General features: G+C 41.7%; 3 protein-coding genes, 1 long non-coding RNA gene and 5 other non-coding genes across 13 annotated transcripts; 8 read left to right on the top strand and 1 right to left on the bottom strand.

The window, feature by feature from the left end:
* Positions 1–18843: 18843 nt before the first annotated feature.
* Positions 18844–25942, top strand: LOC108699927 (alpha-1,4-N-acetylglucosaminyltransferase). Its single transcript, XM_018232617.2, has 3 exons — positions 18844–18928; positions 24363–24790; positions 25103–25942. The coding sequence occupies exons 2-3, from the start codon at positions 24380–24382 to the stop codon at positions 25706–25708; spliced, it is 1017 nt and encodes a 338-aa protein (XP_018088106.1). The 5' UTR covers positions 18844–18928; positions 24363–24379; the 3' UTR covers positions 25709–25942.
* Positions 25943–30512: 4570 nt separating this feature from the next.
* On the bottom strand, positions 30513–35861 carry med22.S (mediator complex subunit 22 S homeolog). Of its 5 annotated transcripts, none has more exons than XM_041575071.1 (5): positions 35717–35859; positions 34149–34301; positions 33851–33931; positions 33557–33765; positions 30513–31054 (listed from the first exon to the last, which is right to left on the bottom strand). In XM_041575071.1, exons 2-5 carry the CDS (start codon positions 34269–34271, stop codon positions 31051–31053), a joined length of 417 nt encoding a protein of 138 aa, XP_041431005.1. In that variant the 5' UTR covers positions 34272–34301; positions 35717–35859; the 3' UTR covers positions 30513–31050. The 5 variants fall into 5 exon arrangements, with proteins under 5 accessions (XP_041431005.1, XP_018088104.1, XP_018088101.1 ...); XM_018232615.2 differs by lacking the exon at positions 30513–31054 and adding an exon at positions 31080–31462 and having other exon boundaries at positions 35717–35861; XM_018232612.2 differs by lacking the exon at positions 30513–31054 and adding an exon at positions 31080–31468.
* Positions 35862–36058: 197 nt separating this feature from the next.
* On the top strand, positions 36059–40549 carry rpl7a.S (ribosomal protein L7a S homeolog; the record flags this gene model as incomplete). Its single annotated transcript, NM_001092017.1, is given in 8 exon segments — positions 36059–36068; positions 37024–37144; positions 37475–37624; positions 37861–38001; positions 38351–38430; positions 38675–38805; positions 39012–39081; positions 40387–40549. Coding segments are annotated over 8 exon segments (801 nt in total). The 3' UTR covers positions 40492–40549.
* On the top strand, positions 36462–36536 carry LOC121397852. The gene has a single exon (XR_005963968.1). It is a non-coding gene; the product is annotated as a small nucleolar RNA SNORD24 (small nucleolar RNA).
* On the top strand, positions 37674–37747 carry LOC121397853. Its single transcript, XR_005963969.1, has one exon. It is a non-coding gene; the product is annotated as a small nucleolar RNA SNORD24 (small nucleolar RNA).
* LOC121397849 lies at positions 38203–38279 on the top strand. Its single transcript, XR_005963965.1, has one exon. It is a non-coding gene; the product is annotated as a small nucleolar RNA SNORD36 (small nucleolar RNA).
* On the top strand, positions 38516–38589 carry LOC121397850. The gene has a single exon (XR_005963966.1). It is a non-coding gene; the product is annotated as a small nucleolar RNA SNORD36 (small nucleolar RNA).
* LOC121397851 lies at positions 38860–38932 on the top strand. The gene has a single exon (XR_005963967.1). It is a non-coding gene; the product is annotated as a small nucleolar RNA SNORD36 (small nucleolar RNA).
* A 20899-nt stretch (positions 40550–61448) lies between the features above and the next one.
* Positions 61449–64067, top strand: LOC108699925. The gene is made up of 3 exons (XR_001932897.2): positions 61449–62065; positions 62654–62834; positions 63656–64067. It is a non-coding gene; the product is annotated as an uncharacterized LOC108699925 (long non-coding RNA).
* The last annotated feature ends 8022 nt before the right edge of the window (positions 64068–72089 follow it).

The raw sequence follows: 72089 nt of genomic DNA, 5'->3' as shown, positions 1-72089 counted from the left end.
GACATGAAACGTCAACAAGCCAAATGCAAGGCTTATACTGACAGAAAATGTGGTGCCAGAGAAGTGCCTCGATCTTTAGTCAGAATTAAGAAACCAGGAATACTGAAACAAGGACAATCTAAATTTACTACACCACTTGAAGTGAGACGCCAGCGAAGACCATACACATATGAACTGTCTGATGGACGCATATGAAATGCGTCATCTTACTCCTGTTAGATATAACTTTGGAAAAGCTCCATTTGATGAAAGACATTTTCCTACTCCTGATGTCAACTGCAATAGGCCTGAAGAAAGTGAACCTATAAGGCGTACTGAGAGAATCAGAAAATTACCCGCATGGACCCAGGACTATGTGATGTGAATAATGTATATTATTGCTTTAAGATGCATTGTTGTTGTTTATTACATTTGCCCAAATGCTTTCCTACTATAGGGGGAATATGTGGTGTTTATACAAATGGCCTGCAGGTGTTAATGTCTACATGAGTTACTGTGCATACTTCCTGTCAGCTTAAAAGTGAAAGTGAAAGTTACTGTTGTGTAATACCTGCATGACTCTGCTAACAAAGCACTGTTACACTCTACTCATCCTCGGCTACCCAAAACATAACAGGATCCCATACCATTCTTGAGAAATTAACTTATTATAGAAAGAAGAAAGAAGTACCCGCATAAGCTAATTACTATACCGTTGGTCGCAAAATTAGATCTATGTTTCCTCTTACCTACTAAACTTTTCTAATGGTGCAATTGGTGAAATTTAATTAAGAACCCATCTGGGTAATCGTCTAGTTTATACTACGAGTAGGTGAAAATTAATTACCCTGATTTAAAATTAAATTAGTGATTTAAAACAGATTCTGATCATAAATACAATTATCAGTTTATTACCACATTGATTACCTTACACAAACCGTATAAACACCAATTAACTACAATTCATAAATTAAAGTGTTTGTGCTTAGATGATGTTAGATCAGAGGTTTTCAAAGATTATCTTTGCTACTTACTTAATTTTCGTTATTTTTAAAAAATTAAAGTGCAGTGCATTTATATAAATTAAATCAATTCCCAATTAATTAAGTTGATTCCTCCAAACCTAAAAAAAATGGGGGGGAGTCAATTAATACCCTATTCCCCAATTCAGAAATTCATTAAATAAAGTGCAGTGCCATAAATACAATTAGAATCCTATTTCAAAGGTAATTAGTAGTAGGTTGAATTGAATTGATTTAAAATCAACTTTTGCGAGGCAACTTTGGGTGACTTGGGAATACGAAGCGGCGCGTGTGCCATGCCGTAGGCAATTTTTCATTTTAGCCGGCACAAGACATAGGTAAGGCATTTGGGGAGATTGGTCGCCACAAAGACGAGGCGATCAGTCGCCAGGCGACTAAATCTCCCCAAATCGCCCAGTGTGACCTTACCCTAAGGGATTAAGTAAAGGACTATAAGGAATTCTGTAAAGGAAACCCAGTATCAATCTTTAATTTCTGATGAAGTACTCTATAGGCTAAAGTTTACCCACTGGGTTTTAATGTGCAGACAGGGCAGTACCTGATTTGATCCCAACTACAGAACAGTTTCTCTCTTACTGAGAATATTGTAAACTTCACTAAAACAGGGACTGATTACAATGATTATAATCTTTGTAGGTTATACAAAGATGCTGCCACTATGCACACAAAGGTTAAAATAACTATTTGTTTCAATATAGCTTGAATACAATAAAACATGTTGTGTTAACCCTTACCCCATGACTGTAACTGTCTTCTAAATGGAAAATATAAAAACTTGAACTCTAAATATAGAATAGTATTATTATTCCCATGAACTGTGTATGCATTATATTTGCAGGCTGATCCTAAGAAAGAAATCCATTGGACTCATTTCAGCTCTGATGCCTCCAGTTTGACGCTGATGTATAAATATGGTGGCCTCTAAATGGACACTGATATCATATCATTACGGCCTGTTCAAGAAAGAAAATTGTTAGTTACTGATGTTCTCCTCTCTCCAGCAATGACATTTTTAGCTTTAATGGTCATAGAGACTTCACTTGGACGTGCATGGAAGACTTTGTCAAGAATTATAACGGAGCAATTCGGGGACGTTAAGGGCCAGCCCTCTTTACTAGAGTCCTTAAGAAATTTTATTGTGATATTCCTCCATTCAAGGGTGTGGAAACATCTGATTCTTGATTCCTCGTCGATTCTATGTAAGAGTGTCGATTCTGGATGAAGTTCTTTGAAGTATGGAAAGTCATTCCAACTTTTAATCTTGTGCTTTGCCTCTCTTTAATTATGCTAATTTGTGATGAGCGTTTGGTAATGGTTCAAGGAAGCAACACTTTGGTGGAACATCTTTACAAACTGTTTGTCCTGCTACTTACAAAGCTGTTTTTTTGAGAAAAAAGGTATCCACCTTACTAACAGTCTATAAATTCAAACAAATATAGAGGAAAGTTTGCTCTCAAATATAAACTGCTGTACTAGCCTAAAGTAGCCTAAAGTTACAGCATTGAATAGTATATATCCATGTCTCCAAATCTGTCACCAAAATCTCTATATACTCAGTCCTTGTTTGTTCCCGAATACTCAATACTCAATTACTCAAAGTGGTGTAATCAGTACTTGAGGATACCAAGCAGCCATCTACAACAGCCCATTACACTGAGCATGTACACTTTAGCCAACTAAAGGACAAAGATAACCAAGATCAGAATGTGTGTGTCCCCCTACTAAGGCTAAAACTTTTGGTGGGGGAGTGTAAAATTAAATCCACTTGGAATTAAATGCTTATTACAGTCTTTCATGGCCCTGGAACTATAGGAAAGTTAGCTAAAAGAAAACCTGACAAGGAACAGTAACATCAAAAATGAAAGTGTTTGAAAGTAATACAAATATAATGCAGTGTTGCCCTGCACTGGTAAAACTGATGCGTTTGCTTCAGAAACACTACTATTGTTTATATAAATAAGCTGCTGTGTAGCAATGGGGGCAGCCATTCAAAGGCGAAAAGGCTCAGGTTAGACAGCAAATAAGCTCGGTAGAACATAATGGTGTTGTCTGTCATGCACTATTTAACCTGTGCCATATAGACTTTTTTCAATTTCCTCCATTGCTACACAGCAGCTTGTTTATATGAACTATAGTAGTGTTTCTGAACACATTCATTTTACCAGTGCAAGACAACAGTACATAATATTTTCATTACTTTAAAACACTTTCATTTTTTGGTGTTACTATTCCTTTAAGCTCGCTTAATAGTGGTAGATGCATAGTGAAGAATGGGAAAGCAGTAGTTAGCATGTGAGAGAGGAAAGTAAAGGGGTTATGTGGGTGGTCATGTTGCTGAGGGCTTGGGTATAGGCTTGAATGAAAAGTTGGGTTTTCAAGTGATCCTTTGAATTAAACCAGGTAAGTTAAGAAAAGAAAAGTCAGCAATAAAGTAAAAAGAGAAGATTAAGAGCAGTAAGTGAAGAATTGGATCCCCCGCTCAATTTGTAACTTGCAGATCACCTACTGCCCAAGCCTTTTATTTACATTATTGTCAGATAAGCCATCTTGCAGTGACTTGGCTCAGCCATGGTGTCCAAAGCCCCAGGTCCCGAGCATTCTGGATAACAGTTCCCATACTTGCATAAATGAATAGAGAGGTAATCTGAATATTTCAATTAAATTAATAAAGAGTTAATCTAAATTATTTTATTGGTTTAAAAGAGATGTAATTTAATGACTAATTTAATATTTTAATTTAATAGAGAAATAATATGAATACTGGAATGGAACCTGTTATGCAGAATGCTCGATACCTGGGGTTTTCCGGATAACGGATCTATGTGTTGTACCGCTTGCCAAAGCCCCACTTGAACTTGGCTTAAACTTTCCCAAATGGAAGTTCAACTGATTGATTCGTTCTTTTTAAAAAATCCATAGCCTTAATTATTTTTTAATTACACAAAACAGTAAACAAAATGACTTTTCAGTTACACTAGATACCACAGACCTGGTCCTTCGAGCAATAGTGGGAGGCAGGGCCGCCATTAGAAATCACGGGGCCCCGTACCCACCCCTGGGCCTAAAAAACTTTGGCGCCATGGCCCCCTTACAAGTTAAAAAAATTGGGGCCCCAAGAGTATTTTTTAAAAAAACCTTGGCGCCAGAGCCCCCTTACAAGTTAAAAAAAATTGGGGCCGCAGAAAACATTTTTTTTAAAAACTTTGGCGCCAAGGCCCTCCTTACAAGTTAAAAAAAATTGGGCCCCATAAAATATTTTTTTTAAAAAATTGGCAGGGGCCTATAGAGTATTAAAATAAAATATTGGTGGCCAGGGGATTTAAAAAAAAAACCCACATTGGTGTCAGTAGAATTGAACTCGTGGCTTCAGGACTTCAATTATAGGTGTTTTCGTGACATCTGGTATTTTCGCCGCTTCAGGACTTCAGTGTCGGCTCCTTTCGTGACTTTGTGTCTTTCCGCAGCTTCAGGACTTTGTCTGTTCAGCACTTCTGCATTCGGCTGTTCGGGACTTCGATTGAGTGGCATGGCTTCGGCACTGTCAAGGGGGCCCGGCTCTTCGAAAAGTGCAGTCCTGCCGGGCCCCCCTTCTGGCCGGGGCCGGGACACTTGTCCCCCCCCTGATGGCGGCCCTGGTGGGAGGACAAGAAGTCAGATTACCCTTCCTTGTTAAAAACACTGGTAGATTTAACTCCTCATCTGAGAAAGGAAGGTCTCAAAATAGTTACTCTGTCATAATTTATAATGAAAAAACAAGGAAATTGTGTTTTTTTATATTTAAAGAATAACCAAAACACATTTAAAATAAGCCATATATATTTGGCTCATGATGATCATAAGTGTATAATAACTGGGAATATCGTCCCTTAAAAAGCAAATTAAATCTATATTAAAATATATTTAGTATCGGACTGGCCCAGTGGCATACCAGGAAAACTCCCTGTGTGTCAGTGGGACGTCTTGCTTCTAACCATTTAGCCTATTTTATGGTAATTCCCTATTTCGTTATGTGTAATAATAGAAGAATATAGTAAGTAGATATAAAAGACTAGGAGAATAAAAATGTTGAGAGAGGAGAGGAGGAATAATAGTTGGAAAGTGGGCCCACAGTCTAAGGTTTTCTGGTGGGCCCACGGTCTATGGTATTCTGGTGGGCCCCTGGCAACCCAGTCCAACACTGAATTTATTTTATTAAAATTAAGTGTGCAACCTAAACCAACCTATCTATATAAAACACGATTTTGATACCTAGAGGGAGCATAGGTCCTTGCGCTCCATTTTGGAGCCCAAAGAACTGCATGCAAAGTGCAAAAAGGGGCATTGGTTCACTAGTGCAACTGATTATCCAATTAAAAAGAGAAAAACTGAAATTTGCCTCTTACGTTTACCAGGACTTGTATTTTGCCACCCCTGAAGGCAGGGCTGTATTTAGATCCAATGCCACCCTAGGATCCGGACCTAAACATGCCCCCTACACAGTACATGTGACGTCAGCACATTGCAGAAGTGATATTACACGCTGTGTGCACATGACTTCACTTTCAACGATGAACCTGCCCCCTACCCCTCACCCCCAGCTCTGTCACCGGATTTCCTATGGAAATCCATTTCAGAGGATGGGATAATTTTTTTTTAAATTTAAAAAAAAATTATAGGCACCCGAGGGCAGCCTCCCCAAAACCTGCCACCCTAGGCACAGGCCCTTGGGTGCCATAATATAAATATGCCCCTGGCTGAACGAAAGATCTAACCTTGCTTAATGGCTGTAGAGTATTACATCAGCTGGGATATTTGGAAAGGCAATAACCATGAGCAGCTAATCAACACAGGGATCAGAACACACTGTACATTTGGTTTGAAAAGGAGAAGAACTATTCACTGTCACAAAAAGGGACATTATTTAAAAACAAATACTGTTCTATGCAAGTTGGAAGAAACTTTTCATAGTTCCATAGAGAATAAATGGTGTTGAAAATAGACACAAATCCCTCAAGTTCAGCCTTGGAAGCTTTGAATTGTTTGTTTTTCTACCGTTCATCCAAATACTATAGGAAGGTTGTAAATATTTGCATTTTTTTCATTGTCCAAAGTACTGTAAGCATAAAGTGTTGCCATTCACTTGCATGCTCCTGTGCTACATAAAACATTGGATTTCAGCTGGCCAAAAATTTTCCACAAGGATGCTAAAAAAAGCTGCTCTTTATCCAGTTTAGATTCTGAAGCAGCTAAATTAGGCTGATCATATAGGGGCCCCTTGCACATCAGTCAGTAGAGGACAGCATCCAAAACTCAATTCAGTCCTCCTCTGATGGCATTTAACAATTTCACCTATTGATATCTAAGCAAGCCGCAAACAGATTTGGGTATGAAGGCACCATACATGCACTAATAATATGCAGACTTAGTGCCAGATTCATTTCACTGACAAAAAGGTTCATCAGATGAAAACTTTAGGGACAATATTCAATTTGAGATACAATTCAATTCAGAAAAACTTATCTCATGGTTTATCATGTGAAAACTCTGGATTTGGAGATATTTTTTTCCTCCTTGAATTGAATCTCCTCCATGGGTTTTCATACGATAACTTTTTCTCTGAAAAACTGAACTGAAGCTGGCCCTTTTGTAATGGAAATGGAAGTCACTCACATCCAAGATTGCGATGGCGTCCAAGATGGTGACGGCGTCCAAAATGGCGACTCCCTGCCTCTCCATGTGGATCCTGCTGGTCGCAGCGCTATTACGCCAGTGTCTTCCCGCCTGCCAATTGGTCGCCGGCGACGGAATGGTCGCCGGCGTCAGAACGTGCGTCGGCGTCTAAACGCCAGCGTCAGGACGCCAGCGTCAGCGTCATGACGCCATTGCGCTCAAACTTTGGCGCCAATCCTGGCCTATATAAAGACTTCTGGACATTGCAGACATTGCCCAAGTATAGGTTTAACTTTGTGTATTCCTGGGTGTGTTATTACTGATTGATTCCTGTGTACCAACCTTGCCTGTTATTTCGGATTAACCCTTTGCTGCCTGGATTGAACTATTGCCTGGACTTTTGACTACTCTCTTGCCTTACCCTTCTGATAATGCAAACTTTGGTTTAACTACCTGCCTCCTCCTCGGTCCGCACTCCAACTGTGCCTTCGGGCCCTTACACCTTTGTCAGAAGTGTCTGATTCAGCAGCCAACATCAGCCCATGTAAGGCCAGTTTTCCTTTCTCCAACCCAAAAACTCTAGGATCAGCACCCCCACCTGAAACAGAGGACTCCAACTTAGTTGAAAGAGTCAGGAATTCTTCTTACCCTCCAGAAGCACAGATAAGAAAAAAGCACAGAATCTGTATTTGGCATCTTCCCACCGCAATGGCACAGGGCTGTAAATATCTCTACATATCACTACATTTTGAAAATGGGACACTGTCTATGTGTATGGCCTATTACAAAGGTTACACCTTATGTGGTTGCAGCTTTTTAAAAAAAAAAATGGTGGTCAGGGCCCCCCCTACAAGTTAAAAAAATATAATTGGTGACCAGGGCCCCCTTACAAGTTGAAAAAATTGGCGCCTCAAGAATATTTTTTAAAAAAATCTTGGCGCCAGGGCCCCCTTACAAGTTAAAAAAAATTGGGGCGGCAGAAATTTTATTTTTAAAAAACTTTGGCGCCAGGGTCCCCTTACAAGTTAAAAAAATTGGGGCCCCAAGAATATTTTTTAAAAAAACCTTGGCGCCAAGGCCCTCCTTACAAGTTAAAAAAAATTGGGCCCCATAAAAAAAAAATTTAAAAAAAAATTGGCAGGGGCCTATAGAGTATTAAAATAAAATATTGGTGGCCAGGGGATTTTTAAAAAAAAAACCCACATTGTTGTCAGTAGAATTGAACTCGTGGCTTCAGGACTTCAATTATAGGTGTTTTCATGACATCTGGTATTTACGCCGCTTCAGGACTTCAGTGTCGGCTCCTTTCGTGACTTTGTGTCTTTCCGCAGCTTCAGGACTTTGTCTGTTCAGCACTTCTGCATTCGGCTGTTCGGGACTTCGATTGAGTGGCATGGCTTCGGCACTGTCAAGGGGGCCCGGCTCTTCGAAAAGTGCAGTCCTGCCGGGCCCCCCTTCTGGCCGGGGCCGGGACACTTGTCCCCCCCCTGATGGCGGCCCTGGTGGGAGGACAAGAAGTCAGATTACCCTTCCTTGTTAAAAACACTGGTAGATTTAACTCCTCATCTGAGAAAGGAAGGTCTCAAAATAGTTACTCTGTCATAATTTATAATGAAAAAACAAGGAAATTGTGTTTTTTTATATTTAAAGAATAACCAAAACACATTTAAAATAAGCCATATATATTTGGCTCATGATGATCATAAGTGTATAATAACTGGGAATATCGTCCCTTAAAAAGCAAATTAAATCTATATTAAAATATATTTAGTATCGGACTGGCCCAGTGGCATACCAGGAAAACTCCCTGTGTGTCAGTGGGACGTCTTGCTTCTAACCATTTAGCCTATTTTATGGTAATTCCCTATTTCGTTATGTGTAATAATAGAAGAATATAGTAAGTAGATATAAAAGACTAGGAGAATAAAAATGTTGAGAGAGGAGAGGAGGAATAATAGTTGGAAAGTGGGCCCACAGTCTAAGGTTTTCTGGTGGGCCCACGGTCTATGGTATTCTGGTGGGCCCCTGGCAACCCAGTCCAACACTGAATTTATTTTATTAAAATTAAGTGTGCAACCTAAACCAACCTATCTATATAAAACACGATTTTGATACCTAGAGGGAGCATAGGTCCTTGCGCTCCATTTTGGAGCCCAAAGAACTGCATGCAAAGTGCAAAAAGGGGCATTGGTTCACTAGTGCAACTGATTATCCAATTAAAAAGAGAAAAACTGAAATTTGCCTCTTACGTTTACCAGGACTTGTATTTTGCCACCCCTGAAGGCAGGGCTGTATTTAGATCCAATGCCACCCTAGGATCCGGACCTAAACATGCCCCCTACACAGTACATGTGACGTCAGCACATTGCAGAAGTGATATTACACGCTGTGTGCACATGACTTCACTTTCAACGATGAACCTGCCCCCTACCCCTCACCCCCAGCTCTGTCACCGGATTTCCTATGGAAATCCATTTCAGAGGATGGGATAATTTTTTTTTAAATTTAAAAAAAAAATTATAGGCACCCGAGGGCAGCCTCCCCAAAACCTGCCACCCTAGGCACAGGCCCTTGGGTGCCATAATATAAATATGCCCCTGGCTGAACGAAAGATCTAACCTTGCTTAATGGCTGTAGAGTATTACATCAGCTGGGATATTTGGAAAGGCAATAACCATGAGCAGCTAATCAACACAGGGATCAGAACACACTGTACATTTGGTTTGAAAAGGAGAAGAACTATTCACTGTCACAAAAAGGGACATTATTTAAAAACAAATACTGTTCTATGCAAGTTGGAAGAAACTTTTCATAGTTCCATAGAGAATAAATGGTGTTGAAAATAGACACAAATCCCTCAAGTTCAGCCTTGGAAGCTTTGAATTGTTTGTTTTTCTACCGTTCATCCAAATACTATAGGAAGGTTGTAAATATTTGCATTTTTTTCATTGTCCAAAGTACTGTAAGCATAAAGTGTTGCCATTCACTTGCATGCTCCTGTGCTACATAAAACATTGGATTTCAGCTGGCCAAAAATTTTCCACAAGGATGCTAAAAAAAGCTGCTCTTTATCCAGTTTAGATTCTGAAGCAGCTAAATTAGGCTGATCATATAGGGGCCCCTTGCACATCAGTCAGTAGAGGACAGCATCCAAAACTCAATTCAGTCCTCCTCTGATGGCATTTAACAATTTCACCTATTGATATCTAAGCAAGCCGCAAACAGATTTGGGTATGAAGGCACCATACATGCACTAATAATATGCAGACTTAGTGCCAGATTCATTTCACTGACAAAAAGGTTCATCAGATGAAAACTTTAGGGACAATATTCAATTTGAGATACAATTCAATTCAGAAAAACTTATCTCATGGTTTATCATGTGAAAACTCTGGATTTGGAGATATTTTTTTCCTCCTTGAATTGAATCTCCTCCATGGGTTTTCATACGATAACTTTTTCTCTGAAAAACTGAACTGAAGCTGGCCCTTTTGTAATGGAAATGGAAGTCACTCACATCCAAGATTGCGATGGCGTCCAAGATGGTGACGGCGTCCAAAATGGCGACTCCCTGCCTCTCCATGTGGATCCTGCTGGTCGCAGCGCTATTACGCCAGTGTCTTCCCGCCTGCCAATTGGTCGCCGGCGACGGAATGGTCGCCGGCGTCAGAACGTGCGTCGGCGTCTAAACGCCAGCGTCAGGACGCCAGCGTCAGCGTCATGACGCCATTGCGCTCAAACTTTGGCGCCAATCCTGGCCTATATAAAGACTTCTGGACATTGCAGACATTGCCCAAGTATAGGTTTAACTTTGTGTATTCCTGGGTGTGTTATTACTGATTGATTCCTGTGTACCAACCTTGCCTGTTATTTCGGATTAACCCTTTGCTGCCTGGATTGAACTATTGCCTGGACTTTTGACTACTCTCTTGCCTTACCCTTCTGATAATGCAAACTTTGGTTTAACTACCTGCCTCCTCCTCGGTCCGCACTCCAACTGTGCCTTCGGGCCCTTACACCTTTGTCAGAAGTGTCTGATTCAGCAGCCAACATCAGCCCATGTAAGGCCAGTTTTCCTTTCTCCAACCCAAAAACTCTAGGATCAGCACCCCCACCTGAAACAGAGGACTCCAACTTAGTTGAAAGAGTCAGGAATTCTTCTTACCCTCCAGAAGCACAGATAAGAAAAAAGCACAGAATCTGTATTTGGCATCTTCCCACCGCAATGGCACAGGGCTGTAAATATCTCTACATATCACTACATTTTGAAAATGGGACACTGTCTATGTGTATGGCCTATTACAAAGGTTACACCTTATGTGGTTGCAGCTTTTTAAAAAAAAAATGGTGGTCAGGGCCCCCCCTACAAGTTAAAAAAATATAATTGGTGACCAGGGCCCCCTTACAAGTTGAAAAAATTGGCGCCTCAAGAATATTTTTTAAAAAAATCTTGGCGCCAGGGCCCCCTTACAAGTTAAAAAAATTGGGGCCGCAGAAATTTTATTTTTAAAAAACTTTGGCGCCAGGGTCCCCTTACAAGTTAAAAAAATTGGGGCCCCAAGAATATTTTTAAAAAAACCTTGGCGCCAAGGCCCTCCTTACAAGTTAAAAAAAATTGGGCCCCATAAAAAAAAATTTAAAAAAAAATTGGCAGGGGCCTATAGAGTATTAAAATAAAATATTGGTGGCCAGGGGATTTTTAAAAAAAAAACCCACATTGTTGTCAGTAGAATTGAACTCGTGGCTTCAGGACTTCAATTATAGGTGTTTTCATGACATCTGGTATTTACGCCGCTTCAGGACTTCAGTGTCGGCTCCTTTCGTGACTTTGTGTCTTTCCGCAGCTTCAGGACTTTGTCTGTTCAGCACTTCTGCATTCGGCTGTTCGGGACTTCGATTGAGTGGCATGGCTTCGGCACTGTCAAGGGGGCCCAGCTCTTAGAAAAGTGCAGTCCTGCCAGGCCCCCCTTCTGGCCGGGGCCGGGACACTTGTCCCCCCCTGATGGCGGCCCTGGTGGGAGGACAAGAAGTCAGATTACCCTTCCTTGTTAAAACCACTGGTAGATTTAACTCCTCATCTGAGAAAGGAAGGTCTCAAAATAGCTACTCTGTCATAATTTATAATGAAAAAACAAGGAAATTGTATTTTTTTATATTTAAAGAATAACCAAAACACATTTAAAATAAGCCATATATATTTGGCTCATGATGATCATAAGTGTATAATAAATGGGAATATCGTCCCTTAAAAAGCAAATTAAATCTATATTAAAATATATTTAGTATCGGACTGGCCCAGTGGCATACCAGGAAAACTCCCTGTGGGCCAAGGTGTCAGTGGGACGTCTTGCTTCTAACCATTTAGCCTATTTTATGGTAATTCCCTATTTCATTATGTGTAATAATAGAAGAATATAGTAAGTAGATATAAAAGACTAGGAGAATAAAAATGTTGAGTGAGGAGAGGAGGAATAATAGTTGGAAAGTGGGCCCACTGTCTAAGGTTTTCTGGTGGGCCCACGGTCTAAGGTTTTCTGGTGGGCCCATGGTCTATGGTATTCTGGTGGGCCCCTGGCAACCCAGTCCAACACTGAATTTATTTTATTAAAATTAAGTGTGCAACCTAAACCAACCTATCTATATAAAACACGATTTTGATACCTAGAGGGAGCATAGGTCCTTGCGCTCCATTTTGGAGCCCAAAGAACTGCATGCAAAGTGCAAAAAGGGGCATTGGTTCACTAGTGCAACTGATTATCCAATTAAAAAGAGAAAAACTGAAATTTGCCTCTTACGTTTACCAGGACTTGTATTTTGCCACCCCTGAAGGCAGCAGGCAGGGCTGTATTTAGATCCAATACCACCCTAGGATCCGGACCTAAACATGCCCCCTACACAGTACATGTGACGTCAGCACATTGCAGAAGTGATATTACACGCTGTGTGCACATGACTTCACTTTCAACGATGAACCTGCCCCCTACCCCTCACCCCCCAACTCTGTCACCGGATTTCCTATGGCTGAACAAAAGATCTAACCTTGCTTAATGGCTGTAGAGTATTACATCAGCTGGGATATTTGGAAAGGCAATAACCATGAGCAGCTAATCAACACAGGGATCAGAACACACTTTACATTTGGTTTGAAAAGGAGAAGAACTATTCACTGTCACAAAAAGGGACATTATTTGAAAACAAATACTGTTCTACGCAAGTTGGAAGAAACCAAACTTTTCATAGTTCCATAGAGAATAAATGGTGTTGAAAATAGACACAAATCCCTCAAGTTCAGCCTTGGAAGCTTTGAATTGTTTGTTTTTCTACCGTTCATCCAAATACTATAGGAAGGTTGTAAATATTTGCATTTTTTTCATTGTCCAAAGTACTGTAAGCATAAAGTGTTGCCATTCACTTGCATGCTCCTGTGCTACATAAAACATTGGATTTCAGCTGGCCAAAAATTTTCCACAAGGATGCTAAAAAAAGCTGCTCTTTATCCAGTTTAGATTCTGAAGCAGCTAAATTAGGCTGATCATATAGGGGCCCCTTGCACATCAGTCAGTAGAGGACAGCATCCAAAACTCAATTCAGTCCTCCTCTGATGGCATTTAACAATTTCACCTATTGATATCTAAGCAAGCCGCAAACAGATTTGGGTATGAAGGCACCATACATGCACTAATAATATGCAGACTTAGTGCCAGATTCATTTCACTGACAAAAAGGTTCATCAGATGAAAACTTTAGGGACAATATTCAATTTGAGATACAATTCAATTCAGAAAAACTTATCTCATGGTTTATCATGTGAAAACTCTGGATTTGGAGATATTTTTTTCCTCCTTGAATTGAATCTCCTCCATGGGTTTTCATACGATAACATTTTCTCTGAAAAACTGAACTGAAGCTGGCCCTTTTGTAATGGAAATGGAAGTCACTCACATCCAAGATTGCGATGGCGTCCAAGATGGTGACGGAGTCCAAAATGGCGACTCCCTGCCTCTCCATGTGGATCCTGCTGGTCGCAGCACTATGACGCCAGCGTCTTCCCGCCTGCCGATTGGTCGCCGGCGTCAGAACATGCGTCGGCGTCGAAACGCCAGCGTCAGCGTCATGACGCCATTGCGCTCAAACTTTGGCGCCAATCCTGGCCTATATAAAGCCTTCTGGACATTGCAGACATTGCCCAAGTATAGGTTTAACTTCGTGTATTCCTGGGTGTGTTATTACTGATTGATTCCTGTGTACCAACCTTGCCTGTTATTTCGGATTGACCCTTCGCTACCTGGATTGAACTATTGCCTGGACTTTTGAGTACTCTCTTGCCTTACCCTTCTGATACCGCAAACTTTGGTTTAACTACCTGCCTCCTCCTCGGTCCGCACTCCAACTGTGCCTTCGGGCCCTTACACCTTTGTCAGAAGTGGCTGATTCAGCAGCCAACATCAGCCCATGTAAGGCCAGTTTTCCTTTCTCCAACCCAAAAACTCTAGGATCAGCACCCCCACCTGAAACAGAGGACTCCAACTTAGTTGAAAGAGTCAGGAATTCTTCTTACCCTCCAGAAGCACAGATAAGAAAAAAGTACAGAATCTGTATTTGGCATCTTCCCACCGCAATGGCACAGGGCTGTAAATATCTCTACATATCACTACATTTTGATAATGGGACACTGTCTATGTGTATGGCCTATTACAAAGGTTACACCTTATGTGGTTGCAGCTTTCTGCCTTGTGACATATCACATTGCATAGAGTACACATGAGAACATCACATGACTTAGCTAAATTGTCACCTGCCGCACATCACATCTATAAGGCTTTACTACATAAAGGAACACACCTTGCTCCTTTCCTATGAAGAATGAGTTAGACAGGTTATCTGGCACCTGACATGTTCAGTTTTATCTGCATTATACAGCCCCTGCCCAAACACAATCTTCATCAAATGCTTTAACTAAAGGTGTCAAGACAGTGCTTTGGTACCTTAACCACATAAGGATAGGTGTCTTAGGTCTGGCAATTAAGACTACCAAATTGTCCCAGTATTGGTGACCAGCTCTTTTCTGCATATTGTATATGCACCAGAAATGGGAGTTGAAAAGTGACAAAACCTATGTCTGATTGAGCTTAAACAGCTAAAAGATCCCCTGGTCTAAATCCTATTCCATCTAACAGTATAGCAGTAGGGTCATTACTATAGATTTCCTGGGAAGAACCTCCTCTCTATTACTGAGGGGCTCATTGTCTTTAGCACTTCCATTTGGCTGTAGATGGTTTCCCATTTGGTTTCCATTTGGCTGTGGATGGTTTCCTATTCGGTTTATATTTGGCTGTGGATGGTTTCCCATTTGGTTTCCATTTGGCTGTAGATGGTTTGTGAAGGAAATCCTTCACAAGCTGCTCTTGTTCTCTGTACATTCCTCTGGTTTTGGTTTTTGGCTTCTTGCACAATTGTTTGAAATCTCCATATCACTATTACTTGTATTCCTCCTTTTAGAACTAGGGGTTCCCAATAAAGATAACCTTAGTTTTGGCCTTGTAGATTCAGCTCATGAGCTAGGCTCCCAAGCCTGGGCCTCAGATTTGTAAGAAGGCCTGCCAGCTTTAGCAGGGCCTGGGCTTGCTCCAGACATCTGTCAGAAACACCCTTTTTCAATGAAAATCAGAGCTACTGGGACAGACTGCTCTGCCAAAATCTCGGCCATAAATCAGGACAGTAATGCTGTTTCCAAAGGGATCTGTGCAGCCACTGGGACAGAATGCTCTGTTATACAGATAGCTAGACTCTCAGCTGCCATAAAGCATGGCAGGACTGCTCAGTAACATTATAAATCCCTTCTGGGCCTGGGCACAGGATGTGCACCTGGGCCGCCTCACCCCTCTAGACAGTGCTTTCCTAACCTCTGCGATGTGGCACGATCTCCGCTGGGCCCCGAGGGGGAGCAGGCCCTGGAGCAATTGCACTCACAGTAGTTACGCCACTGGGACTGCTGCTTCCAATGGGGATCAGACAGGATCTGTGCAGCCACTGGAACAGAGTGATCTGTTATACAGATAGCTAGAATCTCAGCCATAAAGCAGGGCTGGACTGCTGCTTCCAATGGGGATCAGATAGGGATTTTTATTTAAAATTAAAAACAATACAAAAACAAAACAAAATCAAAGCATATCAAAATGACACTATATTACAATATGTACATTATTTACAAACACAAACTACAAGAAATTGACCAAGAGAAATCAAAGTCAATACAATTTTTTTCATTCGCACTTTTTTCTGAATCTCATTAACCTTAATAAACACAGATGGTATCGACCACAGATGGTATCAAATGACTGACAGTATAATAAATACAGTCTCTTGGTTAAAGCGGTGAATGATCCCATAGGCTCTTTCTGCATAGTCATTGGCACATATATTATAAATACCCACCACCTTCAGCACACCCTCATATAAACTGTTGACACCGAACAATCCACCAAAAAGTGCTCTTGACTCTACTCCACCCCACACCCCCAGGGACACTCTTTTCTTACATGACTTAGATATTTCATGTTGCTCGCACATACAACTTGCCCTGCAGTGTCAGCCAGGAGTTATCAAACTGTTTTGGGGGGAGTCTCACACTGTTTAAATATTATAATATCTCCTTCAGGGTTTTGCTGGTACAGTCTCTTATAGCCAGTGGGACAGTAAAGAAGCATGATAGTACCCTGGCATAGATTTGCTTCCTTGGGGTTGATGTTATTTCTGCTGCCCCAATGCCCCACCTCTTTATGCAATTGCGCTCTCTGCACTAGAAGAGCCGAATTTCCGGGTTCTGCCCCTGGCAACCAGGAGGGCCCTGCCGTCTGAGGCAGGGCCGGAACTAGGGGTAGGCAGAGTAGGCACGTGCCTAGGGCGCAAAGCTGAGGGGGCGCCAGGCACGTACCTGCGTAACCCCCAACCATGTGTGTGTTGAAATAAAGCCTACTTTTTACATCGATGCTGTAGTCTGCATATCGTGTCCTGGATCAGCGCCAAACGTGATGAGAATACCGAGTGTCTTATACGTACCTGCTCTGTCGCCTACCCCGTGTCCGGTCCCGTCTCTCCCCGACTGCCACTGGCGGCTTGCGTTTCTGCGCATGCACGAACACATTTTGCGCATGCGCGCTGGAGCGAAATTTCGCGCATGCGCGCTGGCAAAAAAATTTACCCATGCTCAGTCAAACGCGTACAGAGCCGGCGCCGTGGCCCGCCAGGTTGCCTAGGGCGCCTGGCCGGGTTGGCCCGGCTCTGGTCTGAGGCGAGAAGCTCAACTCGCCTCATTGGTGGAGCGCCCCTAAATGGGGATCAGATATGATCTGTGCCGCCACTGGGACAGAATGCTCTATTATACAGATAGATAGAATCTCAGCTGCTATAAAGCAGGGCAGGACTGCTGCTTCCAATGAGGGATCAGATAGGATTTGTGCAGCCACTGGGACAGAATGCTCTGTTATAAATATAAATAGAATTTCATCCAAAAATTAGCACAGAAGCACATGAGCTGCCTGAAGCTAGATCCTTCAATTGGAAGGACAACTACTGTCCTATAATAGTAAAGGTATGGGACCTGTAATATTATAATCCTATATTGATTAACAATTCCCTATACCCAGGTATATAACAGTGGTGAACCTGCTAATTATGGGGGAAAGGTGATTTATTTTCAAAGGAAATGCAATTTATATTGGGGGTGCTAATAGTTAGGCACCCCCAAGTGATTATATTTACTTACTTGACGTTCCGTGCCGGTGCTCCTATCAGCAAAAATCTGCACTGGCCTCGAGTTTTTCCAGCAAGCACCACGGAGTGATGCCCTTCCTTCTTTTTCAGTTTTCAAATTTCCCGGGAAAGACATATGCAAAGTAGAACGAAATAGTCAGCTTTTTGTTAAAGTTTGGCTTTTCGCTCTACTGCGTATGTGCAGCCGCAAGAAGACCGAGCAAGCAGGAAGAAGATCGCTCCCTGGTGCTCACTGGTATAACCCCAAGCCAGTGCTATTGGCAGAAAACTTCACCGGCCTGGGGTTCTTCCAGTGATCACCATGGAGCAATCCTCTGTCTTTTCGCTGGTCCGGGGTTTCAAGTAAATATAATCACATGGGGGTCAGAGGCGCTATCAGGGGGGGACAAGTGTCGCGGGCCCGAGCATGAAGGGGGGCCCAGCAGTGCTGCACTTTTGAAAGAGCCGGGCGTCCCTTGAGATCACTGAAGCTTTGCTGCCATTTTTGAAGTCCCGAACAGCTGAAATGCGGAAGTGCCGAACAGCCGAGGTCCTGAAGCGCCAGAAAAGACCCAAAGTCACGAAAACAGCCGCAATTGAAATCCTGAAGCAGCGAAAAGACCCGAAGTCGCGAAAGGAGGCGAAGTTGAAGTCCTGAAGCCACGAGTTTAATTCCTCTAAACACCAATTTGTGGGTTTTTTTTGTTTTTTTTTAATCCCCTGGCCACCAATGTATTATTTTAATATTCTATAGGGCCCTGCCACCAATTTCAATTCACCAATTTTGGGCCCCAATTTTTTTTTACTTGTAAGAGGGGCCCTGGCACCAATGCCTTTTAAAAAAAAACTTTTATGGGGGGCCCTGGCACCAATGTTTTTTTTTTAACTTATAAGGGGGCCCTGACAATCAATAGCTTTTTATAACTTGTGTGTGTCTGGGGGGGGTTACTTTTTTAGCGCTGATGTCTGTGTGGTCTTTCAACTGTGATGTGGAGTGGGCAGGATCTGGGGTGGGGCTTGGGTGCCAGGGTGGGTGGGGTCTGGGGTGAGGCTTGGGTGCCAGGGTGGGCGGGATCTGGGATGGGGCTTGGGTGCCCGGGCGGGTGTGGGGGGCCCGAAAATTTTGTTGTACAGGGCTCCGTGATTTCTAATGGCGGGCGGTGCTTAACTTTTGGCACCCCCAAGTGTAGTTTGCCATTCCTTCTCCTTTAACTTCTTCTTTTCCACTTTTGGCCATAGCCATCATGATGAAAGACAATAACGGTGGACTTGATGACAGTCTATATTCTGAAATCTTGACTTGTTTTACACGTTTCTAAAAATCTAATTTCACCTCCCAAGGGAATGACGTGGAAAGGACTCACCTGTGTGTATATATATATATATATATATATATATATATATACACACTGTAGCCTCAATCACTGGAAAAGTAACTCCTCAAACACTTCAGGCTTATGTTGTGTGACCAGCAAATTCTCCTTAACTGGCACTGATAAAACAAGGTATGAGATCCTTCCACTTATGGGGTTAAAAGTCTTAGTTTTCTTAATGGCAATTGTATTATAATGAATTATTTATGTCATTTTATCTTACTTGCACCCCAATCTTATTTTCTAATGTTTATAGGCAACTGTATTTAAAGGCATTCAATTAGCATATAGAGGTATGGGACCTGTTGCTGGGGACCTGGTGTTTTCCGGATAAGGACTCTTTTTGTAATTTGGATCTTCATACCTTAAGTCTACTAGAAAATAATGTAAACATTAAATAAACCCAAAAGGCTGGTTCTGCTTTCAATAAGGATTAATTATATCTTAGTTGGGATCAAGTACAAGCAACTGTTTTATTATTGCAGAGAAAAAGGAAATCATTTTTAAACATTTTAATTATTTGATTATAATGTAGTCTATGGGAGATGGCCTTTCTGTTATTCAGAGCTATCTGGATAATGGGTTTCCAGATAACGGATCCCATACCTGTACATCTATTTCTATGCAAACTAAATGGAAAATGTCACTTTCTTTAAATGAAAACTAACCCCCCCCCCCCAACAGGGGGCAACAGGCTCCACTTTATCCAAATAATACAATTAAAATATAATTAAACCTTATTTGGAAGCTATTGGGTTTATTTAGATTTTAATATCGTTTTCTAGTAGACTTAAGTCAATTTTGGAAAGATCCATTTTCTGGAAAGCACCAGGTCCTGAGCATTCTGAATAACAGGTCCTGTACCTGTAGTATATTATTTTTATACACTACAAATATCCACTTGAATGCAAATGTCTGGTTAGCACCTCTAATTTACAGTGATGAGGTTTTAGGTTCAATTCCAACTGAGGCACTATCTTTATTTCTATCCACACTCTAAAAACATACAAGCAGGTTAATTGGCTCCTGATTAAACTACCTCTAGTGTGTGTGAATGTGATAGGGACCTTAGATTGTAAGATCCCCTGGGGCAGGGAATGATGGCAATAATGGGCAATCTCTGTACAGCACTGCTGAATATGTTGGTGTTATATAATTAAAGAAGAATAAATAAATATGGCACAAATATTGCACACGGTGGTATTGTATTTGTTGTTTTGTGTATTTTTTTTTTTTTTTGTATATTTCAATAAACATCCATTGTATGGTAAGTTGTTGTTAAGAAAACTGTGTTTAGAACTGGCAGTAGGAAAGGATAGTTGGATGTCAATCTGTCATTTCTGTGTTGTTGTGAGCTAGTAGTTTTCCGATCCTTCTCCAAGGACATTATGTTCGCAATGTACACATTTTTATGGTTAATGAGCAGCTTTCGAAAATGTACTTACCTTATTTACCATGCAATTCTACTGGATGTAAAATGTAGTAAGAACTCAGCTGACCCCTAACCAACAGTATAAAAGCAACTGAACTCACAGCGACTTTATGGGGCTGATTCACTATGGGTCGAATATCGAGGGTTAATTAACCCTCGATATTCGACTAGGAATTGAAATCCTTCGACTTCGAAGTCGAAGGATTTAGCGCAGAAAATTCGATCGATTATTCCTTCGATCGAACGATTAAATCCTTCAAATCGAACGATTCGAAGGATTTTAATCCAACAATCGAATATAGGCTAACATTGACTTCGGTAGCTTTTATCTGCCGAACTAGGGGGGTCGAAGTTTTTTTTAAAGAGACAGTATTTCGACTATCGAATGGTCGAATAGTCGAACGATTTTTAGTTTGAATCCTTCGATTCGAAGTCGTAGTCGTAGTTGAAGGTTGAAGTAGCCCATTCGATGGTCGAAGTAGCCCAAAAAAACCTTCGAAATTCAAAGTTTTTTTACTTCGAATCCTTCACTCGAATTTAGTGAATCAGCCCCTTTGTATTTATCTGGAAGTCAGGGGTTCTAAGTGCCGGATATAGTAGCTCAATATATCAAGTCCCGTTGGCTTATCTATTTCATCACTGGGCAGATGCCATACCATGAAAGAAGGCAGAAAGTTACTTTAAAAAATATAATTGGAGATTGGGCAAATATTGAAGAAACAAGTTTAAAAACATAGCCAGATCATTTGCACTTCCATTGCACTTGTATATTTTACTTAGCCTGGGAGTGCGGTCACAACCCCCCTTTGTGTAAGGTGGAAAAACTTGCCATTTATTGTATATTATAAAACACACTTACTAGAAAGTAGGCATATAAACCACACTAACTGCAGCCCTTGAGATTACTGGATATTGAAGAAGAAGACAACCAGGTCCCAGTCAATCCCTAGAGTTGCAAAGTCTTTTATCCACAAGAACTCTGTTAATGCCGTTAAAACCAACACAATCACATTTAGTATATAACTCGAATTAAAACTAGAACATTGATACTGGTTTGCCAATATAGCCCAAATTAGAATCAACAAAATTAGGGACAGTGATAACAATTCCCACCTCTGCAAAAGTACAGGCAGTCCCCAGGCTATGTACGAGATAGGGTCTGTAGGTTTGTATGTAACTTGAAAGATATATATTTACTTATTAAATGCAACAAGACAGATGTTTGTCTTAACATAATATTTATTTTTACCTTTCTGTGCTCTGCAGTAGACAACACATGCCAGAGGGAATTGGGGCAGGTGGTTTATTAAAGCTAAATGCTAATAAAAGTCAAGCAAACCACAGTACATTACTGTAATAGCCCCTGTCTGTAAGTATGAGTGTTATGTAAGACGGGTGTATGTAACTTGAGGACTCCCTGTACTTCACTAAGACCTGGATTTGTGGAAAGGCCACCAAGGCAGGATCCTGTGGCAGGATTTTAGGGGGCTGCATGCTGCCAACCACATCCATATTGATTCAGAAACACTGGTGATGCACAATAGATAAAATAGTTTTTTAAAATCCCCATTGCTCCAGTCCCGATGATGAAAATTTGCGCAAATATGGGGACGGACGTCGTTGGGCCTAGGGGTGCCCGCTATGTAAATCCGGCCCTGCTAACAACACTGGTCCAACTAGAAAATGTTCAATTTCACCAGTCTTTCAGCCATTTCACTAGCTAAGTCCAAATGATATAATCAAGGCCAATATGCCATCATTTCATAATGAACTTTCTGTGTGGTATTTTATAAAATGCTTTAGCAAAATCTAGATCACATCCACTGCAATCCCGGGGTTTAGGCTTCTGCTCACCTCCATATAGAAAGCATTCTATTTGTCTGGCAAGGGCTATTGTGCACAAGATAATAGTATTGTGATTTGATGTGTATTCCATCTCTAATCACCAAGTCCATACACGTTTCTACCCCAGATGTCACAGTCAAGCCTATAATCATCAGGATATGAACTGTATCTCTTTTTAAATAATGGCTCCACGAAGCAATTCCTCAATCTCTCGGCACCCTGTCAGACGTCAAGGAAACCTATTAGATTAAGTAAAGTGGTTTGGTAACCTCAGAACTACGATGAGTACGGGGGAATTTGCTTACTTTCACGTGTTCTAGTGTCAAGTTTCCCTGTGAAGAGCCTATCACAATTTATATATTGCACAGAAGCCCTTATACTGCCAAGGTTTGAGCTTGATTGAGCTCCTTTTTTTCTATGCTTCTACCATGGCTCTGATTTAGGCTAATAGCTTGTGTTGTTGGAGTAGCTGTCCAGTATTTAAGTGAGGGAATAAATGTCCATAACTGTCCATGATGCCTTTTATTCACTACTAATGCAGTGAAATAAGGCAGAAGAGGTTCAGTGTGCTTTCCTGTACATGTCAATGTCCGGAAGCCACTCCTGATATGGTTTGTTATTTAGACCATAAACCATTTCAACAATCTCTCTATTTAATATTTGCTTTCTGCAAATAGAGCCGACAGGAAGCAATCATCAAGGGCTGATTTAGCCAATGACCTACACCATGTATGATGTTACTATAATCTCTTTCATTCTCTTTTTAATACCTCTTCCTAAATAGTGTTAGGTTTGCTTTTCCCATCCTTTAACTGCACTGTTTGCTTAGCTTTAGCTTCACGGCAAAATATGTGTCCTTTAAAAAAAAGTCCTTGTCCTTTTAACAAAAGGTTCTGCAGCAAACATCTCAATCAGGTGAAGACCTCCAAGAACTGATTGAGCCAGGAATTGGTTTAGTTTAAATTAATTTGTCCTTGTGCTTCTGGTCTCCAACTCCAGACAAATTTGCAGCTAGTGTGATGCGTGAGGACCTCATCTACTTGGGGTTTGACAGATTGATTGTCTATAATAGTTGGCAAAGTCATTGAACTTCTGGAAAGCCTTTGTACTGGTAAGTAGAGGGCAACCTTAGATTGCAGAAACATTATTGGGTTCCACCCCCAAGAGTATACCTATTTAGCCTAAAAAGGGAACTTTAATAACTTCAAAGATGCACTTCTCAAAACTGGCATACAGGGACTTAGTGGAGAAAGTTCTTCTCTGAACCATTTGATAAATCTTGGGGTTGTGATCTCATCCGAGTAGACAATCACTGATTACACCAATCAACAGGTCTATGTGCAAGTAATGTACACCATGGCCAAGTTCAGCAAGTACATACAAAAAGCTTTGGATACAGAACTATACATAATTAGTGTCAATTTATGGCATGCTAGAGACCTCTAGTGACAAACAGAGGTATAACATAGTTCACAAAAAATGTTCTTTAGTTAAAAAGTGTTTTTATTCCATCATATTAAAACATCAAAACAATCGCCTATGACTAAGTACTAGGTAAGCATGAAATGCGTTAGGCTCCATGTAAGGTTGTTTTGATGTTTTAATATGATGAAATAAAAACACCTTTTAACTAAAGAGCATGCTTATAGACATTTTTTTGTGAGCAAGTTCCGTGATATAATTGGTTAATGCCATGTAAAACTATAAAGTGTTGATGTGGGCTAATTTCAGGTGGATTGCTTCCATCTGTCAGAAATTGGATTCAATATTTTTGATAGGAAAGGAGGCAATTAAGAGAGCAGTTGATAGGTGGGAGGTGAGTAAGTCAACTAAAGGTATTTAAGGGCTTGGCATGCTCTTAAGCATGCTCGTTAGTTAAAAAGTGTTTTTATTTCATCATATTAAGACATCAAAACTACCTTACATGGAGCCTAACGCGTTTCATGCTTACCTAACACATAGTCATAAGCGATTGTTTTGATGTCTTGGCATCGTGAGAAATGTTTAGGAGCAAAAGTGGAATAGATTGTGGGGTATGAGAGGCAGCCTGCTGAGTTGATATAGGGGTTGAATAGTGTTTAATTATATATTTAATTCATTCAATAGCAATGTAAGTTTCTATGGTTATTGGTTTTTAAATAATTAGAATAGCTTCCTGGTCCAGTGGAACAACTCATGCAGATGATTATCAGATGAATTGGGCACACGCTTACCCTTTATGAAAACATGGGCAGTGTATTTACTTCTAATGGCAGCACTTTAAATCTCTTTGTTCTGTTTCTTTTCCAGGGTGATCACCACAAGCCATGTCTATAAAAGGAAAGATACTCTCGATCTTACTGTGCCTAGCAGTAGCTGGCTTGGTCTATAAGTCCACTGATAAGACAGTTGGCAGGTTCATGCCATTCTTCTTCCATTCAAAAATTACTCCAGACGACGTCTTATCCCCAGGGAACGGTATCATATTTATAGAGACCACAGATCGAATGGATCTGCCCTCCCTAGTGTTATGTGCTGTTGAGTCAGCAGCCCGCATTAACCCTGACAGGCCCGTGACTTTCTTCATGAAAGGGTTACCTGATATAAACTCAGCAGAAGATCAAAGCCGAGCACTGAACAGTTTCCCAACCCTTGCACCCTATACTAATATCTACCTTTTCCCTCTCCATATGGAGACTTTGCTTAGCGAAACACCCCTTCTGCCGTGGTATCAAAAGGTATGAATCCTAATGCTTGTTTTGTTTTTGAAGTTTTCACCCTAGGTAGATGCCTCTTCTGCCTACCCTGTTGCTGCCATCTAGGAGGGGTTTGTGTGGATGAATTTTTTCAGTGAGAGCTATGATGTTACTAAATTCTTTCCCAAACAGTCAGTACCCACAGATATATTAGATAATGTCACCCAAACACCAAGCTATTGTATAATATCAACATTGACCCCATATACAGAATTACCATCTAAATTCTTAAAATAAAAAACATGACCGAATAGTACTAGTTTCCCTTTAACTGTGTATTCGTTCTATTTGCAGGTTGACCCTAAGAAAGAAGTTCATTGGGCTCATGTCAGCTCTGATGCCTCCAGGTTGGCACTGATATACAAATTTGGCGGCCTTTATATGGACACCGATATCATATCATTACGGCCTGTTCCAGTAGAGAACTTCCTAGTTGCAGAGAGTTCTCAGCTATCCAGCAATGGTGTTTTTGGCTTTAATGCCCATAGAGACTTCACTTGGACATGCATGGAAGACTTTGTCAAGAATTATAATGGAGAAATTTGGGGACATCAAGGACCAGCCCTCTTCACTAGAGTCCTTAAGAAATTTTATTGTGATATTCCTCCATTCAAGGGTGACGAAGATCTCAAGTGTGGAAACATCTCATTCCTTAATCCTCGTCGCTTCTATCCAATAGAGTGTCGATTCTGGATGAAGTTCTTTGAAGTATGGAATGCATTTCCAACTTTCGAAGACACTTACGCTTTGCATCTCTTTAATTATGCCAATCGTGCTGAGCGTAGGGTAATGGTTCCAGGAAGCAACACATTGGTGGAACATCTTTACTTGGAGAATTGTCCTGTTACTTTTCAAGCAGTTTTCGAGAAAAAAAGTACCCACCTTACTAATGTTCCATAAATCTAAGGGAAAGGGATTGTGGTGGTGCAATACTAGCCAGCAGTTTACATTCATGCCTTGAAATTTGTTAACCAAACCACGTTATACTCATAAAGTCTTTGTTTGCACCATAACTATGCATACAGTACACAGTGGGGTCGTCAATACTAGAGCATATCAATCAAGCATCTATAACAGCCCATAACATTGAGCATGTACAGTGCAGTCAACTCAAGGGCACCCCATTGACAGGGCAAACCAAGATCAGAAAGGGTCTGTACCCAAGTGGAGAGCCAATGACAAAGTCCACTTAGGGTGACATTTAGTATTAAATGCTTTGTTATGGTGTTGTACCACACACGGGGTGAAACTTAGGATCTAAATATGGTTCAACTAGGGAGACAATTTCAGAGCCACTGTCACAATCCTGCCCCAGCATATCCTTTATAATGGTAGTGGAATACTTGTAATAGCCTAAGAATTTAGAGAAGGGGTTACATTATCCTATGTTAAAGGGAATTGTTTTTAGTATAGAAAGAAACCATTAAACTACTGAATTGATCTTCGACTGTTCCTACAGTTGTTTATATATCTGTTTGGGCGAGTTTCCCTTATACTTGCATTGTACCCATGAATTACAATTTAAGGGTACAAAAATGTCTTGTTTTTTTTTTTTTCAAATTTGGAATATGTCAATATTGAGAAACTTTTTTTTTTTTTGTAGACATGTATATACTCAATGTAATTTATCTTATTTGCATTGCCATGTTTGACAATTGAACGTAATTGAATGTGCGACGTGAAGACCATGTTCATATTATTTCTTTCTGTAAATTTCCTTCTTTTTTTTTGTGCAAGTGTGAAAAATAATAATGAGAAAATAAAGAAATTTACCCAAAAAATTAAGGGAAAAACACAAGACTTCAATAAAAAAAAGACAAATTGATATTTGATTAATCTGCCCTGCAGATGGCGTTTTAGGGCCTGTGCTCCGAACAGCAAACAATCCATTAACTAGAGACTGTAGGTAATGGAATATGCAAAACACAAAAAAACAGCTTTATTTTTTCAGCAATTCAGAAATATCAAATATTGTTTTCTAATCTGACATTTTCTATTTTACCCTTTAAAGGAGAAGGAAAGGTTAAAACTAAGTAAGCCTTATCAGAATGGTCCATCTAAATATACCAGTAAACCCCCAAAGTAATGTCAAAAGAAACACTGCGTTTCTTTCCTTCTATTGTGTACACATGGGCTTTTGTATCAGACTTCCTGCCTTCAGCTGAAACCTCATTGCCCTGGGCAAGAGCATGCTCAGTTTGCTCCTCTTCCCCCTCCCCTCCCTTCTCTACTGTAATCTGAGCCCAGAGCAGGGAGAGACTCAGGCAGGATGTGATGTCACACCACATTAATACTGCAGCTCCTATTCTAAACAAACAAGAGAGTTTCTAGAGCTTTTTACTCAGGTATGGTAAAACATTCTACAGAATAAATATAGCATTGTAGCTTGCACTATTGCAGCTAATCTATTGGCAATAAAATGCCTCCGTAGCTTTTCCTTCTCCTTTAAATGGGTAAGATGCATTATCTAAGGAGGAAGAAAGATATCCTTTTCACATTTAGGGCAATGGCCGACAAGAAGCTTTGCCGCCCTCACTATTGTGGACAACAAATCTCCCGACAATGCGTTTCCATTGGAAATAATGGCAGGAACACCAAAATATTGCGAAGTTGCCCAAAGTTTCCTCACAAGGCAACTTCGGAAGAACAAAGTGATGTGTTGGTTTTACCAACGGCAATTTCAAATATTTCCAACGGAGAGGCATTTTCGGGAGATTTGTCGCCTGCGATCGTGCATGCTTCTCGCAGGCAACAAATCTCCCCGTCAGCCACTGCCCTTAAGCAATGGAATGTCCCTTCTGCTGTTGAAATAAAACTGAAAAACTTCAGCACCACCTGCTGGTCATTTTCAGTTAACTGAAAATTTATTTCCTGAGACCAGAAACATTTTATGAGTTGCTCTTTAAAAATGAAATTAGTGAGCAGGGAGAAGCCATCTGATGTTTCTTTTGTCAGAGCAATATTAGGGGCCTTATTTACTAAATCTGAATTTATTTGACTATTTAAATAAAAAAAGTCAGAACAAACTAGAATCCATGATTGGAGCTTATTTAGTATTAAAATCAGAATGGGGACAAAATAGAGCAAAGATCAGAATCGTAATTTTTTTCAGATTTTTTTCCAGAATCACTCCCGGAAAAAAATTCCCAAAAAGCAGACATTTTTTCCCCTGAAAAGTCCAAAATAGTCAGATTTTCAGGCTAATTCCAGCACAGACCACAGAAATGTCCAAATAAGATAGGGACCTCTCCCATTGACTTATATACAACATCAGCAGGTCTGAGATGGAGTATTTACAGATTCTGACTTTTTCCATCCTCAAATTTCAAATTTTTCGGATTCAGACTTTAATAAAAAAAAAAACCCTATGAGATGTTTCTTTTTGTTTATTATTCTGACAGCACTAGAAGAGCTAAAGGCAATTCCCAACTACGGATTACTGGAATAAGGAACAATTTACCACTGGTAAACCAAAGCTTAACATTTTTGAAGTAGCTAAAAAGGGCAGCCCTTAAAACGAGCCCAAGGAACCATTATATAGATAAGTCGATTTGTTCCCCTAACCAGGGCTGTAACTACTGTTAGGCGCATGAGGGCCTGTGCCTAGGACGGCAAGATCTAGGGGGCAGCACAACTTCAGATGCTTTTTAGAATTTTATAAAAAAAAAAAAATAGCGTGGACTGAATCACTGGCATTATATTAAAAACCGTTGAGAAACCAGGGGGGGGGGGGCATGGGCGGTCTTCTTAGGCCGATTGGGTCAGTACATCCCCATTTATTTTTAAGTGTGGTTTGGCCCAAGCGAAGGCTGCACTGCTCACACATGATGACTGCCCACAAGGCGACGTCGCGTATGTGGGTCGGATTGTTACTACCAGTGGTATATACTGCAGCCGCGCCATATACATGACGGTCGGCACGCAGACTGCAGGAACCGGTACATTCATACGGAAACGCATTTTAGTACATCCTGCGGCAAAATACTTTTCCTTCCTGCAAATGTCCTATAACTTCTGAATGGTGCATAGGGTGCTTTTACAGTCACTCATCGTCCAAATCTGCAGTCACACCTCCGTCCTCTACCCTCCCTTCTCAGCCATCAGTCATGCTGACTCCGCCGTCAGTCCTCTTCTCAGGACTGAGGACTGAAGCTTGAGGACGGAGTTAGCATGACTGACGGCTGAGAAGGGAGGGTAGAGGACGGAGGTGTGACTGCAGATTTGGACGATGAGTGACTGTAAAAGCACCCGATGCGCCATTCAGGAGGCATAGGACATTGCAGGAAGAAAGGGTATTTCGCCGCAGGATGTCCTAAAATGCGTTCCGTACACTATAAGTTAAAAGCAATGCCTTAAAGAGATACTGACACCTGAAATTAAACTTTTTTTTACATCTATTATAATATTGGCTTTGCAAGCTACTTCTAACTTTGCCATAAAGTATTTGCATGATGCTTTTACATTACCTGTCTGATCCCCCATGTTCCTGTATGAGGGGGCTGCCATATTTATGCAGCAGGAGTCCGTTAGCATTAGAAACTGTAACTAACAGGCTGAGATGGGACAGTCAGGTTGGCAAAGTCAGAGTGTCAGAGAGTCAGGCTTAGGAACTTCAACTAACAATTATATACAAAAACAAACCTCTCAGCAAAAAATGATCAACATGACCTATAGGTAACATTTAATGTACATTCATTTGCTAAAATTTATTTTTTAGTGTCATTATCACTTTAAGTCCTTAATGTGTTGTTACTAGCTGTCCCTTTAGTGAAGCAAATCTAGTACTGGGGGTGGGACTAGAGAACTCTTGATTGTCACTCACAGTCATGATCGCTTCCTGAGGGAGACTGAAAGGACATGCCCACCTCTCATTTCAGCCTACCTGTTGAGGAGAAACAATCTCTCTGCAGCTTTAGTATAATGGCAGGTAAAACATTTGGAAAATGTTTTTTTTTTTTTTAGAAGCACTATACATTTTAGAGAAAGGGGAATATACTGCTTAAATATGAGTATAATGCAATATGTCTCCTTTAAAGGACCAAATAGTCACATTCCTTTTGCACTGATTCTGTGTAGTGTAGCTTCAGGTCTGCTGTAAATTTACTGTTCTTTGAAGCTTATACCATATACCAAACATGCAGGTGTTTATAATGCAATAATGGCTTTACACTTTATCTAATTGTCTTAACTAAATAAAGCTTTGCTACTTTCTCCTGTAGAAGGCATCTGCTTTCTTCACAATTTTGGCCAAATATATCCTCATTGTTCCAAGGTGGTATTTCCTTTGATAAAATACATAAGTATAACTCCTCCCAGCTTGTGGATACAATGGGAATTTGGTGATAGTGCAGTTTTGTTATGCAATTCTTTATGGGACCTGACATTCTGCTATGCTGTGTCTAAAAGGATAAAGAAAATATAAATCGACTTAGAATGACTGTAGCCCTGAAGGTTCTGAAAAAAAGATTTTTTTAGGAATTATTGCAATTCTTGTTTGATCCAACTTTTGCAATGGGACCATAAAGCCTTCAGTCTTGCCTAAATATAGTGATCCTCAACCAGTAGCTCATGAGCAACATGTTGCTCTCCAACCCCTTGGATGTTGCTCCCAGTGGTCTCAAAACAGATGCTTATTTTTGAATTTCTGACTTGGAGATAAGTTTTTGTTGCATAAAAACCGCATGTACTGCCAAACAGAGTCTCATGTAGTTGACAGTCCACATAGGCCAATCACAGCCCTTATTTGGCATCCCGAGAACTTTTTTCATGCTCCCCAACTCCTTATATATCTGAATGTTGCTCACGGGTTCTAAAGGTTGGGGATTCCTGCCTTAATACATCACCCTTCTTGGGTGTATAATTTGGGACCAGATCACTTCAAAGAAATTGACAGTGCTGTTGTCATTCCATTAGGTGGGTCTCTATCACTGACCATATATGCACATTGCTTGGCACTTAATGTTTGGGCATTCCAGCTTCACCTGAGTAAGTGACAAACCATAAATATTTATAAAAGGTATGGGCTTGGTTGGTTTTCAGTGAAGAAAGCAAACTAATCTGCTGGATTCTGAACTGGAACACGTTTGATTAAAGTTCCTCCATGTCACTTTCTGTCAAAATGTTAAACTCTGCCTTGTTGAGTTTTGTTACCTCAATGGTATGACATTTCTCCAATTCTGGACAAGCCTTAACGCTTCTGCTCATAAATGTGCACACATAGTCGTTTTTGTGGTTGTATTCAGTTATCTGTGTGAATAAAAAGGATCTCATAATCAGTTTGTGTATTATTTGGAAAAAAAAATCCTACTACTGCAGCTTTCCCCTGTAGGTTCATAGCTAAAACAATGTAAAACCTCGGGGGGGGGGGGGGGGGGAGGATAGGGGGGCATCATCAGAGTGCCTAGTGCAGCACAAACTGTAAATACAGCCCTGCCCATAACAAATGCAGTTTGTCCTTTATCCTGTGAGCACCATGCTCAGGTGTGTTCCGCTCCGTGACCATTTAAGTGAGGGGCTGTGTGGATCTGGCTTGTGACGGTGCTTGCTTCTGCCATAATGGGCGCCAGCGGGACGGAGAGATCCTCAGGTGACGATGTTGTGCTTTCCCTTTTCCAATACACTTCGCAGAGGGGAAGATCACTCTGATCACACACACTGTAGCTTAACCCAAGCAACACCAAGCCCAGCAGGAAAGCAGACAGCAGTATCCAGGCCAGCAGAGGGCGCAAGAGGGACAGACAGAGAGAAAGAGAGAGAGAGACAAAAAAAGCAAGAGAAGCAAAGCATTAAGAAAATGGCAGCAGGAAATGCATTCAGTTTTAATCCCAAGAGATTATTAGGGTCCAATTTAGTGCAGCACTGAGTGACCAATCACACAATAAGAGGGGGCTCCAGGTCTATGTATAGTTAAAAGGGGGTGGTACCTTGGCGTATGATATAAACCAGGCCCTAATTTCTTCCTTTTCATCCATATGTATAAATACAAATATACAGAGAAGGAATGTTCTGGGCACACAATAAACTATACCCTCATACTGTACTGTGTAACGGAAACAATATGGCACCTCCCTCTTCCCATATGTATAAATACAAATATACAGAGAAATAATACAATAAATAAGTTCCTTTAATCATATAAAATCTGTAACTAAACAGCACATTAAATTCAGGCACAAAGTGATGAACCTGGAAATAACAAGCATTTTAGCTCAGCAGAACCAATATATATAGTCAAATACAAGAGTCCTCTGCACTCAACCCATTATCAATATATTTAAGACAGAGACATTTTGTGCATACTGCTACTAAAAAATAATTAAAAGCAGCTAGTAAGTTGCAGGTAAAACCTAGTCCCTTTGTAAAATGTATAATGAAACCATAGAATTCTTAATGAATCAGATGAAAATTAAGCGTAGGACTGGCCAGATATGGGATGACTTTGACGTAGTTGGCCAGCTTAAATATATTGCAATATATGGACAAACAATCCCTGTTTTGTTTAAAGGGTAAGGCATTTTTCAGTAGCAGTATGCACAAAATGTTGCTGTCTTAAATATATTGATAATGGGTTGAGTGCAGAGGACTCTTGTATTTGACTATATGTATTTTGTGGTCATTTTAAAATAAAATTTGTATAATCAATAAAAATCAATCATGCATAGTATAACAGCACTATGGGAAGTAGAGAAAGAAGGCTGGCTTTGGGCAACAGGTGCAACGATATAATATGTATATGCTGTAAAATATAAAAGTTGTATAACACACAAAGAGGCAGCAAATAAAACAGCAAAGCTGCCAAAAAAATTTAAAAAATAAAATCTGGGTCTTTCTGCTGTACCGGGTCCTACCACTAGATGTCAATGGTCATATTTGCTCTTATTCAAGGACTGAACCACAACTACATCAAAGACCAGGATCCCTAACCAGACGGTAGAACAGTCTGCATACAATAATGAGTGAGAACATGTTGGTCTGAAAAAGGCCTGATTGTTTAGAGGGAAAATGTACCCATATTGGATGGAGCAAAACCCAGGGAGCACTGTCAGTAAGGAACACTGTTGTGCGTGTCTCTGTGTAAGGAACACTTTCCCTCATTCAAAAGAAATGCAGTTCACGAACACCATGTGCTGAGCATTTGTGGACCACAGGCTGCTGTCCCTGCCTTCTGATTTGCAATGAGTGAGGAGCAAATTAGGGTCCTTCGTCAATTAAACTCAGCATCAGACTCGCCTGTTGCTTTCAATGTGCCCCTGATAGATGGATAGATAGATTATGGCTAGATGGATAGATAGATGATGGATGCTAAACAAATTGATAATGGGTGGATGGACAGATAGATGGATAAATAGATGAGAGATAGCGATAGATAGGGTTAAGAGAGCTAGACAAGAGATAAGAGAGATAGATAGACAGACAGATAATAGATAGATAGATAGATAAATAGATAGATAGATAGATAGATAGATAGATAGATAGATAGATAGATGTATGAAGCCTAGTCTTGCTGTTGGGCTTGTGCAATGAACACAAGAAGGTGGAGTCACCCATTACTGTGACACTGAGCATTTGCTGAGTCTTTGCTGCCACTGAGGTCCAGACCAGTCAAGGTGCAGAATTTAGCCAGGAAGGAGAATAAATACCCAATAGTAATCGCAGATGGAGGGTACACACACGGTACTGGACCTTGCGGTATATATGACTTTTCCCTCACAACTCTGTGCTGAGCCCTCACACCTCCTCTATTTATACCTGGAAGAGTAATATTCCTCCTCGAGTTCATAAAGATCAATAGCGATGTCGTCCCTCAGAGCGATGAGCTTCTTGTCACACTCTTCCCGGAGGCCGCGGAGCTGCTGTTTGCGTTGGTTGATGGACTCGTTGACGGAAGGAAAGTCATTCAGGATCAGGAACTGCTTCAAATCCGACACCAGCTTCATTAGGGATTCTCCCGCCCGCACCTAAAAACACAGAGCAAATTATAAGAAAAGACATTGGAGAAATCTGAGGAGTAAAACATTCCCACAAGTGATGCTCACTACTTACAATATTAGCAGACCTGACGTGCATCTCGTAGTTATCCTGCTCTCCTTGAGTTGGACGGGACACCTGATGTTCCTCGTCGATCTGCCAAAAAAAAAAAATCCAAATTTTAAAGAGCCAATGTTGGAACTATAAAGACTCCAGCAGTAGCACAAACATTCCTGGTTTCCAGTGTCTCGGCTTTACAGATAAGGAAGTGATCATTAAAGAAGGTGTTGAATTAGGAAGGAGAATCAGATTACCCTATTCTCATAGAACAGTATTAAGAGGTATTAAAAAGTCTCCATGGATAGCTACAAACCTTGGCAGTTTTGATTATCTCAGTGAAGTTGTCCATTATGGATTTAATGTCATCTTTAAGCCGCTTGTTATAGGACTGTAGCAGCGTCTCCTTACTCTGGGGCAGAATCCTCTGCTGGGACATCCTCTCTCTTCAGTGATTAACTCTCTGGTGCTGTGGGGAAAGCACAAGAAAATATTAGGGTTAAAGGACCAATAACAATTTTTTTAAAACACCAAGACACTTTTAACTTTAAATTCGCGAAGTCTTTATTAAGAAATAACTTATCGATTCTCCGCTTGTGCTCCTCTTCAGAAACGGTGAGGAGGAGAAACTGAGCGTTGCATGATGGATCGCCGCCCTGTCGCCGTTTCTGAAGAGGAGCGTAAGCAGAGAATTGCTAAGTTATTTCTTAATAAAGACTTTGCAAATTTAAAATAGAAGGAAACCCTAAAAATTAATAGGACTAAAAATGCCATGGTTTATATACTGAACTGATTGCCCCAGCCTAAAGTCTCAGCTTGTCAATAGCAGCAATGATCCAGGACTTCACACTTGTCACAGGGGGTCACCATCTTGGAAAGTGTCTGCGACACTCACATGCTCAGTGGGCTCTGAGCAGCTGTTGAGAAGCTAAGCTTAGGGTTTGTCACAATTTATCAAGCAGAAAATGAGGTTGGCCTGTCATAGAAGCTGATGCTACAAGGCTGATTATTAAATTCTGATGCTAATTACACTGGTTTCTGTGCTTATATTGTGACATTTCTATTCTACGTGTACTGTATATTGTGAGTGGATCCCTAAGCTCAGTAAGTGACAGCAGCACAGAGCATGTGCAGTGAATCAGCAGAAAAGAAGATGGGGAGCTACTGGGTCATCTCTGGAGACACAGATCTTTACTAAAGGACTGTGATTGCCTTGGGCTGGTGGTACAGAAGCCCAAAACATAATGTACAGCATTTCCAGCTACTTCTTTAGTTTATCTTTCCTTGTCCTTTAAAGTTAAAAGTGTCTTGGTGGGTTTTTTTTCAGTAAGTAGAAACAAATTTTTTAAAGATTTTTTTATGTTACTGGTCTTTTAATAACATTTAGTTGTGTAATCGATAGGATTAACCTGCCATGCAGGAACAGATCTGGCATTTATATGCACAGGCAAAAAAGAACCCCCTACTGTAAATGATAAGGTTATCAGAAGTCACTGAGGGGTTCTGTGACCATATAAAGGCACAAGGCTGCAGGCTGAGTTATACAGGGAACTCTGAGTATCACTCATGTATTATAAGGGATAATGTACCCCCTACTGTAAATAAGGATATTAGAAGTCACTGAGGGGTTCTGTGACCATATAAAGGCACAAGGCTGCAGGCTGAGTTATACAGGGAACTCTGAGTATCACTCATGTATTATAAAGGATAATGTACCCCCTACTGTAAGTGATAAGGATATTAGAAGTTCCCTTTTACCAAGCAGGACACTACCGGAGACACCAGATCAAGCCCCAACGTGACTAAACAAACAACTTAAAAGCAAATGACAAATGTGAGCTGCCCGTATATCTAAATGTACTGAACTAATTCAATGCAATTCACCTTTCCGAGTAAGCGCAGCCGCCTCCGCTCTCCCAATCAACATTCACACACTTTTTACATCCGCTCCCGCCCTTTGCTTCTCTTCGATTGGATGAACCGCCTCATCCTAAAATCTGGTTGGGCCTCTTTACATGTCAATCACCCTGCATACAACCCTGCCTGGTCAACACGTCACATCCACTTAAAGTGACAACGCTCCTTCGTGCGCCCCTCAGTGCGCCAGTGCATGTTCTGTCCCTTTAAAGAACTCCGCTGTTAAAAAAACTCGCTCTAGCTCTCGCGAGATTTCAAAGGTAATACAAATATTACCCACAATGCCTCTTTCTTCCTTTCTCTGCCCCTGTCCACCATGGTGAGTGCTCGCTGGTGCTGTTCTTGTTATCCGCTTCCATCCTTCTCATCTCTGCTGCCCTCATCCCCCGCCGCCTGGCTCACTCCGCTCTGGGAGGCTTCTTCAATATATTCCAGTGGATATTGAGATCCTATGGAGGACGTTTACTTGGGAACTGGCGAATGTTGCGACTTCTCCCCCACCCCTTATATTGGTAGCGCCTGACACAGGCCTCGGTGCCCGGATGGGGAACAGGGAAGCTTTCTGATGACTTTAACAGTCACATGTTCCAGGTATAAGTCCCAGCCCCTGGACTATATTCGCTTTTAGTTCCAGGAAGGGGCTCTGCGTCGGCCTAAGCCTTTCATTGTCATTTGGCAGGTAACTGTGTGTAGGTGGCAGGACCCTGGGCTGTGCAAGTGATGTGATGGAATATTTGCTATCTGAGCTGCTCTGCTGACAGTCCTACCCACCAAGATCTCTGATGCACAGCCTTATGGGATCCTGGGACAATACTGTACCTGCTTTATATACATCTACTCCCCCTTACTCTGCATTGCATACTGCTTGTTTACATGGCAGCTCCCTCTCCGCTGAGAAGTCTGCTGCAACTTTTGTTAAGTAGATTGTTTAGATCCCTGCTGGCTTCTGATGTTGTGGAGGCTTTAGTGCAACTGTAAACATTGCTGTTTTAGAACTGAAACCGTGCAGTAGCTGCCTACATGGATAGGCCGATGGCATACTCATGATTTAACTCCATCTCTGGTGGCCTTGGCAATCTTAGTTCTGACCTCCGTTGTAGAGCTCTTGTTGGCTGCTTTGGGCCTTTATACATGACAATCACAAGAAGTAGTAGATACTGTGAAAGATCTGCATCTTCTTTCTAGGGTGGATGTGCCACTTGTGGGTATCCCAGCCTTACCCTGCCAACTCGGGAATTGTTTGTAGTCGTCCTAATGCATTTATTTCTATGCAGCCTAAAGGGAAGAAGACCAAGGGGAAGAAGGTGGCACCTGCCCCTTCTGTTGTGAAGAAGGCTGAGGCCAAGAAGGTGGTGAACCCCCTCTTTGAGAAGAGGCCAAAGAACTATGGCATTGGTGAGTAGTGTGGGGCTTTAGTCCACCTCCTAGAGTTTTCGTGTTATGGAGATCTAACAACATAAGTAACTCACTAATGCTGTGAGTCCTGGATTAAGGGTAGGTGCAACTTGTTTCCAGCGCAAGGCAGTGATTTAGACTAGCAGATTTCTGGGTACGGTTATTTGTAGAAATAAAAACATCTTAAGAATTATTGAAGTTAAAAGGCCACATGTAAGAGTCGAAGCACATGGTGTGTGGTCATGAGTCGTACTGTACCTGCTCTTTATCAAACCTTGTTGTGTATCCTCCTCAACATGGAGTAACTTTCTTCTGGTGTTGGATTCCCAGGTCAAGATATCCAGCCCAAGCGTGATCTGACCCGCTTTGTCAAATGGCCCCGTTACATCAGACTTCAGCGCCAGAAGTCCATCCTCTACAAGAGGCTCAAGGTCCCACCTGCAATCAACCAGTTCACTCAAGCCTTGGACCGTCAGACAGGTAACTTCTTTCTTATGGGCTGGTGTGCATTTCTTTTCACCACATTCCGTGCAGATGATGTCAAATTATATTTGCTATCTGAGAAACGGTGATTACACACTTTCCACCAAGATCGCTGATGCACACTGTGGTTGCTTCAAAACATCACTCTTACCTTGGCCTCCGATACGGTTGCCTGTTTATATTCTGTGTTAGTGCGCGGGGTCAGTAAACGAATGACCATTCTCTCCCAACAGCGACACAGCTCTTTAAACTGGCCCACAAGTACAGACCAGAGACTAAACAGGAAAAGAAGAAAAGGCTGCTGGCCCGAGCTGAACAGAAAGCCGCTGGCAAGGGGGATGTTCCCACCAAGAGACCACCGGTACTCAGAGCTGGTAAGTGCATGGTAAAATCTTATGGGGGAATGCAGACCATTTTAATGATATTTAACTACTATATTCCCAGGCAGTTTGGGAACTTTCATGTGGTTTCTCTGTTGCTGGGTTTAATGTAAACACTTGGGTTGGAACACAATGTCCCTGTCTTGGAGAGTTGCATGCTGCTTTGCTTTACAAAGTGACCACAAGATGGTGCTACTGCAGTGATGGTTGAATTTCTTCACCTGAAACAACTTGTGTGGATCTAAAACACGAGCTTTTTAACACTGAGCAGTAGTCACTGGTTTGGGGACTGATGCCGGTGCCTCGTTGATGGATGGAAACTAATGAACATTTGCCTTTGCAGGTGTCAACACTGTCACCACCCTTGTGGAGAACAAGAAAGCTCAGCTTGTTGTGATTGCCCATGACGTGGATCCCATTGAGGTAGGTCGATGACAAAAGGGGAAGTTTACCTTTAGTTAGTATGTTATTAGCGTGTTTATTGTTAGGGGAAAGCTGGTGCTTTGGATTGCAATGATGCACTTGAATTTCTTCACCTGACTATAATGAAGATTAAAACCGAGCTTTTTAACCCTGAGCTATCCTGTCTGCTGCTTCCCTCCTAGAAGTGCAGTGATAGCTTTTTTTTTTCCCTAAAGCTGCTTTAACGTTAATTTCCTCCCCCCAGCTCGTTGTGTTCCTCCCTGCCTTGTGCCGGAAGATGGGAGTCCCATACTGCATTGTCAAGGGCAAGGCCAGACTGGGTCGCCTCGTGCACAGGAAAACTTGCACCAGCGTAGCATTCGCACAGGTTAACCCGTAAGTAACTTCCTATAGGGGGGGGGTTCTATGCTAAAACTAAACATCCCTCCTGTGCAATGATGAGTATAGAATTTCTTCACCTGAATAATCGTGTGGCACTCAGAGCTTTTTAACCCTGAGCAGCAGTGGGGGTCCTATTATTGCTCTGCCAGCTGCACCATATTAGGTGCCTGGATCTTAACCTGTTCCCCCTCTTTCTGTAGTGAGGACAAAGGTGCACTTGCCAAGTTGGTGGAAGCTGTTAAGACCAACTACAATGACAGATTCGATGAGGTAAGATGCACTCATTTGGCTGCTTCTCGTAATGTGCTCTGGACGCGAACATTTTTAAATCCAGTGGTGCCAAGGCTGCAATTAATGCTGCACTGTAACTTGCAACAAAGTATTCATAGAAGCCTGTCTAATCTTTGCATTGATTCCCTTAAAATGTGAAGCAGATTGGTTGCTATTAGCAAGTTATTACCAATGTTGGCAAAGTCTGTTGTAAAAACAGCTGGCAGTTTGACAAGATCTCCCAAGAAAAGGTGGTTTTTGGGGCGGCTTGCATTTTTTTAGTGTGGGGGCAGCGTTTGGTCGGATTTAGATCGAAACATAGGCCCATAATTAGATTTGGATTGTAAATAAGTCATCCTGGCCAACTTTAAAGGGGACCTGTCACCCAAAAAATATTTAAAATCCTATTATCACATTAGTCAAGCAAAATGAACTTAAATTACACAATTTAAATTGAGTCTTGTTTCCGTCAGACTGGGAATTCATAATTATAGCAACAGGCAGGAGCTATTGTGTGGACACTGTTGTAAAGACAAGCCTTGCATCATCTCAGAATCTTGTTTGTGCACCAGAATGGGGGACCTGATGTCCATCCCCATGCCCTGGCTGCACAATTAAACGGTAATGAGTGGCCGAATTTGCGGAGAGCAGTGACATTTAGGAAGTGCTGAATGGAAAGTGAATATTTGTTTGCCCAGCCTCTCTGCCAATGGTACAGAGGAGGGGCAGACAATATTTGATTGACGGCTGAGATTTTTTATTGAACTTACAACAGCTATGAATGCTGTAATAAAAAAAACCAATTGGATTTTGTTTAATTTGAAAAGGAATTATACACATTTTTGTGTCTGGGTGACAGTCCACTTTAATACAAGTAGTCGAACAAGTCATTGAAAGGAATGGGCCAGCTTGATCTGTCTGTCGGTGCTGATGTCCATGGCTTCCATTCTGCTTATACAGACAAATCATGTGGCTTTAGTACATGTCTAAGAACCCTTTGCCCTCTAGATACAGCCCTTAACTATGACTTTTCTGCCAAAACATAAATAACTACTTTATAAATGGGAGTATTGTATAAATGTAGTTGTCTTGGTACCTGCAGAGCTGGCAGCTTATTGGCCCATGTATGGGGCACCTCACTGGCCCAGGTAACTGGCAGGTCTGTAAATGCAGTCATGTGACTGGACCTCTCTGAAAAGCAGCATGGGTAATTCTGGCATGAGCTGGAGTCCAAGTAGATCAAGCGCTCTACATTTTTATTATCTTCGTGTTGCAATATGCCCAAAATGTTTTCTTTACTTCTAGATCCGTCGTCACTGGGGCGGTGGCATCTTGGGCCCCAAGTCCGTCGCCCGTATCGCCAAGCTGGAGAAGGCGAAAGCAAAGGAGCTGGCTACCAAGCTTGGCTAAATGTACTGATCATGTCCTTTGTGTTCTGTACAGTAATAAAAATAACAAAATCCAGAAATGTGCTCTCCTGTGTGTTACTGAAACTCCACTGTGGGGCATGTGGCCTTAAACCCCCAGAACTTCCATGTTATGGCACTGGAGACTTTGCACTGGCACCCAAACTACTGAACACTATTATTGCCACCCAGTGTTTTATAATCGCAATAAGGATTTACTTTTGACAGTCCATGCTGCACTTTTATCTGTGCTATATTGGTTTTATTACTGTACAACTTACCCTAGCAACCAGGAAGGGGTTTGCTGGAAGATGAAGAGTTAACACTGATGATATAAAAGCAATGTTGTTGGTTGCTGGCATCCATGACCCCATTTGAAAGTTGGGGGAAGATATATTCTCATTTGGCAAAATCTCTTATGATGGACATTTTTATTTTCAACCTTGACTAAAATTTTTACTTTATTACGTTATGTGGGTTATTTAGCTTTTTTTTTCAGCAGCTCCCCAGTTTGCAATTTCAGAAGTGTGGTTGCTAGTGTCTAAATTCCTAGCAACCATGCATGGATTTGAAGAAGAGACTGGAAAAATGAATAGAGGCCTGAATAAAGAGTAGCAATAACAATACATTTGTAGCCTTCCGGGCATTTGATTTTTTAAGATGGAGTCAGCGACCCCCATTTGAAAGCTGGAAAGAGTCAGAAGGCTGCACATAATGCAAACACTATATAAAGAAGAAGAAACTGTTTAGAATTCTTTAACTTACTAAAAGTTAGGGCAGGACTCCATGGACTATTCAGACGCGCTGCATAAAACGCAGGCGTCACATCGGATGCATGGAAATAAGAAAAGTAATTCTATTGTCAGATCGTGTCACATTGTTGATGCAACATGACTGTCTAATGCAGATGCAGCGTCTGCATCAGACAGTCGTGCGGCATCAACGCTTCGACACGATCAGACAATAGAATTACTTTATTTCCGACACAATGCCTGCGTTTTTGCGCATCGCGGCGGAATAGTCCATGTAGTCCTGCCCTCCTTTAGTTAATCCTGTTGCCAGGAGCTAAGGCAGGCGAGTAACAATCAAGTACTTCCTGGTAATGCTGTTGGTCTATAGGGTGCCCTCCCTTCTTGGCACTCATCACAAGGGGTGTATATTTTCTACCCATGTTAACCAAGAAATAACTGGTCAATGAGCCGTTCCCCCAGCAACTCCGCATTAAATGAATACCCTGCCATATTTAACCCCACAGTCTCTATGTGCTGGGAGTTGTAGCTCAACATATGAGTTTGTGCTTCGGGCTGTAGAGTGATTTCAAATCAGGTAAGTCTAACCATTTTTGTACATGCCCACTTGCATTATTAACCCCTCCATATGTCCTGATAGCCCTGCCCCTTTGTGTTCCAAATACATGGCATTTTGTGTTGGCCCTTTCCTTATGCATCTTTGCCTACCTGTGCCCCTCCCCCCCAGAGTGCCAATGAAGATGTGCCCAGATCTATGTGGGTGTGGCACCAGAGATGTGGACCCAGGCCCCACAAACAAGGAGCTGGAAGGAGGTCCTAAGTCAACTTTTACCGGACACACCCAAGGCTCTATGGTGTGTATTTTGGGGGCTCCGCTTCCTATTGACAGGTGGGTTCTTACTATAGACTACAGACTTTGCTGGACACAGCATTGGGGCTATTCCAACGTCATGTTTGATTAATGAAGCTTAGCCAATGGCTGACTTTGGTTCCATGGGGGGGGGGCACTTGATGGCTACAAGCCTTTGACTTCTCTCGGTGCAAATTTGCCTTCAGCTGGAACATGGTCGTTGTCCAAGTGGAAATCCGTAAGCACAGCACCGCACTGACGCACATTGACCCCATGGGTAACACTTTAACCTGCTGATTTAGCAGATGATAGAACCCAATCTTGCTCTCATAATTCTAACTGGCCAACCCGTTAACCAACCTATTTGCTTTCATCATTTTAACAACCCCACTCTAGTAACCCATGGCAACCCAGGCATTTACTTTTCCCCGTCCTTCACCTACTTTTAGTGTATTACAGAATGGCTAATTCTAAGCAACTTTTCAATTGGCCTTCATTTTTTCTTTAGTATAGTTTTTTAATTATTTTGCTTTTTTTTTCCTATGACTTTCCCGTTTTCAAATGGGGATCACTGACCCCATAAAAAAAAGAAATGCTCTGTGCGGCTACACATGTATTATTATTACTACGGTCAGATTGGGCGGATGGGACACCGGGAAAAACCCCAGTAGGCCCTGGCTCTTTTGGACCCACTGGCCCAGACCTGCTCTTCTTTCTGGCAGCGTGGCGCCAGAAAACATACGGGGGGGGGTATGTGTGTGCGGGAGGTATTGGAGGCAGAAAGGCGTTTGTGGCTGGTTATTGTGACTTTTTATTCCTCATCTTTCTATTCAGGCCTCTCCTATACATATTCCAGTCTCTTATTCAAAGCAGTGTGTGGTTGCTAGGGTAATTTGAACCGTGGCAACCAGATGGCTGAAATTGCAAATTGGAGAGTTGCTGAATAAAAAGCTAAATGACTCAAAAACCACAAATAATAAAAAATTAAAACCAATCAGAATATCACTTTCTACATCATACTAAAAGTTAATTGAAAAGGGAATCATGTCTTGCTTGGAAAATCCAAGGCTCCCCCCAAAATGCCATTTCTCCATAAAACAAGCAAGCTTTCTGCCATTTTGCATATGGGAGGGATTTCCCTTGTGCAGCCCCGCCCCTAAGCAATATCACCTATGCCAGGATATTCTATTTTACTGATTTGATGAATTAAAGGGGAACTCAAAACAGTTTTAAAGATGTGTTAATGTAATTGCTACTGAAAGCAGTACCCATCTGGCTGTTTATATTCCCTGCACTGCTGGTTCTGACTCCTGAAAGGGACAGTTTCTGCTTTCAACAACAATGACATTTAAACATAACTTTCATTCATTAAACAACGGCATGGGTGAAAACCATAAAAAGCAAAATATAATCACCCACCCATTTCCCTTTTTAAATGTTTTCCTTGTGCCACAAGTGATAACTTTGCACTTTGGTCCCCAGCACGGAATATTTACACTGCAGTGAGGGGAAACATCACTTCTCCTCCTGATCCGCTCCTGCACCCTCCTTAGCACAATGACTCTGCAGCTGAAAACCATTAATGGGGTCCCACTATCGGAAGCCATTGCCTCCAATTGGGATGAACATTATTTTTTCAGTATCTGATCCCCATTGGAAGCAGCAGTCCTGCCCTGCTTTATGGCAGATGAGATTTTAGATATCTGTATAACAGAGCATTCTGTCCCAGTGGCTAAACAGATCCTATCTGATCCCCATTGTCAGCAGCAGTCCTGTCCTGTTTTATGCAGGGCTGGATTTACATAGTGGGCGCCCCTAGCCCCACTGCTGTTTGTCGCCCCTGTCCCCTCCCCTTTTATCATCTGGACCGGAGCAATGGGGATTGGCGCATAGGAAATTTAACAAAATGATTGTTTCTCTAGTCGGCCCTCCTGTCAGTGCAGACGTCAGGGTTTTGTCTTCATTCACCTCTGGAGGCAGGACAGAAATTTGATCTTTGGCTCTCATGGTCCCTCCCACTGTATATATGGCTTGTCTCCACCTCCACATCTCAGTTCTTTGTCCTGCCTCGGAGGTGAAGGACATCATTATTATTTATTTATTTTTATTTTTTTTATTATTTTTTTATTTGTTTTTTTCAGTTACTTAATCAACTTCTATTATTCAGGTACGCAAAGCTACCTTGTCTGGAATTAGTGACACGCAGAGCTGTCGCTTTACTACAGTGTTATGGCACGCAGAGCTGCCCTTTATACACTTAGGGTGCACAGAGCTGCCCCCTTTTTATTTTTCATGACGGGCATGCAGAGCTGCTCCCCTATTAAGATCATGTGGCACGCAGAGCTGCCCCCCTTTTTTACATTAGGGCATGCAGAGCTGCCCTTCTCCTACTCAGGTAGCATGCGGAGCTACCCGCTTCCGTTTCCAGGGACGACCTTTGGCAAGCAGAGCTGCCTTTTTGAGGTCCCCATACGGCACACAGAGCTGCCATAGGTAGAAGCTAATATGACACGCAGAGCTGCCATTATTGGAATAATATGGGGCACGCGCAGCTACCTTGTTTTAATTAGGTGTGACGTACGGAACCGTATGGCTTACTGAGATACCCTGATGGAAAGACTCAAGGGCCAGGTGGCTCCTTCTATAGTTCTATATTATTGCCGTTTCTACTGACCTTAACTGAACACATGTGAGTAACAGGACGGCTACTGCCGTAATTACTTAGGCGGGAGAGCCGCCGGTTGCTAAGCAACGCACCGGATAGGCGCGCAGCAGTTTCTTCGCGCCATAGAAGGGAGCGTGATGACGTCAGCGCACGCTACGCACAGCGCACACGGTAGAAACTGCGGTGAGAGACAGAACTCCACATAGTTAGCGGTTAAACACAACTGTCGTCACTATGGAGGAAACGGACTCTCTTCAAGAGCTCAGAGAGGTTGTTAAGTCATTTAAGAAGAGGCGACCTGAAAAGCTACCTAAGTGCAAGGTATGCAAACATTCCCTCAGGAAAACTGAGCGCAACTATTGCTCTGACTGCAAACCCAGCCCCAAACCTTCCTTACCAACCGATCCTCCTGTATTATCCCCACAGATCATTCAGTCACTACCTCCGCAAGAACCTACCTCAGCACCACATACCCCCTCTCAAACCACGCCTCAGAGACATTCTCAGAGTCCCACCCCAATAATCTGGGACAATGAACCTGTTGCCCAGACATCTGATCAGGGACCAGCTCAAATTGGAGAATTTCTCCAATGGATTATGAAAACAGTACAGCCACCCCCTACTCACAGGGAACCCAAAAAAGCTACAACTAGCAAGCGTAAAGCACATGTCACATTAGCTCACTCCTCAGACTCTGAGGAGGGACAAGCCTCTGATACAGAAGGAGAGGAACTATGTCAGGAATCAGATAGCTCTGAACACTCACAACTACATTCTGAGTCAGACTCTGAGAACGAAAATCCTACACCCGCAGCCACTCCAGAGATCGCAAAGAGGCTATTAAGAGAGATGATGCAGACCTTAGAAATCAAGGATGAAACAACAGTCCTCTCAAAGGCAGACCGGCTCCTAGGTGTTCACAAAAAATCTAAATTAACCTTTCCTATATTTAATTCCATCACACAAGCAATTGAGACTGAGTGGTCACAACCAGAACGCCGTATTGCACTTACACAGAGATTCTTTAAAACGTATCCGGTACCAGAAGAGCACCAAAAGAAATGGGATAAGGCCCCAAAGGTGGATTCAGCGGTTGCTCGCTTATCTCGCTACACAGCATTACCGGCAGAGGAAGCGGCTTTCAAGGATCCCTTAGACAGACGTATGGAATCTATACTAAAGAAGTCATACACACAGGCAGCCGCAATGCTTCGACCTGCAGCAGCTTCAGCAGGCCTAGCCCGCACTGCTAGACATTGGGCACAGGAGCTAGCACGACATCCCCCGGAAACCAAACAACAGTTGCAGGGGGAGGTGGAAAGACTGTCTACTGCCATAGCCTTTTTGGCAGACGCAGCAATGGAGGTCACAAAACTTGCTGCAAAAACAACAGCAAATGTGGTAGTTGCACGCAGAGCCCTGTGGCTCAGACACTGGACAGGGGATACAGCATCAAAACTGAGACTTTTGTCGCTAAAGTTTACTGGTGACTCGCTTTTCGGACCTGATTTAAAACAAATCATATCTGAAGTAACTGGAGGTAAGAGTACCTTCCTGCCCACGGGTAAAAGACCCAGATCTGAACCCACTAATAGATACACAGGCAAGAGATCCTGGTCCTCTCAATCGAGACCTTTTCGTTCCTTTCGCACCTACAACAAAAATCCCACAACAGAGCAAACCACAAGACGCGGAAGGCAAAACTGGCAGCAACAGACACGCAATACCAGAAAGCCTATCTCTACCAAGCCTAACTCCGCCTGACTCACCACAACGAGTCGAGGCACAACACGTAGGGGGCCGGCTTCAAGAATTCATCGGGATATGGGAAACACATGTGACAGACGATTGGGTGCTTTCCATAATCAGACAAGGATACAAGATCCCCTTTTCCCCTTGCCTTCCACTAGGGAGGTTCACCCCATCAACCACTGCTCCTCACAAACTACACTTACTCCAACGGGCTGTGGACACGCTACTTCTCACAGGGGTGATCGAGCAGGTCCCAATATCACAAAGGTACAAGGGGTTCTACTCCAATCTATTTCTAGTTCGCAAAAAGGAAGGATCCTTCCGACCAGTGCTGAATCTAAAACCCCTAAATCCTATGATACTGAAACAAAAATTCAGGATGGAATCAATAAAGTCGGTGATTGCAAATATGGAACCGGACATCTTCATGACGTCCATAGATCTGCAAGACGCCTATTTGCACATACCCATTTCTCCTTTTTCAAGAAAGTATCTCAGATTCGCCATAGGAGAAGCTCATTATCAATTTACGGCGCTGCCATTTGGTCTTTGTACAGCACCACGCGTCTTCACGAAGGTCCTCGTACCGATTGTGGCCTACCTCCGGTCTCTGGGAGTCAACATTATCCCATATCTCGACGATTTCTTGATAAAGGCACCCACGGCTCAACAAGCGCACAGAGACACCAACTTGTGCCTGCAGGTGCTAACACAACATGGCTGGTTAATCAACCACAAAAAGAGTTCGCTCACACCAAGTCAGACGATTGTATTTCTCGGCCTACAATTCAACTCCAATGTCCAAAAGGTGTACTTACCACGCGACAAGGCCTTCAAGTTACAACAAACAACTCTATCAGTCCTCCAACAGGAGGAGACCTCTGCAGAGGACTGCTTGCGTCTCCTGGGACTGATGGTAGCGGCTCTGGAAGCCATACCTTTTGCCAGGTTTCATCTCAGACCCCTGCAGCACAACTTCCTCAGACACTGGAACGGAAATCATCAATATCTGGATCAGATTATCCCTCTCTGCCAAACGACGAGGAAGGAACTCCTTTGGTGGACAGTTCTGCCAAATCTCCTACAAGGGAGAAGCCTCCAAACCACTTCCTGGGAAGTAGTGACAACGGATGCGAGCCTCAGGGGCTGGGGTGCAGTTTACCACGGACTGACTCTACAAGGGATTTGGTTGACTCAAGAAAGCAAGTTACCCATCAATGTATTGGAATTGCGAGCTATTGCCCTAGCCCTAGAAGGATGGTCGTCGATCTTGCAATCCCGGGCAGTACGAGTGCAGTCAGACAATGCAACGGCTGTAGCATATGTCAACAAACAGGGCGGCACACGCAGCAGGGCAGCCATGCAGGAAGTCTCCCGCATACTCACCTGGGCGGAAAGCACGGTGACCAACATCTCCGCAGTGTTCATCCCAGGGGTACAGAACTGGGAAGCGGATTACCTGAGCAGAATCTCCATGGACCAGGGAGAGTGGTCCTTGCACGACGGGTTATTTCAGCAACTGACCCGAAGGTGGGGGACCCCGGAGGTGGACATGTTCGCTTCCAGAATCAACAACAAACTCCCACTTTACTGCACCAGAACGAGAGACCCAAAGGCGTTCCTAATAGATGCCCTAGTGGTGCCATGGGACTTCGACCTAGTGTATGCTTTCCCACCCTTAGCAATTCTACCCAGGGTAATCAGAAAATTAAAACAATCCAACGCAACTACCATTTTAATTGCACCAGACTGGCCAAACAAGAGTTTGGTACACGGATCTCATCACACTATCCATAGCCCCTCCGTGGCGATTGCCTCTACTTCCAGACTTACTGACACAAGGGCCAATCAAGCATCCAAATGTAGCAATGCTCAGATTGACTGCGTGGCTCTTGAAACCAACTGGTATTTACAGCGTGGTTTCTCACGGATGGCAGTGAACATTCTGTTACAAGCTAGAAAGCCGTCCACCTCAAAGGTGTACTATAAGACCTGGAAGACGTTTATCACCTGGTGCACTCTCAGGGATATTCCTTGGGATTCTGTTAATTCAACTCAAGTTATTGAATTTTTAGCAGACGGGTTCCAGAAGGGACTCGCTCTCCGTACACTAAAGACTCAGATTTCCGCACTAACTGCTTTGACTCATAAAAAATGGGCAAATTATCCTACTGTACAACATTTCATAAAGGGAGTGACTAGAGCCCGGCCTCCTCTTAGAGAACCCTTAGCTACTTGGAGTCTACCTTTGGTTCTCACAGGCTTACAACGACCACCCTTTGAACCGTTATCGACGTGTGAGCTGAAGTGGTTGTCACTAAAAGTTGCCTTCTTGATTGCGATTACATCTGCAAAACGGGTTTCCGAGTTAGCAGCCCTTTCCTGCAGGGAGCCATGGCTCACGTTACACCAAGATAAAGCGGTCCTCAGGACCACACCTGGTTTTCTTCCAAAGGTAGTATCAGAACGACACATGAACCGAGATATCATTTTACCTTCTTTTTGCCCGAATCCATCGAATGATAAGGAAGCAAAACTGCATACGTTAGATGTTGTTAGGGCGCTTCGTATTTATCTCAGGAGGTCAGAGGTATTTAGGCGTTCAGATTCCTTACTTGTTTCGTATGCTACCGCACACAAGGGACGACCTGTGTCAAAGAGGACTATTGCACGTTGGCTCGTTGATACTGTTTATGATGACAGTGGTAGTGGAAGACCGTTTTCCGTCAAAGCTCACTCCACAAGAGCACAAAGCACTTCGTGGGCATTACAGAATCTGGCTACAGCGGAACAGATCTGCCAGGCAGCTACTTGGGTTTCTCCAAATACGTTCATTAAGTTTTATAAGTTAAATTTTTATGCTTCTACATCGGCCACATTTGGCCGCAAAGTTTTGCAGGCTGCAGTTGCACAATAAGCCTAAAATCAGTTCACAAGTGTCAGTGCCCACCCTAGATATGAAAAAGCTTTTGGACGTCCCCTGACGTCTGCACTGACAGGAGGGCCGACTAGAGAAAGATTTTCCGGTAAGTCTAAAATCTTTCTATCTCCAGCACATCCACAGTGTTTTTGAATCAATGTGGGTGTGGTTGGGCAGCATGCCGCCCCCTCTAAAACCCGCCCCTCTAAAACCCTGCCACCCTAGTAGGCCCGAACTGTCAGTGCAGTAAGTCCCACCCAGGCTGATTTTAGTATGGGCATCGGGACTTCTTTCTCGCTATCTTCTATCTGTGTCTCTTCATCTTCCTTCTATCTGTACTATCTCCACCGGCTGAGCTTTACAACGGAACTGAGATGTGGAGGTGGAGACAAGCCATATATACAGTGGGAGGGACCATGAGAGCCAAAGATCAAATTTCTGTCCTGCCTCCAGAGGTGAATGAAGACAAAACCCTGACGTCTGCACTGACAGTTCAGGCCTACTAGAAAAAGATTTTCCGGTAAGTCTAAAATCTTTCTATCTCCAGCACATCCACAGTGTTTTTGAATCAATGTGGGTGTGGTTGGGCAGCATGCCGCCCCTCTAAAACCCTGCCACCCTAGGCCCGGGCCTAGGTGGCCTTTCCACAAATCTGGGCCTGGTTTTATGGCAGCTGAGATTGTAGTTAGCTGTATAAAAGAACAGGGGGTAATAATGTATTGTATTCTGGCTCCTAATGAGTTGTACAATTATTTCAGGAACCACCTGGATCCAAGAAATCATTGGGCTCATTATGAATGATGGATATGAGGATAAATGTAACAGGGCCCCAGTTTATGAAAGGATCCCCTTTGTAGACATTCTCCACTTGATGAAACAGGTAAGGTAAATCTCCAGGGCAGGGGTGATCTTTACCTTTTAGGTTGCCCAGAACCATATGCTAAATATATTATATAAATATTCTGACATGAAGTGTGTAGAGGATGTCAGTTCGATGCTGTTACTGAAATATCCAGATACAAATCTATTCTACGGAACATGTGATATGAATCAGCCTCAGGGACAGACAGACCACCCCATCTGTTTGTTTCCTTGCAGAGGAAATTTTATTATGCAAAGGGTGGTGGGAACACAATGTACTGTCCCAGGCTCCTCGAGTAGCAACGGATCATCCAAAACAAAAAATGTCATGACAAAACACGATTTTCTCTTAAAGCGGTGGTTCACCTTTAAGTTAACGTTTAGTATGTTTTAGAATGGACAATTCTAAGCAACTTTTCAATTGGTCTTTATTATATATATACATATATACATATATATATATATATATATATATATATATATATATATATATATATATAGTTTCTGAATTATATGCCTTCTTATTTTTCTGAATCTTTCCGGCTTTCAAACAGGGGTCACTGACCCCATCTAAAAACAAATGCTCTGTAAGGCCTCTGTTATTCATATTCCATTCTCTTATTCACATCAATGCATGGTTGCTATGGTCATTTGGACCTTAGCAACCAGATTGCTGAAATTGCAAATTGGAGAGCTGCTGAATAAAAAGCTAAATAACTCAAAAAACACAAATATAAAATATGAAGACCAATTGCAAATTGTATTAGAATATCATACTAAAAGTTAATTTAAAGGGCATTCTATGAGTCAACCCCTGGAGCAGCTATCTCCGTCTGTTTGTGATTTCAGGAGTAGAGAGGAGAATGCCATGCCCTAGAATTCTAAAATCCCATCTTGCCTTTCAGAAGAAAAATGCAAGGTTAGTGCAATATAAAGCATAAAGGAATCATTATGTGCAGGCCAGGGGGCACAAGTGCAAAAAATAGGCACAATCAGTCACATATGCATCATACTCTGCAATGGTGCAGGATTGGCCCAAAACCTGTGGGTTCAGGTGACCAGTTTCCACCAGAGGTGGGTTGTGGGCAGGTGGAGTGACTCCCAGTGTTCATTTTTATGCCCCCAGGTTATATATACGTAGCCCCTACATGCCAAAGACACCGCAACCTCCTTCTTTTACGTTGACCACATGGCACATCTACACCCCATACCGGAGAGCTGGGACAAGTCCCTGCAAAGGTTTATGAAGGGCAATGGAAACTGGCTTCTGTTAATATATCAAAATTAAGGGAGAATGGTATAATAAAAAGTAGGGATGCAACGAATCCACTATTTTGGATTCGGCTGAACCGCCGAATCCTTTGTCAAAGATTTGGCCGAATACCGAACCGAATCCGAATCCTAATTTGCATATTCAAATTAGGGGTGGGAAGGAGAAAACATTTGTTACTTCCTTGTTTTGAGACAAAAAGTCACGTGACTTCCCTCTCCACCCCATATTTTGCATATGCAAATTAGGATTCCGTTCAACCGGGCAGAAGGATTGGGCCGAATCCTGCTGAAAAAAGCCGAATCCTGAACGGAATCCTGGATTCGGTGCATCCGTAATAAAAAGCTAATAATATATACTTATCTTAACAGGAGGGTAATGTCAAGAGGGAATTGTGTGATCTGGGGGCATGGCCAATAAGGAATAACCAAAGATGGAAGTCTCCATATGCCCACGTTTGCTTATAGCCTGTACAGAGAGATACCATAAAACTATGGCAGCATAGGTATTCCCCTGTACTAAGCACAATTCAGCAGGAACAGCCCCCTAAGTTTGCGCATAGCCTGTACAAAGAAATCCCATAAAACTTTGGCAGTGTAGGTATTCCCTTATAGACATATGGGACCTGTATTATACCTAAATTCTACTAGAAAATTAAGTAAATGTGGGCAAGGCGGCATAGGTGGAGGATAGTGAGAGAAGCTCCTATTACTCCCAACGTAGACAGGCAGGTGTTCTGTGTGGGACTGGAAGGGAGGGGGGCAGTCCATTGCGATCAGCTACTTACTTGATTATCAAGCAAGGTGCCATTTAAGCCTAAATCTTGGATCTGAACAAGGATCCTGCCATCTGTCCACCTTTGCGTTGTTTTAATTAATTGTTTTTTATGGACACGGTCCAGCACTGTGTGCTTACACGCAGTGAATTTGTCAGTGTGGTTGTGGGGTGTCACAAGGTTCATGCTTTATGAGTTCACACATTTTTAAAATGGAATTATTAAAAGTTAAATTTTAGAATAGCCTGGTTTGTGCACAAGACTGGAGCAGGGGTTCTGAACTGGGTTGCAGAGGGGCGGGGCCTGATGTACTTGGCCAGCTGGGTGCACGGCTCCAACCCTAATCTTTCTATTTAATATTGTTACTTTATATACAACCTTGCAGAACAGCCTAGCTCATATACTTTGGTTACATTGTGGATGCTGTTTTTTCTACTAAATGTTAATTAAACCCAATAGGCTGGTTTTGCCTCCAATAAGGATTAATTGCCACAGATGCAAAGATCTGATCGAATACTCGAACGATCAGACTTATCGGACTTCCCCATCTCCTGACCTGCCACTAACCTTTCAGATCAAATAATTTAGAAAAAGAACAGATCAGCCAATGTTCCGCCCCTGACAGCAATCGTAAGAAAGTTTATGTCCGACAAAAGCTAATGACAGTCTCCCACTGAAGGTCGTCAGATCGGCAATACGCGTAGAGATATTATCAGCAGCCAACAGAAATTTTCTAACCTGTCTGATCAATTGAACGACCGATTCACATGGCACGACAGATGTCGGGTCACTCCACACACAATCCGAAAATCGTATGAATCGAGGATTCCTACGATCGGATCTTTGCGTCTATGGACAGCTTTAGTTGGGATCAAGTACAAGCGACTGTTTTATTATTACAGAGAAAAAAAGCTAATCCTCTTTGAAAATTTGGATTTAGATAAAATTGAGTCTATGGGAAATGGCCTCTCTGTAATTCTGGGCTTTCTGGATAACAGGTCTCTGTATAACAGATCCCATACCTGTACTATGCACAATTCTGCAGGAATATATTAAATGTAAAGTGGCCCTTTAAATGCAACATTGCAGAAAGCTGCTGTTCATTCGCCAGTGCTAGCTCTGCTGCTATGTTTATTGAATTACATGCTTGGATCGGGCCAGACCCGATCCATCTGCTTGGGGCTCAGCATTTTTTACATATGGCTGAACCCATTTTGTTACCTGCCAATAAGAAACCATCTTGATGAGGTGTCACATGGGGAGATTTGACTGCTGCAAAGAACATTGCCATCCAAGCGAGTTTGGGGTTGAAAAAACTGCATTTGCCCCAAGGCTAAATTAGGTGATATTTGTGCCAGTTATAGATGTAGTGAACAGGGTCAGACAGGTGAATGCCTCAGGCCCCCCCCCCAAACAGGGGCAACTGCCTCTCGCCCTACCCCCGAACTGGCATAAATTAATCTTACGTTTAGCGCGACAGTGGAGGGAGATCAGCGGCCTGGGGGATAGCTGGCGGGGATCAGGTCTGGGCCAAAGGGGCCCACCAGGACTAGCGCCCACTGCGTTTTTTCCCAGTCTGACACTGGTAGTGAGAAGATATCATCCATACCAAGTGCTTGACTGTCTGGACACCATCATGCCAACTCCATGCCTGACTGGCTGGACACCATCATGCCCACATGACATATAACTGTCTGAATATATCTTCATTATATCTTTGTTGTCTCAAATCCTTAATATGGGCTGGGGCTCTTGGTACGGCCATGTCAAAGGAACAGAAGGACCAACACAACATCTTGTACTTGTTCTACAAGGACCTTCAAAAGGTGAACCAAGTCTTTCTGAACTGTAAGTTCTAGATGGGGCTTTCTAAGGTGCTCTTCAATGAACTCTTCCTCCACCCTTACTCCCAAACATAGAACCCTCTCCAAGAGGTCTGTAAGGTTGTGAAGTTCTTGGATAAAGAATTCTCAGAAGAAATGCTGAAGAAGATAGTGCACCTGACCTCCTTTAACAAGATGAAGGAGAACCCTATGGTCAACTACTCCACCTTCCCATCGGGCATGCTGAACCAAACCAACCATAAGTTCATGCGTAAGGGCGAGTGCCGGAATGTGAGTGATCACTGCGAAGTAACTCTAGGTTTGAGAAATCAGCATTTTAAGAGCATTCCCAGAACAACCAATGAAAAAAGACCTTCATGCAACTATATTTTATATATATATATATAGCTCTTATCCACTCCCTGCATGCTGTCACATGACTTTGTGACATCAACTTCCACTGTCACACCATAGGCTGGATCATAGGTGGAGATTTGCATACTTGAGATGTGGTGGGGGACTGGGGTTATTACTTTCTAATGTTTGTTTTTTTATGTTTTGTTTATAATTTTATGTGAAATTTATTTTAAAGGAGAAGTAAAGTGATGGTAATTAGTAACAAAATGCAGAGTACAGCTGTAGCATCACTTTCCTTGCCCTTCAAATGACTGGCTCTCCTGTACAAGCAAAGCCTCATACTCATGTGCGTCCTCTACAGGCAAAGTGGGGGACTGTAAGAATCAATTCACCATTCATCAGAATGAAGTGTTTGAAGCAGATTACAAGCAGCAGATGAGTGGCAGCACCCTGAAGTTTCACACTGCTGTATGATTAAATGGGCTCGGCTCTGTTAGCCACGCCCAAGTTTAACCCTTATTGTATTAGCATTATGTTTAACGGGCCAAACCACACACAAGTGACTTCAAGGGAAATACTTCTTATTTATAAATAGGAATTATGTATTCTCCATAGCAGCTTTCCACTATCTAGGTCAGGCTGTAAATAAGACAGTATCATTACAGTATTGAAGCGGCCATATTGCTTTGCTGTTCCTTTAATTTTGCATTGTCGCGGTAATTCTAAATTATCCGATTTCATGTTTTTATATGAATTTCTAATAAAATCCATTTGCGTTAATTCTGTATCTAATGACCAAAAATGCTGCGATTGTTTCTAGAAAGCATGACATTGTAACAAATATACCTGTTTGGGGAAGTAGGGTTGGTGGGGTTCTGGGTGGTTTTTGGAAAGATCAACCCTTGGTCCCAGGCAGCCTTTCCAGACCAAAGACCATCTGCTAATGCACCTTCTTGGGGAGGGCCTAGTCTAAATCTCAGCCCAGACTTGGTCGACCGGTGTAACGCTGATGCTCATAGTTCAGAGGGCATTTGGATACCAAATGAATGGGACATGTCATTCAGGGAACCCGTATATTTTATACAGACAACTTAGGCCACAAACCTGAGGCTCTACTAACTGCAACCAACCAGATGGAGCCGTCTTTAGACCAGATGGAGGCATCAGCATTAAAGCAGGACGTCTACGTGGAAAGAGAACATTCAATCATATACAGAATAGGAATAACTGGTACGCCCATTTCAATGAACCATTTATTTTTTGCATCCGTAGTTCCTATTGCCATCACCGTGTGGTTTCCATTCTCCCATATACAGTATAACTGAATCTGGGATGGTTCCATTTTGAAACCACATTGGCCAAGTCTTAGGAATGTTTTTAACTTCCTGACTTGGTCCATCTCTGTGTCATTTGCATCTCTTATTAAAATAACTGTATTTCCATAAGTTGGAAACCATTTCCGATAATTTAATCCTGAGACATAATGCTTTGGAAGATGATCAGCTTACTATACAAGAGGAACTGGCCAATCTCAAGTCATATTGCGAGGACCTGGAAAACAGGAATCGCAGGCAAAACCTCAGAATTAGAGGGGCTCCAGAAAGTGTGCTGCCGAAGGATATTAGACAATACTTGCGGGCACTATTTTCTGAACTTTGTCCGGATTTGCCTGCGGAGGCTTGGAGATTCGACAGAGCTCATAGAGCTTTGGGCCCCAAAAGACCGGGTCAAGCTAATCCCAGAGACATCATTGTGTGCTGCCATTATTTTGAAAGCAAAGAGAAAGTTCTTAAAGCAACAAGAAATTCGGCACATATTGAATACCAAGGGGCAATTTTACAAATTTATAATGATATTTCTCCCATCACGCTGGCGAGACGGAGAGAGCTTAAGACTGTGACGCAATACCTTCGAGCTCAGAATGTTCCCTACAGATGGGGATTCCCCTTCAAGCTACTTACCACCGTGAAGGGACAACAATATACCCTTTCCGACCCCCGGATGTGCGACGCGTTTCTGAAGAACCTAGGGGTGCCAAATCCTTTGCCATCGAAGGAAGCATCTCAAATCCCACCACCTCGGATGACTCCGGAATGGGAATCGACAAGCCCGCAAAGATCCCGTCCACCCTCTTCACCTCCACGCAGATCTGATCCGCCTCCTTGAGGGATTCTACGCTGTAGGGGGTCCCCCTTGCTTTATCTTTTTTCTAGGTTGCCTTCCCACTTCTACTTTTGAGTGGTCGACTATCCGTGCCTACCCTGCGGAAGGGTGTGTATTTTTCTTTTTCTCTCACCGGTTTCTTCTCGCCTAGACTTTCCCGCCGACACCGGTACTTGCGAGGAGTGTACTGTACCTATGGTGTCCCCAGTTACCGAAGGTCAGGTAACACCACTGTTTGCTCATGTCTGTTATTGGTTTTTGTTGATTGTTGTTTCTGCTTTTGATTTTTTTTTTTTGGAGGCCTCCTATTTTTTGATATCTACCATTTCCCATATGGAGACGACCAAATATTTCCCGATTGCTCTTCAGCTCACTCAATCCGACCACCCCTATCTCTCTCTGCTAATTTTTTTCAGTCCTGCTCCTGGGCGGCTGTTTGGACTACGATTCACAGTCTTTTTTTTGTCCATTGACTTTACCCCTGTCAGTTTACAGATTGTACTTTCGCGTGGTTGGCACGCATTGTGTGGGGCTGTTTTTATCTATTTAAGGGTTATCGTTAGGCTTGCAAAGTTGTATGTTTTCCTTAAATTGGTTGTGTTCGGTCCACTGTATGAGCCTATTAGCACAGTGTCCTTTTTTGATTATTTAAGATGTTGCGTCTGGTCTCTTTGAATGTCAAGGGACTTAATAGTCCTAGAAAGAGAACCTTGGCTTTGAAAGAGATCCAACGCTTTCGGGCTGAGGTGGCTTTCCTACAGGAAACACATTTTAAAGCATCGGATAACTATAGACTCAATTCTCATATCTATTCCAGAATTTACCAGGCCTCAGGTCCCCATAAAAAGGCTGGGGTTATGATTTTGATACATAGGGACTGCCCCTTGGTTATTACGAAACAAGTGGCTGACCCGAATGGACACTTTATTCTGCTGCAAGGCTCCTACGTGGATACCCCGATTACTCTCCTGAATGTATATATTTCGAATGTGAAACAGATCCGAATGGTTCGTAAATCTCTATCTTTGATGAACAAATACTCTTCTCCTGTAATGATAATGGGTGGTGACTTCAACTTAGTGCTTTCTGAACATCTTGATAGGTACCCCAGTCCCTCCCCTACATCACGGGTCCCTTATAAGGCTAAACAGTTTCGGGCTTTGATTAGATCTCATGCATTATTTGACTCATGGCGTATAAGTAACCCAAGGGATAGGAGATATACTTTCTACTCATCCCCTCACGACGCTTCCATGAGGCTAGACTATTTTCTTGTCTCCCAGAATTGCCTGAAATTTCCTTTTTCTGCCTCTATACAGGCAATCTCCTGGTCTGACCATGCCCCTATCACCTTGACCATTGCACTTCCACCTAAACTCCACAGACAATCGCATTGGAGATTGAATGAAACTATTCTAAACGATGTAAAAACCAGGGAAACTGTAGCGGGTCACCTTAAAGATTATTTTGCAGATAATAGAGGCTCCATTGAATCTTTAGCTTTGACATGGGAAGCCCATAAGGCTGTACTACGGGGCCACCTTATTTCGCTATCCTCTGCTAAACGCCGTAGTAGAAGACAGGAGATTTACTGCCTAGAGAACAAGTTACGTAACCTAGAGCTTGTTTACCAACAGGATCCGAACCCAAAAACGGCTTTAGATATCCAAGCCTTGCGTTCCTCGCTTAAACAAATGGCTATTTTAGATGCGGAAAAAACCTTAATTTGGTCAAGAAGAAAATATTACCAGATGGGGAATAAAGCCCACACAATCTTAGCAAACCAGTTGAGGAAACGCTCCAGACTCTCTCAGATTTTATCTATACAATCTCATACTGGAGACGTCGTGCACAATCCCGCACAGATCTCAAAAGCTTTCCACTCCTACTATTCTGCATTATATAATTTGTTCCCGGTAGATTCCCATATGGCTGAATCCAAATCTACACAGATAGCCCAATTTTTAGAAAACTGTGGTCTGCCTGTCCTCTCAGAGGAAGATTTGGAAATTCTCAATGGTGAGGTGACTAACGAGGAGGTTCTTAGTGTATTGGGGTCCCTTCCGCTCCACAAATCTCCAGGTCCTGACGGGTTCTCCAACTCTTATTATAAGACGTTCCAAACAATTCTTTCCCCAATTCTAACGGAATTGTTTAATCTTTTTCTCTTGGGGAAGGAAACTATTCCGGATTCCATGCTATCTTCTTATATAACTGTCCTTCCTAAAGAGGGTAAGGACCCTTCATTGTGTGGAAATTATAGGCCCATAGCACTACTTAATAGTGACTTAAAGATATTTACCAAATTGTTGGCGCAACGACTGACCCCGCTATTGCCTAAGCTGATCCATTCAGATCAGGTGGGCTTCATTACAGGACGGCAGGCAGGAGATAACACTCGTAGGGCAATAGATCTTATTGACATGATTCAATCAAAAGGTACCCCCTCAGTGCTGTTGAGCCTAGACGCTGAGAAAGCCTTCGACCGGTTAGACTGGACCTATATGACTCAACTACTTCAGCATATGGGTTTTCAGGGCCCCTTCCTACAAGCTATCAAATTGTTATATACGACCCCGTCAGCCTACTTGAAGATGAATGGAGATGGTGGAACCCCAATACACATTAGAAATGGTACGAGACAGGGCTGCCCTCTTTCTCCCCTGCTCTACGCTCTCAGCATAGAGCCTTTAGCTGCTAAAATTAGAGCGCACCCAGATATTTCAGGTATAACCGTTGGCAGGGAGGAATATAAAATTTCACTTTTCGCAGACGACATTTTGTTGACTCTTAGTAACCCTTTTATTTCCCTGCCCAACTTACATGGTCTTCTACGACTTTATAGTACAGTGGCTGGATATAAAATTAATTGGGCAAAGTCTGAGGCCCTCTCCTTTCACTTAGAAGGGTCTTCTAAAACAGCCCTGCAAGCCGATTTTCATTATAAATGGCAGACTTCTCACATACAATATCTGGGAATTAAACTAACTCCGCACTATCATCAACTTTACCGAACAAATTTTACCCCTGTAGTGAAACAGATCACGTCAGATATGTCAGATTGGAAACAATATAACATCTCATGGTTGGGCCGTATAACTGCGGTTAAGATGTCTGTTCTTCCCAAACTGCTGTATCTCTTTGAAACTATTCCAGTTCAAATTCCCTCTTCCACTCTAGACCAGATTCAAAAAACGATATTTAGTTATATCTGGGGATCCACTAAGGCTAGATTACCTCGCTCCGTGCTGTTAGCGGGAAGAAGCCAGGGGGGCCTAGCAGTGCCGAATATTCGGAAATATTATGAGGCATCTCATTTACGCCAAACGCTAGCTTGGCTGCAACCGAATCCTCCCACTAGGTGGGCCACGCTAGAATCTGAATGGTTGGCTCCTTTCCATATCAGTAATCTGATTTTGAGCACTAAGCCTAAACTACAAATACCGGCCATGGCGCCGAAACCAATACAATTCACTCAATTTATTTGGAGACGTTGTCTTAAACTATATCGGATTTGTAAATTCCCTTCTATTTTAACTATACTTTCCGCTAATCCGGATTTTCCCCCGGGACAACGTAAAGCTTTCCATAAAGATTGGAATTCTTATTCTCTAATTAGAGTTAAAGATTTTTTTAGCCCTGTGGGGAAAAAACTGTATACGTATGACGAACTTCAATCGAGATGTAACTGGGGCCTAGATAAAACGATGGCCTATCTGCAAGTTAAACATTACATAACGACGCTACTTGGGCAGACACCAAACCTTCAGTTGACCCCATTTGAGAGGGTGTTAGGGGGGGATTTCCCCTGTAAAGGTCTCATCTCTCAATTATACGGATTAATGAATATGCTGCCGGAGGACCCTTTTCCCAAACATTCTTATATGCGGTACTGGGAATCTGAATGGGATAGGGAACTGTCCCTGAATCAATGGGGTAAAATTTGGGAGAATGCACGTAAAATAGTAGTTTGCACTCAACAAAAAGAGAGTGTATACAAGACTATGATGAAGTGGTATCTTACACCTGACAGACTCTCCAGAATCTATCCACAATCCAGTCCTATGTGCTGGAGAGATTGTCAATTTAGGGGCACACTTCACCATATTATGTGGACTTGCCCGAAACTGTCTGAATTTTGGGTGGCGGTTTCCGGGTTAATATCCTCGGTCATGAGAACTCCCATTACTATTGAGATGCCCAATTTATTGTTAGCACTCCCAGTTCCGAAATTGTCGAATGCGGTCCAAAAATGGATCAACCAAGTAGCCACTGTAGCACGGTTGGCTATTACTTCCAAATGGAAATCGCCAACGGTCCCTACGATTCAGGAGGTCATCTCCAGACTCGATATAAATAGGAAGTTCGAGGAAATGACAGCTCGGATAACCGATACCCTGCAACAACACAATGATGTCTGGGGGAACTGGGAGTACTACAAAACCACAATAGCTGATGTGACCTAGTTTCCCCGCTCTTGGTTTTTTCCACTGGGCATGGTTATTCCATTACTGGTCTCCATATTTTATTTTATTTTATTTTGTTTTGTTTCCTTTCCTTTTCTCTTCTTTTTTCTTTTTCCTTTGATCTCTTTATGGTTCTTTCCTATCTTTTCTCTCATTACTGTTACAGTATTGTGATAATAGTCTCCGGCTGTATTGTTTTAATAACTGCTGTGACTGTTGTACGAAGACAAGCAACATAATGTATCGATTACTTTACTTGTACTGTACTGAGAAAACAATAAAAATTTTAAGTTACAAAAAAAAAAAAATAACTGTATTTCCATGTAATTTGTCCCTGAGTCATGATCTTGGATGAGATTTGGGTCAGCTGTACTTATTCAGCCTCGTGGGCAATGTGCGGATTTATCTAACCGAGGTATGAAATAATATGAAACAGAAGCGGCTTTCCTTCATATAAGGACCTCCAGCCAAGCCCTCAGAAGGTACGAGAAGGCAAGGAACTTGTTATTAGGCAGCTGAGCTAGGGCAGGGTGTGTATAACTCAAGCTCTCTTCCTTTGCATTCTGCTTTTTTTTTTATATATGCTCATCTGAAATATAATCACTTGGCTGATTCAGAATTAGCTTGCTTTGGCTTGGCATGCCCATTAATCCACTTCATCTGTTCTTCTCTGTGCAGTGTAGAGTTAAAATTTCTTCTTACCCCTCCTCCTGCTCTTGGGAAACTCAGACTTGTTTTTTTGATATTCAGAAGGACCCAAACCAATTCTGGAGTTGTACAAACTCTTCTCTGGAAGCAAAATGTCTGGAAAACTGCAAACCATGGTAGGAGTCCCCATTGCTGAAGTTATTGCCGCACACTGGCAGCAAATTCGGACGTTCCAAGCCAGATCTGAGGATGTGTTGATTGCCACCTACCCCAAATCAGGTGAGTGCTCTCATATTTGATTTCTATTTTCTGAAGACAATTAGAGACATACTAATTAGTAGAACAAAAGCACAAGTTATTAGAATACCAAATCGAATTTGAATTTGCATGTGCAAATTGGGAGTGGGAAGGGGAAATATTTTTTACTTCTTTTGTTTTGTGATAAAAAGTCACGAGATTTCCCTCCCCACCCCTAATTTGTATATGCAAATTAGGATTCTGAATCCCAAACTGAATCCTGGATTCGGTGCATCCCTAGTAATCAGTTCCCTGCTTAACTCTAGCTAACAGGTTTTCCTTTCTCTAAATCAAACAGGAATAATCAGTTTCCTGCTTAACTCTCGATAACCGGACTTCCTTTCTCTAAATCAAATCACAATAATCAGTTCTCTGCTTAACTCTAGCTAACCTGACATTTTTTCTCTGGATCAAACACGAATAATCAGTTCCCTGCTTAACTCTAGCTTACCTCACATTCTTTCTTTGAATCAAACAGGAATAAGTAGTATTTTATAAGGGCTAGAACAAAAACTTATACAGCTTCCTGACTGCCTGTAATGCACATACCTTTCCTGTGTCTCTGTACAGAACTCCATCAATGAGATACGCAAACTGATGCGGTTCTTGGATAAAGACCTCTCTGAAGAGGTTCTGGAGAAGATAGTGTACAGGAGTTCCTTTAACGAGATGAAGGAGAACCCAATGGCCAATTATTCTACATTCCCCTCGGATGTACTAGACCAATCTCGGTATACGTTCATGCGGAAAGGTAAGGAAAATAATGGTGTCAGTAACAACTGGAAAGTAATTTAAGAATTTGTGTCTATGAGAGGAGAATATAAGGAAGCTAGGTCTGTTAGCATATTACAGAGGGACACTGTTTACTCTGATAATGGATTCCTAGGCAGGTATTTTTAGCTTTTGAAAAGAAGCCTGGAGCCTTTAGCTTAAGCAGTGGAATGGACTAAAAATCCAATATGGTAGCTTATGGGTGGAAGGATAGGGTATGTAGCTCCATCAGTGGGCTGGACCTTAACCAGATGAATGAGAACCCAAGAAGGAAAATAATCTCAAATATGGCAATGTATAGAGAGAGAGAGAGAGAGAGAGAGAGAGAGGGGACATCTAACTTGAGCAATAGGCTGAATGGGGACTCTCCTGGCAGCTAGAGGGGCCAGGTATGTTCATGCATGTTATTTCAAGATTAATTTAGGTTTATTCATTTATGATTCCTCTGTTATAGGGGTTCATAATACTTTGTGCTTCCCTCTACAGCAGTGATCCCCAACCAGTAGCTCGTGAGCAACATGTTGCTCTCCAACCCCTTAGATGTTGCTCCCAGTGGCCTGAAAGCAGGTTATTATTTTTGAATTACAGACTTTGAGGCAAGTTTTGGTTGTATAAAAACCAGGTGCACTGCCAAACAGAGCCTTGGTGTTAGCTGACAATCCACATAGGAGCTACTTAATGGCCAATCACAGCCCTTATTTTGCACCCAGGAACATTTTTCATACTAGTGTTGCTCCCCAACTCCTTTTACTTCTGAATGTTGCTCACGGGTTGCAAAGGTTGGGGATCCCTGCTCTACAGGTATGGTGGGTGACTGGAAGACACACATTACAGTTCAACAGAATGAGATGTTTGAGGAGAACTACCGACAGCAGATGCACGGCTGTGCTGTAAAGTTTAGTTATGAGATATAGGAGGGGGCCAACTGCATTCTGCTTTTCACTTCTGAATTTGTATTGCAAAAATAGGGATAAATAGTAGGAATTATACAATTATTTAGTACTACAATGTTGCAACAATTTCCTAAAGATTCCAGATTAGTTATTAGGTATATCTTTTAGAAGCTCTTTTGGTTGTATTTTTGTATGTAATCTGAATGGAGCAGTTACTCCATAGGTGGAAATGCATGCCCATCTGTGAATGGTTTTATATCAATGTCTTTGATATTTATATTTGGAAAAACCAATAAAACATGGGAAATTTTTTACATAAACTACATAAAAAAATTTTTTCTCTGTTATGTTCTGTGTGCTGTGCTGCAGCCAAACTTGCTTCTCTCATCCACCCTCCAAGCTTAAAGGGATTCTTTTATGATTCTTATGGTATGGTTTTTATTTCTAAATGATACTGTTTACACTGCAAATAATTCACTCTACCATGTAAAATTCCATTGCTAACCCAACAAGTGTATTTTTAGTTGTAATATTGGTGTATAGGCACCATCTCAGGTAATTTTTCGTGGTCATATGCTTTCAGAAAGAGCCAGTGCTGCACTATGGAACTGCTTTCAGGTAGGCTGTTTCTCCTACTCAATGTAAGTCACATGACAGGGGGCACCTGGGAAATGGACACTATGTCAAGCCCCATATCAGATTTCAAAATTAGATATAAAAAACCCCGTTTGATCTTTTGAAAAACTGATTTCAGTGCAGAAGTCTGCAGAAGCAGCACTATTAAAGGCCGCATTTTGAAGAAAAAAAACATGTTTTTCCCATGACAGTATCCCTTTAAGCTGTCACAGTCAGCAATGTTGTAAATCTAAATGAGCTCTGTTGGTGGGGATGTTTCAAGGGCCACAGTCGCCCAAGGCAGGAGCTCTGACGCTGCAGCCCAGCATCTGTGTCCTTAGATGTACCTGACGTTTATTCTGTATTTCTAATATTTGTTCAGAGGGGCCGTGGAACAGTCCTATAGAGCTACTTTCCATAAGAACGTCTTGCACCATAGGTAAGTGGGAGCTGCACACAATCCATACTTGAATACAGACATGGAGAGAATTCATTACTGCTCATTAATTGTTACCATATCTACTACACACAAGTATAGCCATAAAGGCTGTAGTAGCACTCACCATGTAGCAATGTACTGCATGTGTTCATTTCTCAAGGTCACCCTGGTTTGTCCTTGTCTTAATAACAGTGTCCACTAAATGGCTGCTGCCTGCTTGCTGTTTAAGTGAATTCCAAGCCTGACTGCAACCAATATTTAAATAATTTATATAGTGTAACTAAAGTTTATTTTGCTTAACAAACACAATAGTTAAGAATTTGGAATTATTTCTTAGGGTGACAGGTCCCCTTTAAGTCTACTAGAAAATCATGTAAACATTAAATAAACTCAATTGGCTGGTTTTGCTTCCAATAAGGATTACTTATATCTTAGTTGATATAAAGTACAAGCTACTGTTTTATTACAGAGAAATAATAAATCATTTTTTAAAAAACAAATGTGGATTATATGTATAAAATTGAGTCTATGGGAGACGGCCTTTCCGGAAATTCTGAGCTTTCTGGATAATGGGTTTCCGGATAATGGATCCCATACCTGTACATGTATTTATTTTTTAACAGAAAGCCACATGGCAAGAAAATATTCACAATGCACCCCAACAATGTGCGAGTGATTGCTCTATGGTGAGGGAAAAGCACAGTTATTTGTTAGACGAAATATTAATATTCTCTTACTCCATCTGAGTTCCATCTGAGTAGCGCAACTCGCTCTCTATTAAAAGGTTTTTTTTTATTTCTGACCTCTGGCCCTCCTAAGTGACACCCCATGAGACGCAAAACTGAAATATAAATATATTTATATAATAAAAGGAAGAATATAGATATCCTTGATAAAGACCCCAATGGGGGTCGAAATGTTGGATGCACCAGTGATGTTGCAATAATAAAAGTTTTTTGCACCTTTTTGAAGAAACTGGAGTGCGGGTTCATTTTACATTATTGGATAAATAAATCATTTGACCGAGCACCCAGGCCTTGGAATCAGGGGCACAGTGCGGACACCACCTGCATTATTTTATTTATATATATATATATATATACACACACACACACACACACACACACACACATACTGTATGTACTCTTACTGGATCACAAGTTGATTGCGGGTGCAGAGTCAAAAGTGTATCATATAATATCGCAGAGGGACCCGCACTCCATTATTAATAATCAAACGTGTTAATTTAATGATGCATATCCAACGTTTCAGGCCACATTAGGGCCTTTCTCACGGACATTTTGCAAGTTACATAGTTACATAGTTACATAGTTAAATTGGGTTGAAAAAAGACAAAGTCCATCAAGTTCAACCCCTCCAAATGAAAACCCATCATCCATACACACACCCCTCCCTACTTTTAATTAAAATTCTATATACCCATACCTATACTAACTATAGAGTTTAGTATCACAATAGCCTTGGATATTATGTCTGTCCAAAAAATCATCCAAGCCATTCTTAAAGGCATTAACTGAATCAGCCATCACAACATCACCCGGCAGTGCATTCCACAACCTCACTGTCCTGACTGTGAAGAACCCTCTACGTTGCTTCAAATGAAAGTTCTTTTCTTCTAGTCTAAAGGGGTGGCCTCTGGTACGGTGATCCACTTTATGGGTAAAAAGGTCCCCTGCCATTTGTCTATAATGTCCTCTAATGTACTTGTAAAGTGTAATCATGTCCCCTTGCAAGCGCCTTTTTTCCAGAGAAAACAACCCCAACCTTGACAGTCTACCCTCATAATTTAAGTCTTCCGTCCCTCTAACCAATTTAGTTGCACGTCTCTGCACTCTCTCCAGCTCATTTATATCCCTCTTAAGGACTGGAGTCCAAAACTGAACTGCATACTCCAGATGAGGCCTCACTAAGGACCTATAAAGAGGCATAATTATGTTTTCATCCCTTGAGTTAATGCCCTTTTTTATGCAAGACAGAACTTTATTTGCTTTAGTAGTCACAGAATGACACTGCCCAGAATTAGACAACGTGTTATCTACAAAGACCCCTAGATCCTTTTCATTTAAGGAAACTCCCAACACACTGCCATTTAGTGTATAACTTGCATTTATATTATTTTTGCCAAAGTGCATAACCTTGCATTTATCAACGTTGAACCTCATTTTCCAGTTTGCTGCCCAGTTTTCCAGTTTAGACAGATCACTGTGCTTAGTTAAATACCTATTTCCCAATCATGACGTCATAGGTAACAATAGACTTTAAAAAAACCTCATTCATTTGTATATACATATATGCAGAATTTCTCTCTCGCCACTAGGTGTCACTGCTGTGTCAGTGAATTATGTGTTCATTTCAGTGAAACAAAGGGGCAAATTCACTAAACGACGAAGCGCCTAACGCCAGCATGAATGCGCTAGCGTAGCGCATTTTCGTTAATTCGCCGATTCTCTAACGGATGCTGGCGTAAATTCGCTAGTGTTACTTCGCACCCTTACGCCTTGCAAATTTGCGCAACGGACGTAACTACGCAAATTCACTGACGTGCGAATTATTCTGAACGCTACCTTTTATGCCTGAATTCCTTCGCCACCTCAGACCAGGTGAAGAGCAATAGAGTAGATAGGGATTGCTTCAAAAAAAGTTAAAAATGTTTCTAAGTCCCAAAAAACGCTGGCGTTTTTTCTTTTTTTATCGGTGATAGGCTGAAAAAGATTGAAAATTTTTTTTCCTTCTTCCCCCCTACATTTCCTAACTCATGGCACCTTAACTATGCAGTGGGCACATGTGTAGGGCAAAATAAAAATTTTATTTGCTGTTTTGAAGGTTTCCCAGGCTTGTGTAGTGCTGCTACATATACCTCCATTGTAACTTCAATTTGGCACCGTATGCAAATTAACCATCGCTAGCGTAACTTTGCTTTGCTTGGCGAATTAACGCTAGCGCAACTTCGCAACCTTACACTTCCCCTCAGCGCAACTTCGGATTTTAGTGAATTTGCATAGCGCAATTTTACAGCTTTTGCATTCGAAGCATAATAGCAAATCTAGTCTGTCACAGTACTTAATGTGTCGTGAAAAAATCTCAGGTTAAGAAGCGACTAAGCATCAACTGTCTGTTCAGCCTTGTGTCCATGGATGTACAAAGCCTATATACATGTATCCCGCACGAGGGAGGCATAGAAGCTGTACGGAGCTTAATTGTGGATAATGAGTACTATAAAGGACCTTCATTCTGTCCCTATTAAGGTTTATTCTTTATAGAAACTATTTTAAGTTTGAGAAGCAATATTTTATACAGCGTACTGGGACAGCGGTGGGATCTAAAGTGGCCCCAGCATATGCTAATGTTAATGAACATGAGGGCATCTTAGACCATGCTTTGTTCAGGAGATATGGTGCCTCCTACAGGCGCTATATCGATGATATTTTCTTCATTTGGTCAGGTCCCATTACTGAGTTGGAGGGGCTAGTGGATCAGCTTAATAATATGGCAAACTCAATAAAGTTGACATTAAATTACAATACAAGTAGCATTGGATTCCTAGATGTTAAAGTCTACAAAAAAGAAGGCAAGTTGTAAACACACATTTATGTTAAGCCCACCAATAGGAACATGATTGTACACTAAAGTGTACACCCCCAAGGCATTTGTTTCCAATTCACTACCTAAGTTCTCGATTAAGAGCTTTGATTTCTCCTCCCTGGCTATTCTACTGACAGCATGTGAAGGAGCATGGGCTGTGAAGAGCAACAAAGGAGCGCACTGAGGAGCATGGGGGGCTGCTGTCTGCACTCACGGCTCCCTGTGGATCAGCACGCTCCCTTGTTGCTCTTCCCAGCCCACTCTCCTTCACATTCTCAGTAGTAGCCAGGGAGAATAGCCAGGGAGAAGAAATTGAGCACCGCAAGATGGATGGTCGCTCTGTTGCCTTTTCTGAAGAGGAGGGGAAGCGGAGTTTCGGTAAGTTTTTTCTTAATAAAGGCTTTGCTATTTTAAGGTTTAATTTGTGTTGGTGTTTTTTTTGATGTATACAAACAAGTTTTTTCAGAGCTGCCTTGGACCCAGAAAGAGATGACAAGGCTAAAAATAAAAACAGGAAACAGGACATTGCTCAACAGCTAGTGGTGAAACACTGGGCAGAAGCAAACATAGTCCCGCTGTGTTTAGATGTATGCCCATAGAGCATGTCTCTGCCAGAGTGAGAGGGGGGGATTTTGAAAAAGCGCTACTCAGAAGAGAGGCCTATTGGATTCATTAGTTAGACTGTGTGGCACCCAAAGCGCTAAACGGACAGTTGGTGCTAAGTTGCTCCTTATCCTTAGTTTTTTTCAAGATACATTAATTACTGAGACTGTTGTGCTTCAAAAGCAGTAAAATAAGCAACAAAGAATTAGTTAGTTGTTGCCTTTGAAGGAAATGTATATCTGTCATTATAGTAACTAAGTATTTGATTTGTAGAAATTTGCAGGTTCATAGGAATGGACAATATCCAAACACTTTGTTTCACTGAAATAAAGATGTAATTTACTGGCACAGCAGTGACACCCAGTGGCGAGAGAGAAATTCTGCATATATGTATATACAAATGAATGAGTTTTTTTTTTAGTCTATTGTTACCTATGACGTCATGTTCGGAGCCAATTTTGATAGGGAAATGAGTATTTAACTAAGAACTGATAAACTTGTAAAATGTCCTTGAGAAAAGCCCTAATGTGGGCCGAAACGTTGGATATGCATCATTAAATAAACAAGTTTGATTTATTAGATATATACACATATATATATATATATATATATATATATATATATATATATATATATACACATACATACATACATACATACATACATACATACATACAGGTATGGGACCTGTTATCCAGAATGCTCGAGACCTGGGGGTTTCCGAATAATGGATCTTTCCGTAATTTGGATCTTCATATCTTAAGTCTACTAGAAAATAATATAAAATTTTAATAAACCTCCATTATTTCCGACAATTAATGGAGGGTCATGGGTTAAAACCATTTGCCTCTATACAAAAAGAATTTCATCTGCCACACTCAGAATTTTATAAATATATTTACAGATCAATCACTATTCATATAAGTGGATCGACCAAATCAATAGGTTACCTACTCTTTGGGAAGAATTTTTTCAAAATCCAGCTTCTAAGAAGCAAGGTACCTCGGCATTGTATAAACACTTAGTACTATTAAATGAGCCACCAAAATTTCGCTTTATCCAAACATGGGAAACAGATCTACAACAATCGTTTTCATTGCAACAATGGAATGAAGCTTTTAAATCGCCATCCCTTTATTCTAAGTGTGTTAACCATCTTGAGAATGCTAGGAAAATAATCTATCAATGGTATTTAACTCCATATAAGCTACATAAAATATATGGGTCATCTAATAAATGTTGGAGAAATTGTGGTGGTTCAGGCAATTTCTTGCATATTTGGTGGTCTTGTCCAGTTATACAAACCCTTTGGAAATCAGTGGAGATCATGATCCAAAAAATCGTTAAAATGAACATTTTGTTAACTCCATCCTTAGCATTACTGGGCATTATGGAACCAAATTTGAGGTTGCAGTGCAATCAAGCTCAAATATATTTGATATATCACTCTTTATTCGCAACTAGAATGGCAATTGCAAGGAAATGGAAATCTCAAGATACTCCTTCAATACAAGCAATTATTAGTGAACTGAATCGAACTGCAACATATGAATGTTCTTTTGCTCGCTCTCAAGGAATAAATTCCAAAATAGCAAGCTACTGTGGAAACATATACATGTATGTGATGATTTATATACCTAGGATTTATAAACCTAAGATTTATGTAACTACTTAAACAAACATGGAAAAGTCTAAGTCCCAGAGCTAGGTGGTGGGTGTGGGTGTTTTTTTTTTTTTTTTTCTTCTTCTTTTTGTTGTTTGTTATTATAATTTTCTGTATTGTGACTTTGTAAATTCATGTGGAAAAAATTTAATAAAAAAGCTAAAATATAAAAAATTTTTTTTTAATAAACCCAATAGGTTGGTTTTGATTCCAATAAGGATTAATTATATCTTAGTTGGGATCAAGTACAAGCGACTGTTTTATTATTACAGAGAAAAAGGAAATCATTTTAAAATATTTGGATAAATTTGGATAAAATTAAGTCTATGGGTGACAGCCTTTCTGTAATTCGGAGCTTTCTGCATAACGGGTTATAACGGATAACGGATCCAATACCTGTATTTATATATATATATATATATATATATATATATATACACTGCTTCAGAAAGTACCCGCACTCTGTCGTGGTCCCGTGGTGGGTGCTTGGTCAAGGGTTATCATACAAAGTTCAGATTGGACCAACACTCCACTTGTATTTTAAAATGATTTTATTGAATCATCACTCATGTTTTTCCAATGTTTCGGTCCCCCTTGATAAAGGCCCCATTCAATAAAATCATTTTAAAATACAAATGGAGTGCTGGTCCAATCTGAACTTTATATATATTTGAAGAAAGACCAGCAACACTGCGATAGCTTGTGAAAAGTTCAAAGCGTAGTCAAAGTTGCATGAACAGCCTCTGCTGGGACCTTTCTCAAGGGAACCATGCTTATGACCCATATATAGGAAAACTTGCTTGGAGCCGGCACAGTACGTCTATGGGTTTGATGTGCCTGGGTGCGATATGCAAATAGTAAGATAACTATCCCAAATGAGGCATGCACTCACAGGTCTTTTCCAAGGTGAAAAACTGTGTTTAATCAGCAAACAAACTGAGTAAGGCTAGAGTGCTAGCCGAAACGTTAGCAAAGTGCATATCGCAATCAAAAACCAACATTTAAACACAAAATGGTGGGAAGGGGAGGGTCATGATGTCACAGTGCATCAATGTGGGTAGGAGTGTTGATAAAGTTACATCAAGGTTACATCAGTTAACTGATAATGTTTAGTTTTCACTGCACTTGATACACATCTGTTTTGTGTTTTTTTCTTTCCCCTTGATGTAACTTTATCAGCACTCCTACCCACATTGACGCACTATGACGTCATGACCCTCCTCTTCCCGCCATTTTATGTTTAAATGTTGGTTTTTGATTGCACTTTGAGAATGTCTAGATTGCTAGCTGAAACGTTGGCAGTTTTTTTTGCTGAATAAACACATTTTTTCACCTTGGAAAAGACCTGTGAGTGCATGCCTCATTTGGGACAGATTTATATATATAGTCAATTCTTAGCAGCCGCATTCTAATCCGGAC

This window comes from Xenopus laevis, chromosome 8S (genome assembly GCF_017654675.1).
Source record: "Xenopus laevis strain J_2021 chromosome 8S, Xenopus_laevis_v10.1, whole genome shotgun sequence".
NCBI lineage: Eukaryota > Metazoa > Chordata > Amphibia > Anura > Pipidae > Xenopus > Xenopus laevis.
Note: the sequence above shows the minus strand (reverse complement) of the source record. Positions and strands in the feature narration are given on the sequence as shown.

Excerpts from the sequence above, each read along its gene's own strand:
- LOC108699927 (XM_018232617.2), top strand. The coding sequence starts at position 24,380 with ATGTCTATAAAAGGAAAGATACTCTCGATCTTACTGTGCCTAGCAGTA. Across the intron at positions 24,791-25,102 it reads TTCTGCCGTGGTATCAAAAG|GTTGACCCTAAGAAAGAAGT; the intron begins GTATGAATCCTA and ends TTCTATTTGCAG.
- med22.S (XM_018232612.2), bottom strand. The coding sequence starts at position 34,271 with ATGTCCCAGCAGAGGATTCTGCCCCAGAGTAAGGAGACGCTGCTACAG. Across the intron at positions 33,766-33,850 it reads ACGTCAGGTCTGCTAATATT|GTGCGGGCGGGAGAATCCCT; the intron begins GTAAGTAGTGAG and ends CTGTGTTTTTAG. Across the intron at positions 31,469-33,556 it reads GAGGAATATTACTCTTCCAG|CTACAGTGTGTGTGATCAGA; the intron begins GTATAAATAGAG and ends GCTTGGGTTAAG.